General features: G+C 41.3%; 5 protein-coding genes across 5 annotated transcripts; 4 read left to right on the top strand and 1 right to left on the bottom strand.

The window, feature by feature from the left end:
• Positions 1 to 25,533: 25,533 nt before the first annotated feature.
• On the top strand, positions 25,534 to 26,044 carry LOC117529838 (histone H2A). The gene has a single exon (XM_034192709.1). It carries the CDS (start codon positions 25,572 to 25,574, stop codon positions 25,956 to 25,958), a length of 387 nt encoding a protein of 128 aa, XP_034048600.1. The 5' UTR covers positions 25,534 to 25,571; the 3' UTR covers positions 25,959 to 26,044.
• Positions 26,045 to 46,438: 20,394 nt separating this feature from the next.
• Positions 46,439 to 47,558, bottom strand: LOC117529127. The gene is made up of 3 exons (XM_034191829.1): positions 47,055 to 47,558; positions 46,736 to 46,954; positions 46,439 to 46,646 (listed from the first exon to the last, which is right to left on the bottom strand). Exons 1-3 carry the CDS (start codon positions 47,492 to 47,494, stop codon positions 46,439 to 46,441), a joined length of 867 nt encoding a protein of 288 aa, XP_034047720.1. The 5' UTR covers positions 47,495 to 47,558.
• An 877-nt stretch (positions 47,559 to 48,435) lies between these two features.
• On the top strand, positions 48,436 to 48,877 carry LOC117529318 (histone H2B-like). Its single transcript, XM_034192067.1, has one exon. The coding sequence runs from the start codon at positions 48,436 to 48,438 to the stop codon at positions 48,808 to 48,810; it is 375 nt and encodes a 124-aa protein (XP_034047958.1). The 3' UTR covers positions 48,811 to 48,877.
• Positions 48,878 to 55,912: 7,035 nt separating this feature from the next.
• Positions 55,913 to 56,848, top strand: LOC117528903 (histone H2A). The gene has a single exon (XM_034191525.1). The coding sequence runs from the start codon at positions 56,394 to 56,396 to the stop codon at positions 56,778 to 56,780; it is 387 nt and encodes a 128-aa protein (XP_034047416.1). The 5' UTR covers positions 55,913 to 56,393; the 3' UTR covers positions 56,781 to 56,848.
• A 1,686-nt stretch (positions 56,849 to 58,534) lies between these two features.
• LOC117528906 (histone H4) lies at positions 58,535 to 59,012 on the top strand. The gene has a single exon (XM_034191529.1). The coding sequence runs from the start codon at positions 58,550 to 58,552 to the stop codon at positions 58,859 to 58,861; it is 312 nt and encodes a 103-aa protein (XP_034047420.1). The 5' UTR covers positions 58,535 to 58,549; the 3' UTR covers positions 58,862 to 59,012.
• Positions 59,013 to 72,089: the final 13,077 nt, after the last annotated feature.

Here is a 72,089-nt window from a genome sequence, read left to right as displayed (position 1 = left end):
GATGTGTGCTGACAGCATGTGTCCCTCACCCTTCTTCCTTCACAGGCACGATGTGTCAAACCCAGGCGCGGTCCTCAGCGTCTCACAAACGAACATCACAAGGTCGAGTTCCCGGCAATTCTGCTTGAATCACACATGGCTTAAATGCAGAACGCCATCTCATTATCTGCTTCAGCTGAAAGTCTTTAAGGTTGCACGTGAGCACCATCCACAGGTGCTGCACATAACGTTGATGAGGGTGAAGGACTCTTCAGCCAGCACCTTCTCCACAGACAAATCAGTTTTCATACCACCTGGAGAGCAAAGAAAAGAAAAGAACACCAAAATGTCCAGCCACACCCCCACAACACACAACACAGATCTGTTGCAATCCAAAACTTGATTCCAAACTTTTCAGGCTTGGATGCAATATAGTGCAGAATATACTTTGCTTTGACAACAAGGGTGTCCTTGTTGTCGAAGCAAAGGTACCGCTTTATTTCAAGAAAGCCGTTACGGGGAATTATGGCTTTGATATCTGGGTCGCTGAATCTGTTGGCCCACATGAATTGCATGGCACCAATGTAGCCCTTGGCAGCCCTTTGGAAAAGGATTGCAAGGAACGCCATCGGCTCATTGATGCTCATCTGCCAGATGGGTTTTGTTGTACTGCCCTCCTGGACTGTGCAGTCTCTAATGGTCAACAAGATGCTGATATCCACCAAACACAGGAAGCTTTGAAGGCAAGTCGTGATTTTGCATTTTGCAAACTATGTTTGCCCTCCAGATCCACTGAATGCTGTCTGTGGAGTTTCATGAACAGAATAGTCTCCAATGTTGCGGTGGAACCAAACAGTACCATCTTTTGCCTTCTCTGTGGTTCCAGGTGTTATGCTCAAATCAGCAACTTTTTGCTTTTTGCTACGAGGGGGTTTGCCATGCTTTGTGTGTTCCTCCTCATCCGATGAAGCCTCTGTGTTTGAACTGTCCTGCTCAATCACATACTTGACTGTCTGTCTCCTGGTTAGGGATGGGTATTGATAAGATTTTATCGATATCGATGCCATTATCGATTCTTCTTATCGATCCAATTCCTTATCGATTCCCTTATCGATACCTCTTGTGAATTTTGTACTAAAAGTAGGCTTTACAGGTTTTCTATGTATTTTATTGAGTCCTAAAGTAAATAAATATGAAATTGGTCAATGCATCCTTGATCTCTGGACATAAATAAAATAAACAAAAAAGTGTTTCGCTTTGAAGTTATTAATTCCGACTGGACTCTATCATTCTAACTTGACTAGGCAGAGAGCCGCACAGCGTTTGGAGCTGTGTGAACAGAACGGAGGACAATTCTCATTTCATTCTCGCAACAAGACAGGACTCCCAGTTAGTGACTTTAATCCGCACAAAAGTGACTCACGATTGACATATTCATGGATGAAAGTAGTGAAAAACAAAAAAAGCTGAAACCCAAAATTACCCCCCAACACCACCTGCATGAAAATGTTTGAATTCTAGAAGCTCTGAAATGCAATCTGGGACTATTCCAGATGATAAACTGGAGTGAGTGCTGAATCCATTTAGGTGAGGGAGGAAAAAAAAACAACTTTCCTTATTCAAATTCATTCCAGTAGTATTCTGCTCTTACTATGATGCAGCAGTTTTCTAGTTTGGCAGATAGTTCTGGAGAAAATCACTGAAGAAATTAACACATTGAAAATATGGTCTGACCGAAACAAACTGTCATTAAACTTAAATAAGACAGGGATGAAATGGAGGTGTAAGAGTCACTAGGTGTTCACAGAAAACACTTATTTATTTCTGTATGTATGTATTTATTTATTTATGTATGTTCATTGTTAGTTGGTTTTATATTTTCTGTTGTTTCTATTCAGGTTCTTTTTGTCTCTTTCTCTAAAATTGTATATAATAACTATTCATTAGATTATTAATATATAAACAAAAGAAATTTAAAAAATATTACAATTTGCAATTCATTTGACTCTTTTAGGACAACAAACGCTTATTATACAGAAAACAAATGCACCCGAACGTGATGACAGCTGCAACTGTTTATGCTAACTTTAACATTGAAAATGCCATAGACATGCTAATGAGTTAGCATCGCTACCGTTTTTAAGTTGGAAGTGCTATTCGCACGGCCGCCGTGTCCATAAGTCTCATTTGGCTATTCGCACGGCAAGACTCTGGTGGTAAAACTTGGAACTACTTGTATAAACAAATGTAGCAGGATGAGGGTCCCGGGTCCTGATTGAAAAGACGTTCCCGCTAGCTTGGCTAATGGGGAATTCCCCTTTGGCTGACCTAGTAGAGGAATGGTCTTTAGTGCGAGCCATCCGGGTTCGATCCCACCGCTGTCGCGGTTACAAACATACTGTATTAAATGAGACTTATGGACATGGCCGTCGTTCGAACAGTGTCAGCCTTTTGCCACCAGATTCTTGCCGTGTGAATAGTGAAATGAGAGTTATGGACGTGGCCGAATAATAATAATAATAATAATAATAATAATAATAAAATCAAAAAATATTAAAGGAGTTAAGACATCTTGAATGCAGTATGTTTGTTTATACAAGTAGTTCCAAGTTTTGCCACCAAAGTCTTGCCGTGCGAATAGTGAAATGAGAGTTATGGACACGGCTAAAAAAAAAAAAAAAAAATCAAAATCAAAAAATATTAAAGGAGTTAAAACATCTTGAATGCAGTACATTTGTTTCTATAAGTAGTTTCAGGTTTTGCCACCAGTCTTGCCGTGCGAATAGCCAAATGAGAGTTATGGACATGGCCGCTGTGCGAATACTCACAGCCTTTTAAGTTATGAAATACATCTATCAACTGTTTCAGAATACCATAACAGGTTGGTTTAACATAAAAAAAGGTAAATAATACTCACAGACGTATGCTCTTTAGGGTTTTAGCGGGGGAAATTAAGATAAAGCAAAAGGAAAAAATGAATAAACGAAGCAATAGATCGAAGCACTGCTTCAATCTGTGAACCACTGCTTCAATTGGTTCAAGGTTCAAAGCAAAGCTGCGCTGCAGAAAAGTTGATTACAGACCCACTGCAGCATCTGTAATCAATGTAGAGAAATGATCATTTTCCTGACAAACACCTGCAAAAACAATAGCCACTCTAAAGGACCGATAACGGAATCGTTACGCAAAAAGCTTATTGATGTCGGTGGATCGAATAATTTCTTAATGATACCTGAAAGGAACCGGTTCTCGATACTCATCCCTAGTCCTGGTTCAACTTTGGAGGGGAGGATTTACTGGTGCAAGAGCAGTCGCATCCTCATCACTTGAAGAATCTGTGACGACGTTTTCATTCTAAAATGCAAAGTCGCATACATTTCCACCATCAGATTCACAGTCCGACATGGTCTGTAGCATTGCTAAGGCCTCCTGAGCACTGATCCTTCTTGATTGCATTGGTTGTGACATTGTAAAATCTGGGGTCTGTGTGAAAAGCATCCCCTATTTATGGTTGAACTCTCAGCTCAGTTATATAACAAAGGGAGGAGGTTGGTGACAAAGTGAAACTGCCTTCAAGTGTTAACTGGCACATTCCAAAGAAACAATAGGGTGCTTTTCTCTGCTGAAACCTGTGTCAGCCTCCATATGCTGTTACATATGCAGGCTATACAAAGCACACAGGGACTCAGCTCATTTATGTATGTATCCTAGGGTGTGTAAGAGTAGAATGGGAGGCAGAGCCTTCAGCTTTCAGGCTCCTCTCCTCTGGAACCAGCTCCCCAATTCAGATCAGGGAGACAGACACCCTCTCTACTTTGAAGATTAGGCTTAAAACTTTCCTTTTTGCTAAAGCTTATAGTTAGGGCTGGATCAGGTGACCCTGAACCATCCCTTAGTTATGCTGCTATAGACTTAGACTGCTGGGGGGTTCCCATGATGCACTGAGTGTTTCTTTCTCTTTTTGCTCTGTATGCACCACTCTGCATTTAATCATTAGTGATTGATCTCTGCTCCCCTCCACAGCATGTCTTTTTCCTGGTTCTCTCCCTCAGCCCCAACCAGTCCCAGCAGAAGACTGCTCCTCCCTGAGCCTGGTTCTGGAGGTTTCTTCCTGTTAAAAGGGAGTTTTTCCTTCCCACTGTCGACAAGTGCTTGCTCACAGGGGGTCGTTTTGACCGTTGGGGTTTTTCTGTAATTATTGTATGGCTTTGCCTTACAATATAAAGTGCCTTGGGGCAATTGTTTGTTGTGATTTGGCGCTATATAACTAAAATTGATTTGATTTGATTTGATTTGATGTAACAAAGGGAGGAGGTTGGTCATATGCTAAACTTTGGGGTATTTTCACTGCAGACTAAAGTCTGCTCTCTGGGCCTATTAGTGCTAAATGAACGCGTACATATATATACTCAACAAAAATATAACGCAACACTTTTGGTTTTGCTCCCATTTTGTATGAGATGAACTCAAAGATCTAAAACTTTTTCCACATACACAATATCACCATTTCTCTCAAATATTGTTCACAAACCAGTCGAAATCTGTGATAGTGAGCACTTCTTCTTTGCTGAGATAATCCATCCCACCTCACAGGTGTGCCATATCAAGATGCTGATTAGACACCATGATTAGTGCACAGGTGTGCCTTAGACTGTCCACAATAAAAGGCCACTCTGAAAGGTGCAGTTTTGTTTTATTGGGGGGGGGATACCAGTCAGTATCTGGTGTGACCACCATTTGCCTCATGCAGTGCAACACATCTCCTTTGCATCATCCGTGAAGAGAACACCTCTCCAACGTGCCAAACGCCAACGAATGTGAGCATTTGCCCACTCAAGTCGGTTACGACGATGAACTGGAGTCAGGTCGAGACCCCGATGAGGACGACGAGCATGCAGATGACCTTCCCTGAGATGGTTTCTGACAGTTTGTGCAGAAATTCTTTGGTTATGCAAACCGATTGTTCCAGCAGCTGTCCTAGTGGCTGGTCTCAGATGATCTTGGAGGTGAACATGCTGGATGTGGAGGTCCTGGGCTGGTGTGGTTACACGTGGTCTGCGGTTGTGAGGCTGGTTGGATGTACTGCCAAATTCTCTGAAACGCCTTTGGAGATGGCTTATGGTAGAGAAATGAACATTCAATACACGAGCAACAGCTCTGGTTGACATTCCTGCTGTCAGCATGCCAATTGCACGCTCCCTCAAATCTTGCGACATCTGTGGCATTGTGCTGTGTGATAAAACTGCACCTTTCAGAGTGGCCTTTTATTGTGGGCAGTCTAAGGCACACCTGTGCACTAATCATGGTGTCTAATCAGCATCTTGATATGGCACACCTGTGAGGTGGGATGGATTATCTCAGCAAAGGAGAAGTGCTCACTATCACAGATTTAGACTGGTTTGTGAACAATATTTGAGAGAAATGGTGATATTGTGTATGTGGAAAAAGTTTTAGATCTTTGAGTTCATCTCATACAAAATGGGAGCAAAACCAAAAGTGTTGCGTTCATATTTTTGTTGTAGATAAACTAAATATTGAAGTGAATTAATCAGACATTTTGTATATTGTACTGAAAGTGAATCAACCACAATGATCCCCACTAACAAACTGAAACTATCTCCACAGATGTTTATGAATAAAAATAAATGTGATTATTATGTTATAGATTTTGTTGCACAAAAATAATTTTCTTGAGGCTAACACCAGAGTTACTTTTCAGACACTTATTCAGCATTTTTTTTTAATGTTTTTATTTTTGGTATTGTCATGTTTGATCCCTGGACCTGCCCAGAATCTGCTTTTGTCCCCCAGTCTCTGTCCGTTTCCCTGTCTTGGTCCTTCTGTCCGGCCCTGAGTGTTCATTTTCTGTTTCTTACACTTTAGCCTTGGTTTTATGATCTGTTACACTTCACCCACGTAAAGTTTGGTTCTAGTTTAGTCTCTGTTTCTTATTTAGTCATTCTGTGTTATCAAGTTAGGTTTTGAGAATTATGTCACACGTCAGCCACTTAATGAGTTCTGTTCTAGTTTAGTCTTCGTCTTTTATTTTCTGGTTATTCAGTCACTCTGATTTGAGCACAATAGTCCCTTAGGGCCCTGTCCCACTGGCGTTTAGGAGGATTTGCGTATGGATTGCGCACAAGATTGGCCCATATTCGCCAAACATCCGCAATATCTGTGTAACATGACTGTATGAGTTGGCCGTCATCCAAACACGCCTGTGATCATCCACACAGGCACGCCTGTCCGCAGCCAGGATTTTTGAGCTGTTCAAAAATTTGGATGCGGATGACATCTGCCTTACATACTCCATATATACTCAATTCATACACAATACATACTCACTCTATGTGCTGTATATCTGCCATTAACCGCTGATATCTGCAACTGACGGGGATTTGCGGCTTGGCAGCGGACTGGGACAGTGTGTAAAACAGATATATATTGTGCCTAACATGTCCACATCACAAACTAAACAACTAAAAAGTTGTAGCGAATGCATACAAATTGGCCACGAATAAAGCGTTTTTATTACATCTGCTTTGCAGCTGATTTGCAGACAATCTGTGAATGCATAACAAACACGTCACATAAACCCAAAGTACTATAATGTGGCAGAAAGCGACATACCTGCCAGTCAGTGCCGGTCCGGCTGTGTAAATCCACAAAGACGTAATAGCTGCTGAAATCCAGGACTTTTATTTATCACCAACAAAAAGAAGAGTTGCTGTTTTAGCCACAACTCACACTGAAGTCTGTTTTCTGTGACACTCTCAAAAAAAAAAAAAACAAAAGAAAAAAAAACACTGTCTCACATGCTGAGCGGCTTCCCCCCTCCTGCTCCCCAAACTCATTAACAGTTAACCCTCGCATGACAAAATGAACAAACTCTGTGATCAACTTGTCCAAGTCCAGCAAATGCTCCAGAAGCTGTATTGTTGGTGTGAATAGTGATGCTGACGGCTCAAGTGCGCTTATTTTATGACCGCAATGCAGATACCGTGCACGCGCAACATGTGCGCGATGCATTCATAATACACCTGTAATACTGCCGTGATAATCTCAATGTGTCTGATCAGTTTCGTCACTACATGTGTTATATAACCGTGATTGTTCATCATATATTTGCTATATATTATTAATATATGTCGTCAGAGCGCTGCGTGTCGTCAGAGCAAGCTGCAAAAAGTTTGTACCTGAGTTTTCAGAGGTGGTGTTTGTAGTTGCCATCTGCCACGCCGGTGTTTGCCAACCCGGACAGTGGGAATACCACCTCAACCGGCAACTTAGTCCCGCGACTGGACAGCAACAACGTCCGAGGCCCGCCCAACGTGGTGAATTCACAGAGGCAGCGCGCTGCGTCATTAAAGCCGCGCGTCACGAGTGCCGCTTCCCCGAGGCCTCGTGCAGCCACCGCGGATCCATCAGCGCGGAAACACCGAGGCCGCGCGGCACCAGCGAAGTGCAGATCCATCCCAGTGACAAACAACGCAGGCTGTTAACATCGGCGATCGTTAAGCTGCCCACAAGCCGACCATGGGGCCTAAGAAGGTTCTGACAGCGGAGGAAGGTGACGATATTAAAAAATCTCTGGACTTTCTATCAGAGGAGATTTCTGTTGTGAAGCAGCAACAGAAATCAATCATGGATCTGGTGGAGGACGTGAAGGCATTACGGCTCCAGAACGCTGAGAAAGACCGGCGTCTGGTGCAGCTGGAAAATAGAGTGGTTGAATTGGAGCAGTACACCAGAATCAACGACGTCATCATCACAGGTCTTCACATCAAACCACGGTCCTACGCACGGGCGGTAACAGATGAGAGCGGAGGGGATCCCAGTGAATAGGAGGTCAGCTCTGTGGAAAAACAGGTTGTTGATTTCCTCCTATCTAAAGGTATAGAAATGGATTTAAATAACATTGAAGCATGCCACCTCTGCCCCGGAGAAATGACGGTGATAAACGAACCGTCATCATGAGATTCATCAACAGAAAACACAAAACAGCACTGTTAAAACAAGGGAGAAAACTGAAAGGGACAAACGTATTCATCAATGAACATCTCACCAAACAGAATGCTGACATCGCCAGGAAAGCACGCTTCTTAAAGAAACAGGGAAAAATCCAGCACACATGGACTTCAAACTGTAAAATATTCATCAAACTGAACGGATCACCAGAACAAGCAAAGGTTATAGCAATAAGGAACATCGAGGAGCTGGACAAATATGAACAATAGGTATGAGGACTCAAACACATCACAGCACCATGATGCAGACTGGAGCCATCCACTCATCCACATCATCTACACCCGGAGACAAGAGAGACATAATGACTAAGGATAATGATCCGTTTATTTCTGCCCAGGAGCTCTGTCTAGATACATTTAATTATAATAACTCTGCTAACCGCCCCTTCGAATCTGAAAATGATCCTGATACCTTTTTCAGTGAGAATATTGTGAGACAGTGCAAATATTTTACAGAAGAACAATTTAAAAATTATAAAATCAATGAAGATTTTTCAATTATACATTTCAACAGCAGAAGTCTTTCTCGTAATCTGTCCACTATTAATGATTGTTTGAAAACATCCAAAAAACGTTTTTCAGTTATTGCAATTTCAGAAACATGGTTAAATGAGGATAATAAAGATCTCGTATATCTTGATGGTTATGAATTGTTCCTGGTTAATAGGCAGACGAGAAGGGGCGGAGGCGTTGCATTGTTTGTAAGGTCAGATTATAACTGTAAACTCATCAACAACATGTCATTTACAGTGGACAACATCATGGAATGTGTTACCATAGAAATTACATCTATAAACTCCAAAAACATAGTTGTTTGTTGTGAAAGTGTTGTGACACGGACCCACAACAGGGTGCGCAAATGAACTGCCAATAGATGAGCCAAAAAGTAACAATTTAATGTTGTGAAATGTGCACAACGAATATACAGACAATCTCAGAATATAATTACAGTCAATCCACAAAGGTGATGTGTGGGCAGGCTCGAGGATAGAAGACGTCCCTCCTGAGAAGAGCCGGAACCACACGATTTCCGCCACCACAGAACCTGGTGAATACTGGAGCCGCCAAGTCCCGAATTCCCAGGTGATCACCGTCCCCAACTGTCGGATCTGGTACTGCTGGCGAGAACAAAGACAGTCAAGTGTGGGTGTGTGTACACCCAGTAACAACAGCGGTGGGAATGCCACCTCCACCTCTCACTCAATAACTTGCAGAGTACTGAAGATTCCTCAGGGAAAAAGAGTGCCTTCTAGCGCTCTCTCAGCTTCCACTGACAGCGGTACCGGTACTCCTGCAAACACTCACAATATACAAGCAATATTGTAAAACGGCTGAGGATATTACCTCCAATGAAGTATGATATCTCGGCAACGAGGTGGAGATGACGTCTGGTCTTTATGGAGTGAGATGATGTTGAGTAGATGGGTGACAGCTGTCAAGAGGTAATGAGTGACAGCTGTCACCCCCGGCTGTGTCCATGGCGGCAGCGCCCTCTCGTGCCTGAAGCCCGCACTTCAGGCAGGGCGCCCACTGGTGGTGGACCAGCAGTACCTCCTCTTCTGGCGGCCCACACACAACAGTTGTTAGTTGTATTTACAGAGCTCCTGGGACAAATATTGACACCTTTGAAGACATTATCTTAGGAATGTACAACAAAATCAACAGAAATAAGCATTTATTTGTCTGTGGAGATTTCAATATAGATTTTTTAAACCCTCACAATCATCCACAAATCACTTCATTTATAAACACCTTGTATTGTTTAGGGCTGTTTCCAACCATCATTCATCCTAGCAGAATAACTATGGATACAACAACTCTCACTGACAATATTTTAACTAACGTTATATCCGGTAATCTTAGTGGGGGACTACTGGTCAGTGATATCAGTGATCACTTGCCAGTTTTCTCAGTCTTTGCATTGGAGGGTTGTTGTAAGTATCGAAGCAATACCAAATTCATGAGTAGAAAAGTAACACCTGAAACAATTGATAATTTAAGGGAGGATTTATCAAGTCAGAATTGGTCAGATGTTTTTGTTGATGATGTTGACAGGTCATATGATGCTTTCATTTCCATTTTTTCCAGTTTGTATCATAAACACTGTCCATTTGTTGACAAAATATATAGAAATCAATATAGCAACAAACCATGGAAAACTAAGGGTCTTCAGAGGGCATGTAAAAAGAAAAACGTACTATATAAACATTTCATAAAACTACGAACTAAGGAAGCTGAAAGTAAGTATAAAACATATAAGAATAAGTTAATCAATATCATGAGACTCAGTAAAAAAATATATTATAATGAGTTACTTGTCAAAAATAGAAATAACATCAAAAACACATGGAACATATTAAATAAAATAGTAAAAAAGAATAGAGTAACTAGATATTATCCTTCATTTTTTCAGAGTAACAACTACATCACGATTGATAACGACGTGTCTATTGCTGAACACTTTAATGAATACTTCGTTAATGTGGGTAAAAATCTTGCCAGTAAAATTGACTCATCAACTAATAACTTCTGGGTAAATAATTCAACGTTTAACAAATCTGTTTCAATGTTCATTGGTGGTACTCATGAAAGGGAAATACTTGATCTGGTCAATGGTTCAAAAAGTAAGAAATCGACTGATTTTAATAATTTGGATATGGCTTTATTAAAAAAAGTTATTGATTGTATAGTAAAACCGTTCAATTATATTTGCAATATGTCACTAAGTACTGGTAAATTTCCTTCTCAAATGAAAATAGCCAAAGTAATTCCTCTGTTTAAAACTGGTGACAAACACACATTTTCTAATTATAGACCTATATCACTCCTGCCACAATTTTCCAAAATTTTGGAAAAAATATTTGCTAAAAGATTAAATGATTTACTGAAGCATAACATCATTTGTGAAGAACAATATGGATTCAGAAGGTCTCGAACTACATCACATGCTTTGATGGACTTTGTGGAAAGTATAGCATCTGCAATTGACAATAAACAATACACAATAGGTGTTTTTTTTTTATTTACAGAAAGCATTTGACACAATTAACCATGGAATACTATTAATTAAACTGCAGAAATATGGAATCAGAGGTCTGGCATATGAATGGATAGCTAGTTATTTACAAGGCAGATTTCAGTATGTTCAGTTCAATAATACAAATTCTGAACTCAGGGATGTCACATGTGGGGTGCCGCAGGGCTCAGTGCTGGGTCCTTTGTTGTTTATAATCTATATAAATGATATAAGTTGGGTGTCGAGTTCACTGAGATGTGTCCTTTTTGCGGATGATACAACTGTGTTCTGTAGCGGTGAAAATCTTGAACAGCTTCTGGACATAGTGGAGAATGAACTGGAAAAATTTAAGGTTTGGTTTGACGCTAATAAGTTGTCACTCAACCTTGGGAAAACTAAATGTATTATATTTAGAAATAAACAGGCACCCAAATGTAAAAATTTAACTATAAACAATAAGGAAATTGAGTTAGTAACAGAGAATAAATTTTTAGGTGTTATAATTGATAATAAACTTAGCTGGAAACCACATATAAATTATGTGAAATCAAAATTGTCAAAAACTATAGCCATTCTGTATAAAGCCAAAGACCTACTGCCGCAAGAAGGGTTACTTACTTTATATCATTCTCTGATGGTACCATATATGACATATTGTAATACATATTGCAATAAACAATATCGTGAACCAACTCATTCTTTATTTGTGTCTTTAAATGTATTAAAATTCATAGATTTGGTCGATTACATTACAATTCAAACTTTATTTCGAGCGAAAAACCAAGCCTTACCGAGACATGTCCAGAGTCTGTTCCGATTGAGGGAATCCAGATATAGTTTAAGAGGTTGTGCAATTTTTATGAAACCATCAGTAAGAACAAATGTAAAGGGTTTTTGTGTGTCTGTGGTTGGGGTGAGGAAATGGAACAAATGTTCAACAGAGGTTAGAATGAGTAGTAACTTAGTAAGATTTAAGAAACTACTCAAAATGAACATCATGTCTAAGTATCATAAAGAAGCAAATATAATTTGATTTATATGGAATGTTCAATTTATAAGTGGGACTCATTGTATATTTGAATGTGTGGGTATGTATATGCGTATGTAGATATATAGATATGGGTAGGTGTATATGTATATAAGTGACTGTGTATATGTATGTATGTATATATTTACGTTTGTAAAGTATATTAGTATGTATATAGGTATATATGGCACAGCCCAAGCAGAGGGTCACCCCCAAGAGCTTGGTCTGCTTGAGGCTTCTTCCTTATAGGGAGTTTTTCCTCACCACAGTTGCCTAGTGCTCGCTCTGGGGGTTGGTAAGGTTAGTCCTTACTGGCGTAAAGTGCCTTGATTCGACTTTCTTGTGATCTGGTACTATATAAATATAATTATAAGTGAATAGTACTCGTATATTGATGTGTATGTCTGTGTGTCGACATGTAGTAGTGAATTTGTATTTATGTAAATATGACTGATAAGAATTGTTGGACTTGTACTAGCAGGGGTGGGCGCTAATAAGCTTTGCTTCAGCCCACAACCCTTTCGGACTCACTAGTTTTGTCTGTGTTTGTTTGTGGAATTGTTAATTTTTCCTATTTGAATATTTGTGTGCCGAATAAAAACTTTGTCACTTGTCACTTGTCACAAATAAAGTCTAAGTAAATAAAAAAAAAAAAAAAAAAAAAAAAAAATAGCTGTAATTCATACTGGGACATTTGTCATTTTTGGCCATTTTTGTTGTGGACGACAACGAATGCCCGTACTTTGTGTACTCAATTCATGCGCAATTGATCCTCTCTCCAGTGGGACAGGGCCCTTAGGTTTTTCTGTACACTCCTGCCACATGTTGAGTTCTTCTCTAGTTTAGATCCAGCCTTTAATTTTCTGTTCTGTTTCTGCCTTTTCATTTGTTTATTCTGTTTCTCACAGTTGGATTCTAGGTATCATTATTTCCTAATTGTTTAACATTTGTTCTGTCACTTTCCTCTTTTTGCTGCTTTTGTCTGACACGCTCACCTGTCACTCCACTCTTGTCTCACTTAGCCACGCCTTCTGTCCTGCACCTGCATCTCATCACGGCCTGATTATCCTCTGCTTTTAAACCCCTTGTCGTCCACCACTCACTGCTAGTTCGTTGTGCGTATCGCCTCCTTGCAAGCCTCTTGTTGTTCTCCCATAGTCTGTTTTCTCGCCGTATATGACCCTCTCCTCTTTTGACCTTGCCTTTTGCCTGAGCCAATTAACCTGCTTCTCTGTGCCTGAACCCTGCTTGTTTTCGACTCTGTTTTTGCCTCCTCTGATACACCTGTTTGCCTGTGCTGGAACTCTGCTTGTTACTGACCACGCCGCTGTCTCATGACTGTCTGTACCGCCGCATGCCTGCTTGTCACCCTGTGTATTGACCTCAGCCTGTTTTTTGATTAAACCTTTTTCTAAATCCCACCTCTGAGCGATGAGTCTGTATTTGTGTCCACCTGCCTGTCGTGCCACGTTCTCACAGTTCCTGACAGGTATGAATGCCATCCAGTGGATCCACAGAGATACGTAATATAGGAAATTGGCGTGAAATTGCAAATATCTGTCCAGACACTTATTCAGCTGAAAAAAAAAAAATTATATATATGGTCCAAATGGCATTGTTTTAACTCAGCCACATGGGGTGTGCAGCCAATACATTCTGAGTGCCGGTCCCAAGCCCGGATAAATGAGGAGGGTTGCGTCAGGAAGGGCATCCGGCGTAAAACAAGCCAACCCAACTATACAGACTCAGAATCGAATTCCCATACCGGATCGGTCGCGGCCTGGGTTAACAACGTCCGCCACCGGTGCTATTGCCCAACAGGGTGCCGGTGGAAATTGGGCTACTGCTGGGCGAAGACGACGAAGAAGAGGAGGAAAACGTTGCCACGAACAGCGGGAGAAGAAGAAAACTAGAAGGGTGGAAATGAGAGTGGGGACTTTGAATGTTGGTAGTATGACTGGTAAAGGGAGAGAGCTGGCTGATATGATGGAGAGGAGAAAGGTAGACATATTGTGTGTGCAAGAGACCAAGTGGAAGGGAAGTAAGAGCAGGAGCATTGGCGGTGGGTACAAGTTGTTGTACCATGGTGAGGACAAGAAGAGAAATGGTGTTGGGGTCATTTTAAAGGAAGAGTATGTTAAAAGTGTGTTGGAGGTTAAGTGAGTGTCTGACAGGGTGATGAGTGTGAAGTTGGAAATTGAAGGGGTGATGATGAATATCATCAGTGCATATGCTCCACAGGTAGGTTGTGAGATGAAGGAGAAAGAAGATTTCTGGAGTGTGTTAGATGAGGTGGTGGAGAGTGTGCCCAAGCATGAAAGAGTGGTGATAGGAGCAGACTTCAATGGCCATGTTGGTGAAGGGAACAGAGGTGATGAGGAAGTAATGGGTAGATATGGTATCAAGGATAGGAATGGGGAAGGACAGATGGCAGTTGATTTTGCAAAAAGGATGGAAATGGCTGTGGTGAATACCTACTTTAAGAAAAGGGAGGAGCACAGGGTAACATATAAGAGTGGAGGAAGGTGCACACAGGTGGACTACATTCTTTATAGGAGATGCAAGCTAAAAGAAATCACAGACTGTAAGGTGGTAGCAGGAGAGAGTGTCACTAGACAGCATAGGATGGTTGTTTGTAGGATGACTTTAGAGGTAAAGAAGAAGAAGAGAGTGAGAGCTCAACAAAGGATCAGATGGTGGAAGCTGAAGGAGGAAGACTTGTGTGAAATTTAGCGAACAGGTGAGAGAAGCACTAGTTGGAGGGGAAGCAGTTTTGGACAACTGGAAAAGTACTGCAGATTTGGTGAGGGAGACAGCTAGGGCAGTACTGGGTATGACATCTGGACAGTGGAAGGAAGACAAGGAGACTTGGTGGTGGAATGAAGAGGTCCAGGAAAGCATAAGGAGAAAGAGGTTGGCGAAAAAGTTTTGGGATAGTCGGAGAGATGAAGAAAGTAGACAGGAGTACAAGGAGATGCGGCGTAAGGCGAGAAGAGAAGTGGCAAAAGCAAAGGAAAAGGCATATTGCGAGCTGTACAAGAAGTTGAATAGTAAGGAAGGAGAAAAGGACTTGTACCGATTGGCCAGACAACGTGACAGAGCTGGAAAGGATGTGCAGCAGGTTAGGGTGGTAAAAGATGCACATGGTAAAGATGCACACTCCTCACTGACAAGTGAGGAGTGTGTGCTGAGAAGGTGGAGGGAATATTTTGAAGAGTTGATGAATAAAGAAAATGAGTGAGAGAAAAGGCTGGATGATGTGGTGAGAGTAAATCAGGAAGTAAAAGAGATTAGCAAGGAAGAAGTGCGGGCTGCTATGAAGAGGATGAAGAGTGGAAAGGCAGTTGGTCCAGATGACATTCCAATGGAGGCATGGAAATGTCTAGGAGAGATGGCAGTAGAGTTTCTAACCAGATTGTTTAATAAAATCTTGGAAAGTGAGAGGATGCCTGAGGAGTGGAGAAGAAGTGTGCTGGTTCCTATTTTCAAGAACAAGGGTGATGTGCAGAGCTGCAGTAACTACAGAGGCATAAAGCTGATCAGCCACAGCATGAAGTTATGGGAAAGAGTAGTAGAAGCTAGGCTTAGAAAACAGGTGAAGATCTGTGAGCAGCAATATGGTTTCATGCCGAGAAAGAGCACTACAGATGCAATGTTTGCTCTGAGAATACTGTTGGAAAAGTACAGAGAAGGACATAAAGAGTTACATTGTGTGTTTGTGGACTTAGAAAAAGCTTATGATAGGGTGCCAAGAGAAGAGTTGTGGCATTGTATGAGGAAGTCTGGAGTGGCAGAGAAGTATGTTAGGGTAGTGCAGGACATGTACAAGAATAGTGTGACAGCGGTGAGATGCGCAGTCGGAATGACAGACTTATTCAAGGTGGAGGTGGGATTACACCAAGGATCAGCTCTGAGTCCTTTCATGTTTGCAGTGGTGATGGACAGGTTGACAGATGAGATCAGACAGGAGTCCCCATGGACTATGATGTTTGCAGATGACATTGTGATCTGTAGTGAGAGTAGAGAGCAAGTTGAGTCTAGTCTGGAGAAGTGGAGATATGCTTTGGAGAGAAGGGGAATGAAAGTCAGTAGAAGCAAGACTGAGTACATGTGTGAATGAGAGGGAGCCCAGTGGAATAGTGCAGTTACAAGGAGTAGAAGTGGTGAAAGTAGACGAGTTTAAATATTTGGGGTCAACTGTTCAAAGTAATGGAGAGTGTGGTAGAGAGGTGAAGAAGAGAGTGCAGGCAGGGTGGAGTGGGTGGAGAAAGGTGGCAGGAGTGATTTGTGACCAAAGAATATCAGCAAGAGTGAAGAGGAAGGTTTACAAAACAGTAGTGAGACCAGCTATGTTGTATGGTTTAGAGACGGTGGCACTAACAAAAAGACAGGAGGCAGAGCTGGAGGTGGCAGAGCTGAAGATGTTGAGATTCTCTTTGGGAGTGACAAGAATGGACAAGATTAGGAATGAACATATCAGAGGGACAGCTCAGGTGGGACGGTTTGGAGACAAAGTCAGAGAGGCGAGATTGAGATGGTTTGGACATGTGCAGAGGAGGGACCCAGGGTATATAGGGAGAAGGATGCTGAGGATGGAGCCACCAGGCAGGAGGAGAAGAGGGAGACCAAAGTCCTCTTTGGTTCATGGATGTGCTGAGAGAGGACATGCATGTGGTTGGTGTGACAGAGGAAGATACAGAGGACAGGGTGAGATGGAAACGATTGATCTGCTGTGGCGACCCCTAACGGGAACAGCCGAAAGACAAAGAAGAAGAAGAAATGGCATTGTTTTCATCCAAGGAGATAATTATATAGGTTTTGACAGAAAAAAATGGGTTATAACTGCAAATCGGGCTGAAATTGCGAATATCTGTCCAAACACTTATTCAGACACTTATTCGACAATTTTTATTTATTTATTTTGTATGAATGACATCCAGTTGATCCACAGAGATGCATAATATAGGAAATTGCAAATATCTGTCTATCTGTCCAGTCCAGACACTTATTTGGCTGGAAAAAAAAGTTTACTTTTTGGTCAAAATGGCATTCTTTTGGTCCAATGAGATGATTTAATATAGGTTTTGACTGAAATTCGTCCGTTTGTATTAGAGCTTAAACATGAATCAAAGCTTATTATATTTTTTAAATTCATGAAACTGAAGACGTCATCAAAGCTGTGCGTTAACATATTGTATATTGTAACGTATTGTAATATTGTATCTTTACAAAGCAAATAAGGAAAGTTTGGTGGTTGTGTCTTTACAAAGCTAAAAAAAAAGTTAGTTCATTATTTACCACAATTATAACAACCAAGGAAACTGATAAATGGAAAAAAATAAAATAAATAACATAACTGATCAGGTCACATAATGGCTTATTAGGAGTATGATGTAGAATAATGTTTGTTTTGACTGTGTGACACACACACACACACACACACACACACACACACACACACACACACACACACACACACACACACACACACACACACACACACACACACACACACACACACACACACACACACACACACACACACACACACACACACACAAACACAAGGTCCCAGTCAAAAGTTTGGACACTTTCTCATTCAGTTGCACAGTTAATTATGTTACTCTCCTAAATCTGGTATTATACATTTTAACAGCTTTTTAGTTTAATTTCAAGTAAAATTTTCTTGACTTTGTTTTAACCAAAGCTTAAAAGAAAAACAAAACAAAAGGGCTTGCCTTGAAGTTATATTTCTGAATGTGGATCCTTATTACCAAAATATTTCAATTTATAATGTTTTTTTTAACTTTCCAGTTAGGTGTGAAAAGAAACCAAGCAATAGAAATTATAATAATCAGTAGTTGCTGGTCTAAAAATTAAATTTCATGGACTACCAAAGTACAGAGACCAAAAAAGAAAAATGCATTTATTCTGTATTGTTACATTTACTGTTGTAGCATTTCCATTATCGGAAATTATACAGGGCTGAAAAATTTTTCATTCATCAAATTACATTTTTTTTGTGTGTGTGTTTAAAACAATACAGTTGTCAATGTTATGTTACATTACCTCAAATGTTTGAGCTGTCTGACCTACAAATGTAAGTTCAAGATTACCAAATAAACCTTTCCACTGTTCCTCGGACAACTTGACCAAAGTCCAGGCTCAAGTTGTGATGGCCAAACATGGGATTTGTTCCTGAAGCCAGCACCATTGGTAGAATGGTGCTTTCATTCTACCAAAAGCTTGAAAGCCAACTGAAGTACAGGTCTTTGAACTTGTTTGCTTCATCACCAGCCAAAAGAACCAAAAAATATAAAATAACAATAAAATCAAAATGCGCACGTTAAGATCTTGGTCCTTTAGTTTTCATGACTATTTTGCATTGTGTCTGTTTGAGATAAATAAAACAATTTAAAAATTGGTCGACAACAGTCACACCGTAGGTCTCTGGTTTGAATCCAAATGTCATAGCTAGTGTTCCCTCACCTCTGATGCCCCCTGAGTTAACCACTCATGAGGCAGAAAATCATTGCAGCAGTACTCAAGGATCCTCTGAAGATATTCAGACAAAAACATCTAGTTGTCTTAAAGATAAATGGCAATTGGGACAATTTTCTTAAAAACCTGAATAAATAAATTTAAGAAGAAAAAAAAATAGAAAATTAGTAAAACTGGGTTCAGTTGAAAAGAGGGCTGAGAGACATGCAAATTTAACTGTGGGACTCCCCGTGTGTGATTGGTGGATGGCGTTAGGGCTGGAAACATTGCTGTGTCACTTGTTTGCATGAGAAACTTTGTCCAGACCGCAGTCGCCACCGAAGCCGTACAGGGTCCTTAATTCCCTGCCTCTTCAGAGCGTACACCACATCCATGGCGGTCACAGTCTTCCTCTTTTTTCCCCAGCTTTATTTTGAATTCACTTCTCTTACAGTTACAACATTCTTGAAAAAAAAAAAAAAACACTTCCAAGAGTAGAAGACATAACAGGGTAGAAAAAAGAAAAAAACAAAATACAAAATAAAATATAAAATATAAAGGAAAGAACTAAACAAAACTAAAATAAAATAGAATTAAAAAATGCGAGTTACAAAATTTAATTGTATTCATTAAAAATATTTTGTGTTTTTATAGCCTTTCTGTTGTTTGAATCTGAAATTGAATCAAGATATAGTTTAAAATCTTTAACAACGTGGTCTAAAAGCAGTTTTCTGTGCATTTAGTCCATGAGCCAAGCAGGTTTTCGGTACAATTTAAGGGGAATAAACAACACTCTGAATCGAGCCTCGGTGTATCATGGCCTACACAAAAATGCATGACAGCCATCCCATGGTGGTAGCTGTAGCCAGGTAGGGGTCTGTGAAGAATTACACAGAGGTCAAACTTTAAAAATGCTCCAATCATGTTGAAAACTATATCACATTACTTATCTGGTCATAACAATTCCAAAAACGTATAGTTTGGACTATCTGTGATGGAATGTTTTGGAGTTATGGGGTAAAAACAGCAAAAATGGTGACAAAGGTCAGTTTCTGTTTGTACAGGGGTCAAAAGTTAAAGTTCCTCCAATTTCAGTACAAAAAGATGCAAATTATTGGTTGAAATAAAAGGATTAATAAATGGAATAGTTTTGACTGTGTTGAATGTTTGGTCTCCAAGGTAAAGGTCAAACAAGTTTAACATCTTGTTATGTGGGCCGCTGAAGAGGAGGTACTGCTGGCCCACCACCACCAGAGGGCGCCCTGCTTGGAGTGCGGGCTCCAAGCACGAGAGGGTGCCAGACCCAGAAGAAGTGACAGCTGTCATTCATCCCCTGCACCAGCTGTCACTCGTTCATCGTCATCATCACCATCATAAAAGCCGGACTGCAACTCCACCTCCTCGCCGAGAAATCGACTACTATTGAAAGGGTAATTTCTCTGCTGACTGACACTTTGTGTGTATAACCTGAACTTCTGTTGCAGCCGTTTTACTGGAGTGTTGCCTTGTCTGAGGAATTGGCATTTGGTGTGGCAGCGACGGCTTCGCCTCACACCCCAACCCAGATAAGTGGTTAAACCAGGAGCTGCACGAGTGTGTGATTGGAGGTGGAGGTGCTCCCTCCTAACTGTGTATGGACTGTGGATTACTGAGTGTGCGGACTCACACTCATACATCTTATCTCTGCTTTCTGCCAGCAGTACCAGGGTCGACAGCTGAAGACAGAGGCCACCTGGGGACTCGGGACTTGGCGGCTCCGGTGTTCTTCAGACCGTTGGTGGTGGAAGCCGTGTGGGACGCGGCTTCTCTCTCGTCGGGGGTCTTCTATCTTCGAGCCTGCCCACACGTCACCTGGTGTTAATTGACTGTGCAAATTTCTGTAAATTTAGTTGTGTATTATCACAACATTAAATTGTTACTTTTTGGCTTACTCATTGTCCGTTCATTGGCGCCCCCTGTTGTGGGTCCGTGCTACGACACCTTCCCAACACATCTATTGGATTCTATGACATGTGACATATATTGCCCTGTAACATGATAACTAAGCATGACAGATGGTGCACACTAGTCCTTATTAGAAACCTATTAACCCAAACAATAATTTGCAACATTTTTCTTTACTGAATTTTAGCAACTTTAACTTTTGACCCCTATACAAACTGAAATTGACCTTTGTCACCATTTTTGCTGTTTTTACCCCATAACTCCAGACCATTCCATCACAGATAGTCCAAACTATACCTTTTTGGAATCATTATGATCAGACAAGTAATGTGATATAGTTTTCAGCATGATTGGAGCATTTTTAAAGTTTGACCTCTGTGTAATTCTTCATTGACCCCTACCTGGCTACAGCTACCACCATGGGATGGCTATCATGCATTTTTGTGTAGGCCATGATACACTGAGGCTCAATTCAAAGTGTTGTTTATTCCCCTTAAATGGTACCATTTGGTCAAAATTGATGAGTGGCTCATGGACTAATTGTTTTACTTTTGTGTTAGCAAGAAATAAAATCAGGTTGATAAAAAATATAGCAGAGGAGTTATTTTTGTCTTGAAATCTGTGACACCAAACAAAACAATTTTTTTAAAAAAAAGAAGAAAATCAGGTTTGATATTATTGATCAGAGCCGAAATGTCGTTCCAAAAGTTCTGTGAGCATGTACAGTTCCAAAAAAGATGAGTAGATGTCTCTGAAAAAAGGCCACAGAAACATCAGGAAACATCAACATCCACTCCATATTTCTGGAGAAAGTGTCTAGTTGGATAGAATCTATGTATAAGTTTAATGGAAACTTCTTTAACCTTATGAGTGAGGAAAAAAAATTGTGTGGGTGAGACTTTGTAACCCAATTAAGATTCTGAACAAACGTGTCCCAATAGGATACAAAACATGGGAATGAAACCACATTTTCTTGAAATAAAGAACAGGTTTTAGAATCGATGCCTTTAGCTGAGTAGAAAAACAAAGGTCACTAACAGTGGATTATTTAGGGTCAGGAAGACTCAGTCTGAATAGAAGAAAAGTCAACCACCTTTAACCCCTTAATGCCCGAATTTATATAGCTGTATATAAAAAAATGTTTTGTGTGTGTTTTTGCCTTTAAGTAGATGGTTAATAATGTTGAGATTATTAATTTCACTTTTGCACAAAAACTAGATAGTAATATTGGGTATTCTGGTAATGACTTTATGTTATAATGTTATAATAATAATGATGGTATGTTGCAAATTTGTGACAACAGGCATACAGGTCAATTTGGTAAGTTGCATATTTGAGTCAGAGATTATAGCATATATGCGATGATGGGCGTTAAGGGGTTAAACAACATGAGCAAACCAGATGGGATAGCATCAAATACAATACCATATTCTTGGAATGACAGGAACCTTGTACTGAATAAGAAATTCTGGATAGCTAAAAAGAAGACCTTTGCTATTAAACAGCTGATTTACTTGAATAATACCATAGTTAAACCATGTCTGAAAAAAGAGACTTGTTTTTGTACAGTATGTTAGAATTATTCCAAATGTAACACCTTTGGGGTGAAAAATTATGCTTATAAATGAGAGAACAAGCTAACAGCACCTGTTGATGGAAGTTAGAAAGTTTAGATGGTATTTTTGAAATACTGTAATTACAGAGGAGAATAAACTCTAGACCACCTAAATTTTAAAAGACATTCTGTGAAATGAAGTTCCAAATAGAATTAGGGTTTTTAAGATAATGTTTTAACCATTTTATTTTAAAAGTGTTATTAAAGGAGTCAAAATCAATAAAACTTAGGCCGCCACACTTATCATTGTTTAAGACAACAGACTTGCATAAATAATGTGTTTTGTTTTTCCATAAAAAGTCGAAGAACATTCTGTCGGCAGATTTACAGACCGATTTATCTACAGTGGCTTGCAAAAGTATTCAGCCCCTTGGTATTTCACGCATTTAAATTTTTTATGCCGTTTCAAATACAAAAAGTAAATCAGGCTTCTCAATATAAAAAATTCTAAAACTATCTTCTTTAGACTCAAACTGAAAACAAATCTAAACAACTTGATATAAATAATTAAAAATATAAAAGCCAAGATGATGGGTTGCATAAGTAATCAGCCCCTTTGGTATAATACCTGTAAATAATCAGTTAATTGCCAGTTTTCTTCAGACAAGTCAGAAGATGGATACATGGACATTTCCAAGTCACTGAATATGTCTTGAACTTTATTTACATCAGTTATGGAGAAATACGAACAATATGGCACACTATGGTAAATCTGTGGAGTGGACACTTCTCACAAACTGAGTGACTGTGCAAGAAGGAGAAGAGTGAGGAAAGCCACCAAGACACCCAGACAACCCAGAAAACGTTTTGTGGCCTGGTTTACGTTTGTATTTGAAATGTCATAAATTAAAATGTGTGAAATACCAAGGGGATGAATATTTTTGCAAGCCACTGTACATAAAGAGACTGTGCAGCATAGGCTAGACGGGATAATCCTTTTGCTTTAGTGAGCAGAACTCTAGCTCTCAGGGACAGGTCCCTTTGTCACCAGTTGTTAAAGATCTTTTTTGATTTTTCAAGGATTGGGGTGAAATTGGCAATGCTTCTGTTTTTACTATTTTTAGTGATATTGATACCTAGGTATGTTATAGAATCTATGACAGGGATGCCACAAATAGAGGAGTGTGTGCAAAGATTCACTGGCAGTAGTTCACACTTGTTAATATTGAGGGACAGGCCAGAGGCCGTAGTAAAACTTTCAACAGTATTAATTGCCAGAGACACTCGTGACATATCTTTTAAAAACAAAGCTGCATCATCAGCTAACTGGCTGAAAATATGGAAAAGGTCAACCTGCAATGCTGATCCCCTGTATGGGGCTGTTTCTAATATAAACATTTAAAAGCTCAGCTGCTAAAAAAAAAAAAAAAAAAAAGATATACAGATAGTGGGCATCTCTGTCGAACCTCTCATTGGAGGTTAAACCTAGGAGATGTACCTAAAGGAAGTTTGATACTGCTATTACCTTTTGCGTGCAGAGTTTGCACACATCTATAGGAAAAACTCACCAAAACCAAATCTTTTAAGTGTAGTAAGCATGAATTTGTGCTCTATGACGTTGAATGCTTTGGATTTGGGAATTTCATAGTTCCAGAGGTGAGAATGACCAGGAGAAGGTTTTTTTTTTTTTGTATGCGGCATTAAGTTGTGGAACAGTCTGGTGATTGAACTGAAGCAATGTCAAAGCATCTGTCACTTTAAGTTTCTGTACAAACAAAATATCTGGTCACAATATACAGATAGTGAGGATTGACTGTATTATGTTGTTTGTGTCAAATTAGATGTTATTTACCCTTATGGCATTCCATTTATCATTGTTAGTATCCAATCATCACTGTTACATTGTTACTTACCCTCGTGGTATTTCCATTACCATTGTTGGTAATGGGGGGAAAAAACAAAACATTGTTACCTGTGATAATGTCTGGATATAAGATACAAGTTATTATGTATGTGTGATTTTGCACATATAAGATTGTGACTGGTTGTTTATGAGGTGTTCCAAAATGCCTTGATAACTTGACTGTTTTTGGTTTTTTGTGAGTGTATTATTGTTATGTGTCGGACGCAGCTCGGAGAACCGACCAGCGTTTGAAGGACCCAGTATGAAATAAGCAGAGCACGGTACAAAGGCTAACTGAATTTAATACATAACAGTGAAAATGTAATAACAGAAAGGTGCGGCCTGGCGTGGTGCGCTCCCAGCAGCGCTAACGGTCCGGAGCCAGAAGCTGTTTCGGACCCAAGGACCCCGCCGACACCCCCCAGGTGGCCGCAACAACCGAGTCTGTGAAAGAAGGAACCATTATGTGAGTCCACACTCTACACACAGAACACTTAAAGGTGTACAAACAGCAAACACTTCCTGGCTTGATTACTGATCAGCTTCCCAACCTGCAGGCATGGAACATCCAGTTCACAAAACTCCACCGCAGTGGAAGCTGATACATGACTAACATACAGCTCAATACAATAAGGTGTGAGGGACACCACATTTACTGACTGTATAACTGTTAGTCACAAAATCCAACGTACCTCAGGAAGTGTGCTGACGAGCGTGAGACCTCACCCTCTCCTCTTTCACAGACCGTGCATCAAACCTGGACATTCTCAGCGTCCGCTGCTGATGAGATGGCTCCCAAGACGACGATCTCACCCGTCTGGTCACAAGGTCGAGTCTCTGGCAAATACACACTGTGCACTCCAGTCTTAAATGCCAACATGCTCCAATCCAGCCAGATGCACCTCAGCTGTGAGTCCTGACGAGTCGCAGGTGATCAGGGTGAGGTCCTGACAGCCTCAGCAACACAGCCACTCAGTCCCAAATGCACGCCACCTGGGAGGAAAACAAAAAGACAAACAAACCGGCAGCCAGGCCCCCCCAGCCATATAACAATTATTTTGTAAATCGGGGTGGGGTTTAATACATTTTACTTCTCCCCACTCCATTTCGAGCATCAGTGTAATATTGTTATTGCTGTGCTGTCTGATTTAAGTTCAGTTTTAAGTCAATTTTGTTACTGTGTGTGAGTATACATTTAAAAAAGTTAGTTTAATATAAAGAACATGTAAACTTGACACAATGAGCGGAAGCTCGTTTAATGAACGTTGTTCCGACAATGTCCTTTGAGACAAATTAACATTGTGATCATTTGTTTAATTTCGGAAGTGAGGCTCAACATTGGGTTTGTCCGAGTTGACGCGTTGTTTCAGAGGAGGGAAGCAGACGACCACATCATGGGTATTTGTTAGCCACGCCCACCGTGTGATTCTCAGCAGATGATTGGTAGACCACCTTTCGGACAAGTCCTGCATTGCACGCTCTCAGTGGCCCCGCCTGCTGCTGTTCAGCAAGCAGCCTGTTTTGTGATTGGTCGGGCACAAAGAGTCTTCCGCCGCTCGGAGGGCTTATAAAAAAGGCTCTGTGCCACTCGGCAAGTACTTTTTCTCTGTGCTTTAACAGCGAAGGTTTAGAGCGCAATCATGAGCGGAAGAGGCAAAACAGGCGGTAAAGCCAGAGCCAAGGCGAAGACTCGCTCCTCTCGTGCTGGATTGCAGTTTCCAGTCGGTCGTGTCCACCGTCTGCTGAGGAAGGGCAACTATGCGGAGCGTGTGGGTGCTGGAGCCCCCGTTTATCTGGCGGCTGTGCTCGAGTATCTGACCGCTGAGATCCTCGAGCTGGCCGGCAACGCTGCTCGGGACAATAAGAAGACTCGTATCATTCCCCGTCACCTGCAGCTGGCTGTCCGCAACGACGAGGAGCTCAACAAACTGCTGGGCGGAGTGACCATCGCTCAGGGCGGCGTGCTGCCAAACATTCAGGCTGTTCTGTTGCCCAAAAAAACCGAGAAGCCCGCAAAGTCCAAGTAAACTTGTTCATTCAGCTGGTACAGGCTGGACCCCAAAAAGGCTCTTTTCAGAGCCACATCACTTGTCCTTAAAGAGCAACGTTCTACACTCCCTGTGTGATTTTTTTTTTTGCGTATTTATTTTTTCTCAGAATACTTTATCAACTGAAACATAAGAAATCTGATAGGAAGGTATGCAGGCAAATCATATATATGATCTGCCAAGATTTATTAAGTCGAATTCTGACTAATTAAGGGCATGATTTTAAATTCAAATAATTACTGTGCCATTATCTTGAGCAGAATTACTGCAAAAATTGTTTATCATTAGCAAACTACTTACTTTTTTCCCCCCAAAATAGTTAAACTGAAAAAAGAGCAACATTCTACACTCCCTGTGTGTGATATTTGTTTTGCGTATGTTTGATATATATATTTTTTTCAAAATAGTTAAACTGAAAAACATGATAGTAAATCTCAGACAGAAGCTTATGCAGTAAAATCGTATTATATATATATATATATATATATATATATATATATATATATGCAGGGGTGGTGGCCAAGTGGTTAATGCAGTGCAGAAGGTTCCAGGTTCAAATCCCACCCCTGCCACATTTCTCCATGTAATGTGGAGTTGCGTCAGGAAGGGCATCGGGCGTAAAACTTGTGCCAATTCAACATGCAGATCCACCTTGGATTTGCTATGGCGACCCCGAGTGCAAACAAGGGAGCAGCCGAAGGGACTTTATATATATATATATATATATATAGATATAGATATATAGATATATATCTATATAGATATAGTCCACCCAGATTTCTTAAATCCATTTGACAAATTAAGAGCATGATTTCTAATTGAAATGATTATCATGCCATTACCTTGAGCAGCATTATTGCAAAAACATGATATCATTATTATAGTCAAAGAAAAACAAACCTTGATGACCTCTGACCTGTAGGTTGGTTTTAAACCGGGTGTCTCCACTACTTGATGCAGCTTTTGTCATGAATGAGGTCATAAGTCATTAGAACAAGAAAAGCGATGTTTTTGTGACCATGTTCGATGTAACTAATGCTTTTGATAAAGAAAAGTACAGCAAACTATTTTGAAAATTATTAGACAGAAATATTTTGTCATTCCATGAGAATGGAGAGAATTGGACTTAAATATTTTCACGTTTTACTAAACTGTATTATTTTTATTTATATCCTGCAGCATTAAGGACATATTTGACTTTCACCAAAAATATTTTCCCATCTCAGGCATTAATTTTATTATTATTTTTCTGTCATTTCAAAATGTGGTCTCCGTTCTTATTCAAACCCATTATGTACACTATGGAAGCTATCTGAATATGGTCATTAAAAGCATTTTTGAAGAATTTTTTTTGCAAAGCAATTAATATTTTTTTCTTTCCTTTTTTTTTGTTTTAGCTCTTGTAATGTCTTTAGATTCCACGTGCACGCATGCCCACGATTGATGGCAAGACAAATACGTACAACAATGTGGAGAATAACATGAGAAATGCTTTTGGGCAGCTTTGGTGTCATTTGGCGTAATATAAACAGTTAATTTAATGTCACTTTTTGTTTCTTTGAACCGCTCATTCATCAGCTTTTCATCATTGCTTCACCATATAAGAAGAGGTTTTATTGTTTTTTATCCCCCCCCTTATTTTTATTTTGTTTTTGGTATGTTTTGTGTTTTGCACTGACAGACTGGCGTCCTGTCCAGTATGTACCCCACCTTGTGCTCTATTATAGCTGGGATAGGCTCCAGGCCCCTGTGAGCCTTGATTAGACTAAGCAGTTGAAGATGTGTGTGTGTATTTTGTGTTTTTAAAGACAATTAAGTAGAAATGTTATTACACATTACAGCGACAAACAGCAAATACCTTTACGCAAAGTACTTCAAATCTTTAAGTGGCAACAGCTCAAAAACCACCAACAAAGTAGCCAGAAGGACATTTTACACAGTGGAAGTGCTGATTCATACGTAGTGCAACCTGGTTTGGTTTAGTGATCGAACTGCATTGACATAAAGTTCTACAAATCCAACATATATTTTCTCATTTTGAAAATGTATCTGCTGCAAATTTCCCATATTTTATTCTTATCTTTATTTATTATTCATAACTATCCCTCATAAACATGCTTGTCTTATCAGTCACCTACACTGAACACGCCAAGAGGAAGACTGACCGCCATGGATGTGGTGTACGCTCTGAAGAGACAGGGAAGGACCCTGTACGGCTTCGGTGGTTAAACCGCTTCAGTGTCTTTAATGACAACACAAAGGCTCTTTTAAGAGCCGCCCACTGTCCTATGAAAGCTCATCTCCTTTGATTGTATTGGTTCAGCAGAATAGATTACAATTTAACTTTGTTTCTTTTAATTTTGACTTTGTTATTCGTATGTTACTCTATTGCTGCAGTGCTTCTGGTTCTTTTATGAACAAATGCCCACATACAAGACTGACAGCTCGATTGCTGCTTTGCAAATTTGAATTGTCAAGTGTTACATCAAACCATAACATGTTTCGTTTCCAAACGTCCTTACAGTAATGTGCGGTGATTGCAACCTCTGGAATGTAGTGTTTGCTGTGTACGTGTGCGTCAATGTTCTGTAGCGACTGCGGTCTGGACAAAAGCTTCTCATGCAAACGAGCGCCACAGCAATATTTCCGTCCCTAACGCCTTCCACCAATCACACACGGGGAGTTCCACAGTTAAATTTGCATGTAGTCTCTTTAAATGAACCGTTCTCGGAGTTCAAATCTCATTTATTTCGGCCTGGTGAGCTGACCAAGCACGGCGTGTCCGAAGGTACCAAGGCTGTGACCAAGTACACCAGCTCCAAGTGAACTGATGTGCGCCTTCACTATCAAACCAACGGCTCTTTTAAGAGCCACACACGTCTGCAAGAGTGCAAACTTTATATATGTAGTGTGCAAACAGTATTTTTTTTTTTGTCATTCATATGTGATGCTGGATTGCAATACAAACACACCACATGAAATGAAATATGATGTCCACAGCATTGGCACATACTCATAAAAGAATTACGAAGTGAAGTTGGTGCATAAAGTGAAAAATACACTCAACAAAAATATAAATGCAACACTTTTGGTTTTGCTCCCATTTTGTATGAGATGAACTCAAAGATCTAAAACTTTTTCCACATACACAATATCACCATTTCCCTCAAATATTGTTCACAAACCAGTCTAAATCTGTGATAGTGAGCACTTCTCCTTTGCTGAGATAATCCATCCCACCTCACAGGTGTGCCATACCAAGATGCTGATTAGACACCATGATTAGTGCACAGGTGTGCCTTAGACTGCCAACAATAAAAGGCCACTCTGAAAGGTGCAGTTTTATCACACAGCACAATGCCACAGATGTCGCAAGATTTGAGGGAGCGTGCAATTGGCATGCTGACAGCAAGAATGTCAACCAGAGCTGCTGCTCGTGTATTGAATGTTCATGTCTCTACCATAAGCCGTCTCCAAAGGCGTTTCAGAGAATTTGGCAGTACATCCAACCAGCCTCACAACCGCAGACCACGTGTAACCACACCAGCCCAGGACCTCCACATCCAGCATGTTCACCTCCAAGATTGTCTGAGACCAGCCACTCGGACAGCTGCTGGAACAATCGGTTTGCATAACCAAAGAATTTTTGCACAAACTGTCAGAAACCGTCTCAGGGAAGCTCATCTGCATGCTCGTCGTCCTCATCGGGGTCTCGACCTGACTCCAGTTCGTAGCCAGTATTTTGTTTTTATTTTATTTTTATTTTATATATAAATATTTATTGATAGCCTGCAGTCTATCTGCTCTGTGTCAGCTTGATTCCGTCAGATCAGACACCTGAAAGCAGTAAATATAGAGATTTATTGAGGGCACACCTCAGATGTAGCCAACTACACAGATTGTCCAAAGCCAGTGTTGATTGAGTAGACACTTTGACATGGCAGATGAGAAATACCTACTTTTGCATATATTTCCCTTTTGTTTTGTGTGTGTGTGCGGGGGGTGTTCTGACTGATCGGTAATGATTAATAATACATGGGTGCTGTTTTATGTCAAACACTTTTTGTAGATATGAGAAATATCACAATGAGTTTTACTGATGACCCGAGTCTTATTAAAACATGTCTTTTACTTTGGGTGTCTTTCAATCTATGGTTCTGTATCAGAAAAGCCGAACTACACCGACTTTGTTGGTTCTATTCCGTGTCATTGACATAAGGCACATTGGTCATTTTCATTTCTAAACATTCATATTCCTCTAGTATGTCTGTATCATGTAAACAAACACTGTAGACACTCAACATATCACTGAGCTCACTTTATTTTAAAACCATGGGCACATTTTCTCTAATCAAACTGCCAACTGTATGAGATTCAAACGTTATGACTGAGAAACGTGCTGATCGTCTTGACTGTCAATGACCAGAGCGAAGTTGGTTACTATTTACTAGTTACTTATTATTACTCATTTCAGTTTTGGGCTTTCATTTGTTTATCCATGTCTGGAAGTTTTGTTTTGGGGTGTGTGTGTGTGTGTGTGTGTGTGTGTGTGTGTGTGTGTGTGTGTGTGTGTGTGTGTGGTGGAAGTGGGCTGGTGCTTTAAAACCTGTTACATCTTATTGTATTTGTGTCCAAACAGAAATATCACTGTGTTCTTTGTTGGACAAATCTTAGGTTTGTTGGACCTCATTTCATGTTTGTTCCTGTTCAGCACCATGGAGAGCGACAATCACACAAAGTCTCGTACTTTGAGATTTATTGATTGATGACAAAATAGTTCATCTTCTGCTTTCACAGACCTGCCAATATGACCCTCTTGCAGAACACCAAAAGTAAGTTTTTCAGGCTTCTTTCTCTTTCAGCAGGGGGGGGGGGGGTGTGTGCACACTCTGAACAGCAGATGTGACATGAAAGCACATGCTGCATTAGACAATAACACAAGTTTCACATTGGATAACCCCTGCACCTTTCATGCAGATTATGCACCGCAACCTTCTGGTTTCAAAGAAAGCACACCAGCCACTTGGCCACCTCATGAGCTTGAAAACCTCCAGAACAACTGAATTGCATGTTATTCTTGATTGTGATTTTTGTTGTTGTTGTTGTTGTCTAGGAACAGTCATTAAAAGGTCCATTATAGAAAACATAGACATCCTGTAGATCAATCAATCAATCAATTTTTTTTATATAGCGCCAAATCACAACAAACAGTTGCCCCAAGGCGCTTTATATTGTAAGGCAAGGCCATACAACAATTATGTAAAACCCCAACGGTCAAAACGACCCGCTGTGAGCAAGCACTTGGCTACAGTGGGAAGGAAAAACTCCCTTTTAACAGGAAGAAACCTCCAGCAGAACCAGGCTCAGAGAGGGGCAGTCTTCTGCTGGGACTGGTTGGGGCTGAGGGAGAGAACCAGGAAAAAGACATGCTGTGGAGGGGAGCAGAGATCGATCACTAATGATTAAATGCAGAGTGGTGCATACAGAGCAAAAAGAGAAAGAAACAGTGCATCATGGGAACCCCCCAGCAGTCTACGTCTATAGCAGCATAACTAAGGGATGGTTCAGGGTCACCTGATCCAGCCCTAACTATAAGCTTTAGCAAAAAGGAAAGTTTTAAGCCTAATCTTAAAAGTAGAGAGGGTGTCTGTCTCCCTGATCTGAATTGGGAGCTGGTTCCACAGGAGAGGAGCCTGAAAGCTGAAGGCTCTGCCTCACCTTCTACTCTTACAAACCCTAGGAACTACAAGTAAGCCTGCAGTCTGAGAGCGAAGCGCTCTATTGGGGTGATATGGTACTACGAGGTCCCTAAGATAAGATGGGACCTGATTATTCAAAACCTTATAAGTAAGAAGAAGAATTTTAAATTCTATTCTAGAATTAACAGGAAGCCAATGAAGAGAGGCCAATATGGGTGAGATATGCTCTCTCCTTCTAGTCCCTGTCAGTACTCTAGCTGCAGCATTTTGAATTAACTGAAGGCTTTTTAGGGAACTTTTAGGACAACCTGATAATAATGAATTACAATAGTCCAGCCTAGAGGAAATAAATGCATGAATTAGTTTTTCAGCATCACTCTGAGACAAGACCTTTCTGATTTTAGAGATATTGCGTAAATGCAAAAAAGCAGTCCTACATATTTGTTTAATATGCGCTTTGAATGACATATCCTGATCAAAAATGACTCCAAGATTTCTCACAGTATTACTAGAGGTCAGGGTAATGCCATCCAGAGTAAGGATCTGGTTAGACACCATGTTTCTAAGATTTGTGGGGCCAAGTACAATAACTTCAGTTTTATCTGAGTTTAAAAGCAGGAAATTAGAGGTCATCCATGTCTTTATGTCTGTAAGACAATCCTGCAGTTTAGCTAATTGGTGTGTGTCCTCTGGCTTCATGGATAGATAAAGCTGGGTATCATCTGCGTAACAATGAAAATTTAAGCAATACCGTCTAATAATACTGCCTAAAATTGGTCCTAGCACAGAACCTTGTGGAACTCCATAATTAACTTTAGTCTGTGAAGAAGATTCCCCATTTACATGAACAAATTGTAATCTATTAGACAAATATGATTCAAACCACCGCAGCGCATTGCCTTTAATACCTATGGCATGCTCTAATCTCTGTAATAAAATTTTATGGTCAACAGTATCAAAAGCAGCACTGAGGTCTAACAGGACAAGCACAGAGATGAGTCCACTGTCCGAGGCCATAAGAAGATCATTTGTAACCTTCACTAATGCTGTTTCTGTACTATGATGAATTCTAAAACCTGACTGAAACTCTTCATATAGACCATTCCTCTGCAGATGATCAGTTAGCTGTTTTACAACTACCCTTTCAAGAATTTTTGAGAGAAAAGGAAGGTTGGAGATTGGCCTATAATTAGCTAAGATAGCTGGGTCAAGTGATGGCTTTTTAAGTAATGGTTTAATTACTGCCACCTTAAAAGCCTGTGGTACATAGCCAACTAACAAAGATAGATTGATCATATTTAAGATCGAAGCATTAAATAATGGTAGGGCTTCCTTGAGCAGCCTGGTAGGAATGGGGTCTAATAAACATGTTGATGGTTTGGATGAAGTAACTAATGAAAATAACTCAGACAGAACAATCGGAGAGAAAGAGTCTAACCAAATACCGGCATCACTGAAAGCAGCCAAAGATAACGATACGTCTTTGGGATTGTTATGAGTAATTTTTTCTCTAATAGTTAAAATTTTATTAGCAAGGAAAGTCATGAAGTCATTACTAGTTAAAGTTAATGGAATACTCAGCTCAATAGAGCTCTGACTCTTTGTCAGCCTGGCTACAGTGCTGAAAAGAAACCTGGGGTTGTTCTTATTTTCTTCAATTAGTGATGAGTAGAAAGATGTCCTAGCTTTACGGAGGGCTTTTTTTATAGAGCAACAGACTCTTTTTCCAGGCTAAGTGAAGATCTTCTAAATTAGTGAGACGCCATTTCCTCTCCAACTTACGGGTTATCTGCTTTAAGCTACGAGTTTGTGAGTTATACCACGGAGTCAGGCACTTCTGATTTAAAGCTCTCTTTTTTAGAGGAGCTACAGCATCCAAAGTTGTCTTCAATGAGGATGTAAAACTATTGACGAGATACTCTATCTCACTTACAGAGTTTAGGTAGCTACTCTGCACTGTGTTGGTATATGGCATTAGAGAACATAGAGAAGGAATCATATCCTTAAACCTAGTTACAGCGCTTTCTGAAAGACTTCTAGTGTAATGAAACTTATTCCCCACTGCTGGGTAGTCCATCAGAGTAAATGTAAATGTTATTAAGAAATGATCAGACAGAAGGGAGTTTCTGATGTTTACGCTGTGAAACTGCCGGACACTTTGTTACATCATCATTAAAGAGATGTGAGGTGTTACTACAGAAGCATGGAAAACTGGAGCCATGAGGAAGACCTGAACCTGCAACTGACAGATTTCAGCCTGACCTCACCAGCATGTGTGTTTTGTCAGTTGAAAAGTGAAAACTCATCTATGACTTACAGTCCCCCAAAATGATTCAAATCATGTCTAAACTGTCAACTAAGCAACAACGTCAGAGGACAGACACAAGTGGGAATGTCGTTAGTCATGTGTGATGTGAACATTTAATAGTTCAGCAGAGCAGAATTTCATTAAAAGGGCTTGATGTATCCAAATCGTGGTGCCCTCCCTCCTGTCTCTAAACCAGACAATGACTGATTCCATAACTCATAAAGACGAAGAAGGCAAAGAAGCAAATGACATAAACACAGCAAATAATGCTTCGTCAATCATATGTTTGTCCAGTATGGAGCTAAATCAAGGCGAAAACTTTTGTAATCTGAAAATAAAAAAAGATTGAAAAAATAAATTTTGAAACGGAAAATTCAATGTTTGTTCTTGAATTTTCTAATCATTTAAAAAGTATTATCAAAATAAAAACAAGTGTAAGATATAGATTTTTCAGTTTAAATAATTTTTTGATTCAGCTCTGTAATTTTTTTGATCATATAATTTATTTTCATTCATATTTCTTTTTTTTTTTTCACTTTCAGATCTTTTTTTTTTCACTTTTAGATCTTATATTTTCAGTTTCAAACTTTTGGCCCCGTTCTGGCGTGGGAGGGCGTGGCTTCGATTGAGAGGGGCGTGGAATTGTGAGTGACAGGAGAGCAATCAGTCCTCACATGATGTTGCTTTCAGGAAACGTGGGTACTTTGATAGATAATGACTTAACACTTTCTCTCCACTTTATTGTCTTGATACCTGTAAATAAAGTGAGGCTAAAGATGTCTATTACAAGTAATTCTAGACCACTCTTGGTCATTTTTGATGTTTAAACACTGGAAAATATGCAAGATGTTAAAGTTGAACACCTATACCTAAAAAACTGATGTGTCCCAAATCCACAGAAGACCGTGAACGCATCGCCGCATCGCCGCATCGCCACATAAAAATCATTCAATCATCATTTTACAGGCTGCAGTGGAGTGTTACGAGCTTTCTAAGTGACACACAGAGAGTCCTGGCTCAGCAGATCTGAAGGAAGCTTTAATATGGCCACAACCAAGCAGACCGCCCATAAATCCAAAGCCAAAGCCGGAAGAGCGCTCCGGCTTCCCTCGGTGTGAAGAAGCCTCGCCGTTACAGGCCCGGCACTGTGGCGCTGAGAGATCCACCGCTACCACAAATCCACCTGGTCAGCAGCTTGTGGATCAGCAGCTCGGTGGATTTCTGGTAGCGGCGGTTGTCTCAGTGCCAGGCCTGTAATGATGAGGCTTCTTCACACCGCCGGTAGCCGGAGCACTCTTCCGGCTTTGGCTTTGGATTTATGGGCGGTCTGCTTGGTTCTGGTCACATTAAGTTTACGCTGTGAAACTGCCGGACACTTTGTTACATCATCATTAAATTCACTATCCGGTACAACCTCTACGGTGGCCTGGAGGTGCAAACCAACATTACAAATTCTGAAACACTTTTACAAATCTTGAGACAAATTTACATTTTAAAAACACAATTTTACATATCATAATACAACATTACATTACCATAACACATTTACAAGTTCCAAAACAAAATTACATTTTAGAAAACAAATTAACAAGACGTGAAACACTTTTACAATCGCCGAAAAAAAATTACAAACTATATCAACCGGAAAGGGAATGTCCCAACTCTGGGATTGACCTGGAAGTGAAGCAGGAGCAGCAGATTGAAGTTTATTTTAGTTAAAAAGCGATGGAGTTATGTTTTGCCCATTTTGTGGAAAACACATGAGCCCCTTAATGTTGTGTGGGCCGCTGAAGAAGAGGTACTGCTGGCCCACCACCACCAGAGGGCGCCCTGCTTGGAGTGCGGGCTCCAAGCACGAGAGGGCGCCAGACCCAGAAGAAGTGACAGCTGTCACTCATCCTCTGCACCAGCTGTCACTCGTTCATCATCACCACCATAAAAGCCGGACTGCAACTCCACCTCCCCGCCGAGAAATCGACTACCATTACCAAGGTAATTCTTCTCTGCTATAATTATTCAGTGTATCTAAACTGTGATCTGTGTGCAGCCGCATACCTGTGAAGTCTGTGGAAGACTGGATTGGCGGATAGTGAGAGGACGACAGTCTTTGTCTCTCACTCCATCCAGAAAGAAGACAACAGGAGCTGCACAAGTGATAACCTAGTTTGGAGGTGGAGGTGCTCCCTCCTGGCTGTGTTGGGACTGAGAATTACTGAGTGTGCGGACTCACACTCACTCATCATATTTCTGCTTTCTGCCAGCAGTACCAGGGTCGACAGCCGAAGACAGAGGCCACCTGGGGACTCGGGACTTGGCGGCTCCGGTGTTCTTCAGACCGTTGGTGGTGGAAGCCGTGTGGGACACGGCTTCTCTCTCGTCGGGGGTCTTCTATCTTCGAGCCTGCCCACACGTCACCTGGTGTTAAATTGACTGTGCAAATTATTGTACGTTTCGTTGTGTATTATCACAACATTAAATTGTTACCTTTTTGGCTTATTCATTGTCCGTTCATTTGCGCCCCCTGTTGTGGGTCCGTGCTACGACACCTTCCCAACAGGATTTCTCGGCCATCGTCATGGATTCCGAGGGGCGTCAACCCGAGCTTGAACGGCCAATGGAAGAGCCAGGAGCGCAGGCGTCAGCGGGAGGCGTGTTGAGTGAGCTGCAGCAGATCTTAACCGCCTTCACGGCTCGGTTAGATTTAATGACCGAGCAGAATGTCCTCCTTAATCGGAGGGTGGAGGCTCTCACCGCCAGGGTGGAAGCGCGCGATCAGGGCGCTGCTGCAGCCACTCCTCTGGCTGGTCCTGGGCCTGTATCAGACGTTCCACTGGTCGTTCAACGAACCCCCCCACCGTCCCCTGAAGCATACATAAGCCCTCCGGAACCGTACGGGGGCTGTGTCGAGACGTGCGCAGACTTCCTCATGCAGTGTTCGCTCGTCTTTTCACAGCGCCCTGTCATGTACGCATCAGACGCTAGCCGGGTGGCTTATGTTATTAATCTGCTTCGAGGAGAGGCACGCGCCTGGGCTACGGCACTTTGGGAGCAGAATTCACGGCTCCTAACGTCTTATACTGGGTTTGTACGGGAGTTCAAAAAAGTGTTTGATCATCCGAATAGAGGCGAGACCGCTTCGAACGTGCTGCTGTCGATGAGACAGGGGCGCCGTAGCGCAGCCGAGTATGCAGTCGACTTCCGCATCATGGCAGCGAGGTCCTGCTGGAATAACGTTGCGCTCCGCGCCACCTTTGTAAATGGACTGTCCCCGGTCCTTAAGGAGCACCTACTGGCTAAGGAGGAACGGCGGGATTTTGACGGGCTTGTCGATTTAGTTATACGCTTAGACAACCGTTTAAACAAGCATCGTCAGGAGCAGGGGGGCGTGACCGGGCACGAGCCGTCCCTCCCCCTTCCGGTTCCGACAAGGTGACGTCGTCCCCACGCTTCACTGCCAGAGAGCTCCGTGTGGCTACAGCTCCCCCTGCTGAGGAGGCTATGGACACGAGCAGGGCCAAAGTAAAAACAAATGTCAGACAAAGGAGGCAGGCCCGCGGGGAGTGTTTTGTCTGCGGCTCTTGCGAGCACATGCAGAAGGACTGCCCTAAACGGTCAAACTACAACGCCCGTCCTTAGAAACTGGGCTAAGGGTGGGCCATAACACACACGCGGGAAAACCCCGCAAATCTGCACGAATCCCAGTAACAATCCTTTGTGGGGATTTAACCCTTCACGCCCCAGCACTGGTAGACACGGGGTCTGAAGGGAATCTGCTGGACAGCAGATGGGTAAAGGAAGTAGGGCTCCCTCTGGTGGCTCTGCCGGCACCATTGCAGGTGCGAGTACTAGATGGCACCCTGCTTCCATTAATCACACATCAGACACAACCAGTGACTTTGGTTGTGTCTGGGAATCACAGGGAGGAGATAGTGTTCCATGTAACACCATCTACCTCCCGAGTGATTTTGGGCTTTCCATGGATGGTGAAGCACAATCCCCGGATAGATTGGCCGTCCGGGGTTGTCACGCAGTGGAGCGAAACCTGCCACCGGGAGTGTTTAGGATCCTCGGTTCCCCCCGGCACTACGGCTAATGAGGAGGTCAAAGTCCCCCCCAATCTATCGGCGGTGCCAAAGGAGTACCATGATCTTGCGGACGTTTTCAGCAAAGATCTGGCGCTCACTCTTCCCCCGCACCGACCGTATGATTGTGCCATCGATTTGGTCCCGGGCGCTGAGTACCCGTCCAGTAGGTTGTACAACCTCTCACGTCCGGAACGCGAATCAATGGAGACCTACATCCGGGACTCCTTAGCTGCCGGGCTGATCCGGAACTCCACCTCCCCGATGGGTGCTGGTTTCTTTTTTGTGGGTAAAAAAGACGGCGGACTCCGTCCATGCATTGATTACAGAGGGCTGAACGAGATCTCGGTTCGCAACCGATACCCATTACCTCTGTTGGATTCAGTGTTCACGCCCCTGCATGGAGCCCAAATTTTCACTAAATTGGATCTTAGAAACGCGTACCACCTGGTTCGGATCCGGAAGGGAGACGAATGGAAGACGGCATTCAACACCCCGTTAGGTCATTTTGAGTACCTGGTCATGCCGTTCGGCCTCACTAACACCCCTGCGACGTTCCAAGCTTTGGTAAATGATGTCTTGCGGGACTTCCTGCATCGGTTCGTCTTCGTATATCTGGACGATATACTCATCTTTTCCCCGGACCCTGAGACCCATGTCCAGCATGTACGTCAGGTCCTACAGCGGTTGTTGGAGAACCGGCTGTTTGTGAAGGGCGAGAAGTGCGAGTTCCACCGCACTTCTTTGTCCTTCCTGGGGTTCATCATCTCCTCCAACTCCGTCGCCCCTGATCCGGCTAAGGTTGCGGCGGTGAGAGATTGGCCCCAACCAACAAGCCGCAGGAAACTACAGCAGTTCCTAGGCTTTGCAAATTTCTACAGGAGGTTCATTAAAGGTTACAGTCAGGTAGTTAGCCCCCTGACTGCCCTGACCTCCACCAAGGTCCCCTTCGCCTGGTCGGATCGGTGCGAAGCCGCGTTCCAGGAGTTGAAACGCCGGTTCTCGACTGCACCAGTTCTGGTGCAGCCTGATCCTGATCGCCAGTACATAGTAGAAGTGGACGCCTCTGACTCAGGGATAGGAGCCGTGCTGTCCCAGAGCGTGGAGGCTGATAAAGTTCTCCATCCTTGTGCCTTTTATTCCCGCAGGTTGACCCCAGCTGAACGGAACTATGACGTCGGCAATCGGGAGCTCCTCGCGGTGAAGGAGGCTCTTGAAGAGTGGAGACACCTGCTGGAGGGGGCATCGTTGCCCTTCACAGTTTTCACGGACCATCGGAACCTGGAGTACATCCGGACCGCCAAGCGGCTGAACCCCAGGCAAGCCCGCTGGTCTCTGTTCTTTGGACGCTTTGACTTCCAGATCACGTACCGCCCCAGGACTAAGAACCAAAAATCAGATGCATTGTCCCGGGTGCATGAAGAAGAAGCCAAAGCGGGGCTGTCGAACCCCACTGAGACCATCATCCCCGAGTCCACTGTCGTGGCCACCCTCACCTGGGACGTGGAGAAGACCGTCCGGGAGGCCTTGACAAGGAGCCCGGACCCGGGGACTGGCCCCAAGAACAGACTGTACGTCCCACCAGAGGCAAGAGCTGCCGTATTGGACTTCTGTCACGGGTCCAAGCTCTCTTGTCATCCCGGAGTGCGTAGGACCGTGGCAGTAGTCCAGCAGCGCTTCTGGTGGGCGTCCCTGGAAACCGACGTCCGGGACTATGTCCAGGCCTGTACCATCTGCGCCAGGGGCAAGGCAGATCATCGGAGGATGACGGGACTCCTCCAACCCCTGCCAGTGCCTCATCGCCCCTGGTCTCACATTGGCCTGGATTTCATCACGGGCCTCCCGCCGTCCCAGGGCAACACCGTGATTCTCACGATAGTGGACCGGTTCTCCAAGGTGGCCCACTTCGTGGCCCTCCCGAAGCTCCCGACGGCCCAGGAGACGGCAGACCTCCTGGTCCACCACTTCATGCAGCTGCATGGGATACCATCGGACATCGTTTCAGATCGTGGTCCCCAGTTCTCTTCACAGGTGTGGAAGAGTTTCTGCAGGGAGCTGGGGGCCACCGTGAGTCTCTCGTCCAGGTACCACCCCCAGACAAACGGCCAGGCAGAGCGGGCCAACCAGGAGTTGGAGCAGGCCCTTCGATGTGTCACATCCGCGCATCCGTCGGCCTGGAGTCACCATCTGGCCTGGATCGAGTATGCCCACAACAGCCAAGTTTCATCTGCTACCGGCCTCTCCCCTTTTGAGGCATGTTTGGGGTACCAGCCCCCATTGTTCCCGCTGGTGGAGGGAGAGGTCGGTGTGCCCTCGGTCCAGGCCCACCTCAGGAGGTGCCGCCGGGTGTGGCGGGCTGCCCGCTCTGCCCTGTTAAAGGCCCGGACGAGGGCCAAGGCCCATGCGGACCGCCGGCGTTCCCCGGCCCCCACATACCAGCCCGGGCAGGAGGTGTGGCTCTCGACCAAGGACATCCCTTTGTGTGTCGATTTCCCAAAGCTGAAAGACAGATTCATTGGACCTTTCAAAATCCTCAGGATCATCAACCCGGCCGCAGTGAAGCTGCAACTCCCGGCTTCACTGCGGATTCACCCTGTCTTTCATGTTTCCCGTCTCAAACCACACCACACCTCGCCCCTCTGTACTCCGGGACCTACGCCGCCTCCTGCCCGGCTCATTGACGGGGAGCCTGCCTGGACAGTCCGCAGGCTCCTGGACGTCCGTCGTAAGGGCCGGGGTTTCCAATATCTGGTGGACTGGGAGGGGTATGGACCTGAAGAACGCTCCTGGGTGAAGAGGAGCTTCATCCTGGACCCGGCCCTCCTGGCCGAGTTCTACGCGAGACATCCGGACAAGCCTGGTTGGACGCCAGGAGGCGCCCGTTGAGGGGGGGGGTCCTGTTGTGTGGGCCGCAGAAGAGGAGGTACTGCTGGCCCACCACCATCAGAGGGCACCAGACCCAGAAGAAGTGACTGACAGCTGTCACTCATCCTCTGCACCAGCTGTCACTCGTTCATCATCACCACCATAAAAGCCGGACTGCAACTCCACCTCCCCGCCGAGAAATTGACTACCATTACCAAGGTAATTCTTCTCTGCTATAATTATTCAGTGTATCTAAACTGTGATCTGTGTGCAGCCGCGTACCTGTGAAGTCTGTGGAAGACTGGATTGGCAGATAGTGAGAGGACGACGGTCTTCGTCTCTCACTCCATCCAGAAAGAAGACAACAGGAGCTGCACGAGTGATAACCTAGTTTGGAGGTGGAGGTGCTCCCTCCTGGCTGTGTTGGGACTGAGAATTACTGAGTGTGCGGACTCACACTCACTCATCATATTTCTGCTTTCTGCCAGCAGTACCAGGGTCGACAGCCGAAGACAGAGGCCACCTGGGGACTCGGGACTTGGCGGCTCCGGTGTTCTTCAGACCGTTGGTGGTGGAAGCCGTGTGGGACGCGGCTTCTCTCTCGTCGGGGGTCTTCTATCTTCGAGCCTGCCCACACATCACCTGGTGTTAAATTGACTGTGCAAATTACTGTACGTTTCGTTGTGTATTATCACAACATTAAATTGTTACCTTTTTGGCTTATTCATTGTCCGTTCATTTGCGCCCCCTGTTGTGGGTCCGTGCTACGACACCTTCCCAACACTTAACGCAGTTTTGCTTTTCGTGCGGTCGGTCTTTGGAGTTTTTAGATGGTGCAGACAAAACACGCAGGAGATATCCGAACAGCCGGATAATGCTAAACAAAGTAAGTGCAGCATAATGCTAATCTTTTTAGTCACATAGCACTACTATTATTCTGAACACTACTGTATGTCACTGAATAAAAATAGGCAAGGATATACGAGGGCTGTCAATAAAGTATAGGTCCTTTTTATTTTTTTCAAAAACTATATGGATTTCATTCATATGTTTTTACGTCAGTCATGCTTGAACCCTCGTGCGCATGCGTGAGTTTTTCCACGCCTGTCGGTGACGTCATTTGCCTGTGAGCACTCCTTGTGGGAGGAGTCGTCCAGCCCCTCGTCGGAATTCCTTTGTCTGAGAAGTTGTTGAGAGACTGGCACTTTGTTTGATCAAAATTTTTTCTAAACCTGTTAGGCACATCGAAGTGGACACGGTTCGAAAAATTCAGCTGGTTTTCTGTGGAAATTATAATGGCTGATGAGAGATTTTGAGGTGATACTGTTGCTTTAAAGTCTTCCCACAGAGCGGGACGTCGCAGGGCGGGACATCGCGCAGCGCTCCCAGGCGCCGTCGTCAGCCTGTTTCAAGCTGAAAACCTCCACATTTCAGGCTCTATTGATCCAGGACATCGTGAGAGAACAGAGAAGTTTCAGAAGAAGTCGGTTTCAGCATTTTATCCGGATATTCCACTGTTAAAGGAGATTTTTTTAATGAAAGACGTGCGGACGGGTCCGCGCACCGGGACGCAGCCGGCGCGGTGCGGCGGCACAGGAAAAACACCTCCGTGTTGATAACCATTTGAAATCCAGGCGGCTTTTGATGGCTTTCAGTGGAGTGAGTATCTGAGAAATTGTTTAACAGCTGGGCATGTTCCAACTTGTCCTTAAGGCTTCCAACAGAGGTGTTTTTCCTGTGGCGGACCGTCGCGGCGGCTGCGAGCCGACACTGCAATCTGTCCGCACGTCTTTCATTAAAAAAATCTCCTTTAACAGTGGAATATCCTGATAAAATGCTGAAACCGACTTCTGAAACTTCTCTGTTCTCTCACGACGTCCTGGATCAATAGAGCCTGAAATGTGGAGGTTTTCAGCTTGAAACAGGCTGACGACGGCGCCTGAGAGCGCTGCACGACGTCTCGCACCGTGGGAAGTCCTTAAAGCGACAGTATCACCTCAAAATCTCTCATTAGCCGTTAAAATTTTCACCGAAAACCAGCTGAATTTTTCGAACCGTGTCCACTTCGATGTGCCTCACAGGTTTAGAAAAAAGTTTGATTAAACAAAGCGCCAGTCTCTCAGCAACTTCTCAGACAAAAGAATTCCGACGAGGGGCTGGACGACTCCTCCCACAAGGAGTGCTCACAAGTGAATGACGTCACCGACAGGCGTGGAAAAACTCACGCATGCGCACGAGGGTTCAAGCATGACTGACGTAAAAACATATGAATGAAATCCATATAGTTTTTGAAAAAAATTAAAAAGGACCTATACTTTATTGACAGACCTCGTACAGTACATGCAGTTATTTACTGGAATTTTTATACTTCAGCTTTCAGATTGAGAATGCTACTTCGTTGAACGCTCTGCAGGAATGTATCATGACACATGAATGTATCATGTTGCAAACAGCAGGCTGTCTGAGACATGTGACTGCTCTGGATGAAAAGAAAGAAACTGTGCCAGACTACCTCCAATGGTATATTATTGGCTGCAACTCATCTGTAGTTGACAGGTAAGATAATTTTAGTGATCTGACTTTCTTTTTTAATGTATTTGTGTATGTAATTTTAGTTTGAGATGCCTCATGGCACATTCCTTAGTGTGTTACAACTTACAACAGCCTATGTGACGTCTTTCTCTTCATTCCCTGTCTTGTGCCAGTCTAAGTATTCATGCCACCCTGCCCTCTGTGTCATTCCACCATGTGATTGTGTTTCTATGTGTAGTTCTTGCAGGTTGTAACACCTTGCCACGTGCAAATCAAAAGAATGTTGTTGTTTTTAAGTGACACACAACCATTTTCATGGGTGCAAGCAACTGACAATTTTTTGACTGAATATTTTCTGTGAATGGACAGCTGAGCGCTAAAGGCGTGAGGTCCCCTTGGGGAGTCGGGGGGCATGCCCCCCTGGAAATCTAGAAAAAAACTGTACAATTTGGTGCATTCCAGAGCACTTTGGTCAGTTTTTCTTGGTTTAAAACACAGTGGTATTTGACTCATACTGGAAGAAAAAATATTTCTCAAGTCTTAATTTCATTAAAATGTATTTTCTATCTTGTATGTATTGTCTGTAATAAGTTTCCACAAATGGACTCACTGTCTGTATTAACTGACTTTAATTATGCTTTCATTGTCTTCATTCTACATTTATCAAATTCTGTCTTATAAAACAAATTAATAACTGCAGGCTTTATGCTTTTAGAAGATAATACACATAAAGACATGATAAAAATTGCCAATGAAAAGTCTTTTACCACTTGTAAGTCATTTAAAGCTGATGCAAAAGTTAAAAAATAAATAAAAAGACCATCAACAGATCAATACCACATATTAATGCTGAATATGACCATCAGACCAATTGAATTTTAAATAGTGTTGTGAAATACTAACACCAGAATGCAGTGCTTTCAAATGCCACGAGTTTTAATATAAATAATAAAAATCATAACCAATTAATATATATACATATATATATATAAACAGTATTTTGCACAGTGTTTGATTTTAGCTCAAAATATATCTAGTCATTTTTGAGTCTATTAAAGTGTAAAAACTGAAAGAAATCAATTGTAAGGCCTGAAAGAAGTTTCTGTAGGGAGTATTTTAGCCTTAAGTTCAAGTGAGAGGTGTGAAGTGTTGGCTTTGACTCAACGAGAGGATTTAGTACTGCTATAACAGACTGATGCAGCAGTGCCAAAGTAAGGATGCCGGCTGCCGTTATAAGCAACAAAAGAAGGGTTTGTTTTATTGCACAGGGACACACATTTTGAGAGGAGTGTGTTTCATGTCAAAATAAAGCCATAAAGTGTAAAAACTGAAGGAAATCAATTATAAGGCCTGAAAGCAGTTTCTGTAGGAAGTATTTTAGCAATAAGATCAAGTGAGAGGGGGGAAGTGTTGGCTTTTTAAGTACTTGAAAGACACCGGACTGATTAAACAATAAGGATGCCGGGTGTCGTTATAAGCCACAAAAGAAGGGTTTGTTTGTTTTATTGCACAGGGACACACTTTTTGAGAGGAGCTCGTTTCGTGTCAAAGCCATAAAATACTTTTTTCTTTTCTTTTTTTAAGCTAGTGGTTTTATATGACATAAGTGGAACATGGAAACAAATTTTGATGGAAATCTGTATAGCTACAAATGGAGATTTTACACACATGCCATTTTCCCCAAAGGTACATTTGTTTAGGTGGATTGTAATTGTTGGTAAGATAAATGCAGTTGGAACACAGCAGTGAAAGTGTTTGTGTTCACTTTGCAGATTCAAAGATGGTCTTTCAGCTCTTCATTTGAGTGCACTACAGCAACACCCTACTTTGCTGACCCCGGTCCTGTGCCACTCTGAAAAGCGACTCACTGGCTTTGAACTTGAAAGAATCTTCAAACCTGACCTCAGCCCTTCAGGAAGTACCAGGAGACTAAAAGAAAGTCAAACATTGGCTTACTGGGCCGACTTTCTCCTTGATTGTGAAGGTAAGGGTTTTTTTTTTTTTGTAACTACTTGAAAAATCATATTACCATGGTATATATTAGTGTTTCTCAACTGGGAGTTGTTTGTGGTGAAGTTGCAAAAAACTTAAAATATCTTTTAAAAAAGATCCTATTATGTTCTGGAAGTTACAGCTGAATTTAAAATGCATTATATACAGGCATGCACATAACTGGTACTCATGGTGCTTGTACATGCTAAAAATAAAAGATGCGCAGCAGAAAGCACAAGGGAAGAACTTCGTAGGATGAAAGCAATGACAGATTGTAGGAAAAGTGTTTCTCTCTGTGTGCTGTCTGCTGTGCATCAATGACTTTTTTTTTAGCACACATGACCATGAAGAGTACCAGTTATGTGCACACCTGATTATATATGAACATATCTTTCTTTGCAGAAGGTGAGGCTGCTGTGTCTGTGGGGGATATTTTGATGTTTGCAACTGGGCTGACATCACTTCCCCCATCTGGCTTGGATCCATTGCCACAAATCGAGTTCCTGGATGATTCGCCATTCCCAAAGGTAAATACATGTTCAAACGTTTTGAAATTACCACTCCTGGGTTCATACAGTGGGTTTAAATCACAAATGGAATTCGGAATTCAAAATAGTCCAGGATTTGGTTGTTTATAAGCCATATAACTGGATACCCCTAGAGCTCGGACTCTAAAAATGTTCTTTGTTCTTTGTTGTAGTTCTAGGTGCACATTGCTTTTGTTAAATAAGTTTTTATAATGTAAGGGTATGAGAGCAGTTAGCATTTTAATAATTGTTTTCAATCAATGATTCTCGTACTGTTGTGTATTTATGAATCACTGTTTTGGATTTAGACTGAAAAAAAATATTTAAAGAGATATTTGAATTTATTTGCTTCATTTTTATTCATTATTTCCAACTTTGAGGTACTGAAGTTGTGGGTGACTAATTCAGACACTTTGTGTACATGTTCCACCATTACAATAAACCTCCCTTCAACTCACAGTTGAGCAGTTTCTTTTAGCTTCAGATAGAGTTCAGTTGAAGACTGCCAATTCTCAGGCTTCTGTAAATAAGTGTGCTCCATGGCAAAGTCCAAGTACTCCTGCATGTTTGCATCCCCGCATGGAGCTCTTGTTGGAAGTGCCTCAGGAAAGCCATCAAGTTCAACCTGTTCAACTATAAATCCACAGTCTCTGGAGCAAAACCTATGTTAAACAGAAGACGTAATTAGATTTATTTAAATTTAAGATAAAAGGAAAACAAACACAAGCATCATCTATCACCAAAGTATTACCTGTGTGGCAAGTAGTAGAGTTCATTGGGCACTCCTCCTGGACATGATGCTGTTCTAGAGGGGTGAATCCTGTGGCTGTTCCACAGTCTCACACACTCATCCAAGTCCTTCTGAATAACATTTCCAAAGCAGTATCTCAGTAAACACTGATGCTCATGGCTCCTGTTGAAGTATCCGGCATCTCTAAGGTCTGCAAATAGCTCCATCCAGAACTGACCCCTATAAGAAAATGATAAAATAACACTCATTTTAAGAATATATGTTTGAATTAATAAATGAAGGTTACACATAATTGATTTACTTTATTAAGGTCACTCACCTTCCCTTTCTGAATATGGACCACCAAGACTCAATCCTCTGGTTGTTTGTGGATGAGCCATACATGTGGCTGGACGCTCCAGAGTAGCAGTCATTGTGGTTGTGACGTAGGGTGCACTGAATTGCGGCCATGGTCCCATTTTCCGTGCCGCAGTCAGTCCTCAATCTCATGGGAATGACGCCGAGTTTTCGCACACATGACAGGAAATAGTGAGCGATCACAGCTGGGTTATTATTTGTTGGTCCACATTCAAGCCATAGTACTTTACGTGAAAACCCATCGATACAGCCTGAAAGAGCCAAACCGAATGGCTTGAGTTTATCATAACCATCTGCATGCCACATATAGTTCGGTCCCATGGAGTGGTAGGTTCTCCTTATAAACCTTCTACATGCTCTCCTCTCGCACCCCCGAGGATTGAGCTCCCGGAGCAAATTCATTACATGGTCCCTCTTCACTCGCAGATGGTACTTCTGTTAGAGTACCTGCCACATCATGCGGTAGCCAAACAGCTGTCCGGGTTCACAAAGTTCCAGTCGTATGGCCCTTGTTATTGCGTCTGTAGCGGATAAATCCTTTCAGTGATAAAACCCGGCTTCATTCAGTTTGCTTTTCAAAGACCGCAAGCTGATGTGCACATCATGTAAACATGACATCATGTCCACAATTATAGCGTACGAGTGTCCCTCATTAAAATACCGTATGCACTGCTGCAGCATATCTGGTCCACCGGCCGAGTCCATTCGAATTAAAAACACAAAAAGCAAAACCGCATTAAGCGGCTCATGTGTTTTCCACAAAGTGGGCACAAACTCTGGGTCAACCCCAGAGTTGGGACATTCCCTTTTTCCAGTTTATATAGATTGTAAATTTGTTTTGGGACTTGTTAATTTGTTTCAGTGTTTGTAAAAGTGTTAAAAAGTGTAAAAGTGTACTGTCCTATGAAAGAGTAAATCTCTTGATTGTAGTGTAGATTCATTGAATGTTGATTTGAGCGACTTCTATATTACTCTATTATCCAGTCTTCCCAATCCTATTATCGTTAAACAGTCCCACATCCCACAGGAGTATGATTGCTGCCTTGCTTGCTTTATCAACTGTTGGATCAGGCAGTAAAATATTTCGTTTCCAAACGTCCTTATAGTAATTTGCGGTGATTACAGCCTGTGTCCGTGTTCGTCAGTGTTAACTGACCCTCATCCTTCTGTGGCGACTGCGGTCTGAACAAAACTTCTCATGCAAAAGAGCCTCACAGCAATGTTTCCGCCCCTCTTAACGCCATCCACCAATCACAGACGGGGAGTCCCACAGTTAAATTTGCATGCGGTGTCTTTAAATGCGCCGTTCTCGCAGTTGAAATTTCGTTTTGTTTATCTGAAACATGCCTGAACCAGCGAAGTCAGCGCCCAAGAAAGGCTCCAAGAAAACGGTAACCAAAACCGCCGGTAAAGGAGGCAAGAAGAGAAAGAGGAGCAGGAAGGAGAGTTACGCCATCTATGTGTATAAAGTACTAAAACAGGTCCATCCCGACACGGGCGTTTCTTCCAAGGCCATGAGCATCATGAACTCGTTCGTCAACGACATCTTTGAGCGCATTGCTGCCGAGGCGTCCCGTCTGGTTCACTACAACAAGCGCTCCACCATCACATCCAGGGAGATTCAGACCGCCGTGCGCCTCCTGTTGCCCGGTGAACTGGCCAAGCACGCCGTGTCCGAGGGCACCAAGGCTGTGACCAAGTACACCAGCTCCAAGTGAACTGATGTGCGCCTTCACCATCAAACCAACGGCTCTTTTAAGAGCCACACACGTCTGCAAGAGTGCAAACTTTTTGTATGTTGTGTATAAACAGTAGTTAAAGATTTTGTATTTTTCTCATTCATACGTGATGCTGGATAACAATACAAACACACCACATGAAATATTACAACTTATACCATCTGTGTAGTTTGATGTCCACAGCATCAACACATATGGATTAAATGATTTGCGAAGAGAAGTTGGTGCATAAAGTGAAAATAGTGCAACAGCATAACTGCAAGTGGCTTTCAGAAAAACAGCAATATAAACTGCATCATAAACAGTGAACCAGTATTGTAATGTATGAGGAAATGTGGTTACACATTGGGCTTCAGTCCAGTAACCCTGACAAACAAACCAAAAAAAGACCACTCAGACATTTACTGAATCAAGTCCAGTTATACTTTTGAGAGATCACACCTGTGTTATAACTTACATCTATTATGTTTTTCATCAAAATATAATGTATTCATTAGTCAGTATTTTGTGTATGATTAGAAATATTAATAGCCTTGTCATGTCTTATCTCTTCAAATAACTAAAATAGTTTACTTTATTGCCACTGTCTGCTTCTCGATCATATATTGGTGTGTGTGTATGTATAATGTGTGTTTACAGTGTTTGCAAAACACCTGTCTCCAGTCTAGGTTATATCAGAATATCCTATTACTGTTAATCCCGATATGAATATTAAAATATGACAAATGATTTGTCCTGTATCATAGTTACATGAAAGACATCTGCAGAAAAAAATGTGTGGAAATCAGTTTAGTATTCAGAGCGTTACGATGGATTAAATGCACTGTACCTGTTAAAAAACACTGAGTGGAGCGGGTCGGATGACCCAGATGACCGCTCTAAGATGGCGGTCCCACGGCTTATCAGCGCCAATAGACAGCAGCAGTCATACTACTGATAGATCACATCTGTGTTAAAGGAATTGTCACTTTTCAAAAAGAGAGCTGCACCAGACATAAAATCAAAATGGATCTGGAGCTAACAACATGGGTTATCCCTGCATCACCTGCCATAAACCAGTTCACAATCATCACCTGTGACAGTGCTGTGTTTGAATAAATAATGAATGGTTCTTCATATATCTATGAATGGTACGTAAACTCTTCAGAACAGAGGATCCTCTGTTTAAAACTCAGCCAAAGCTCTGGTGAAAAAGTTATTCCACAGTTGAGGTGAATGGTGCAGAAGGCTGTTGTCCTTCACACACACACACGTGATAGGTTAGAAGGGTAGCACGCCTTTAAAAACTATGCTCAGCACCAATAAATAGTGATTAGCTCTCTGCCAATAAACAATGATAACTCATAAGGTGATGTCATATTAAAAACAGTAGGGAATAGAAATAGTTAAAAATAGGAAAGTGCTTAAAACGTTAAAAAGGTTTGTAATAAATATACATTTACATAAAAGCCTTCAGAACAATATAAATACAGTTAAGAGTTGGTTAAAAGTATGTTATTCTTTATTTTTTCTAAATGTTTTGTAATTCTATTCAAAGGAATTGTGACCGCATTCTCGGAAATCGTTTAGTAATCCTGGGATCCTTTATTTTTGCAACTTGTAATGTCTTCCCACACCACTGGAGGGATTTTGCGGGGTTTCTCCTCATTGCAATAAACCTCTGCGTGAGAGAAACAACCAGAAATAACTCTCGTGATTATTTCCTCATATTTTCAGAGGTACTGCAGCACATTACCCCCTATTCAGGGGTACGACACACACACATATATAAAAAATATATATATTTATCATGTACCTATAAATTATACGCCATATGATTGGATAAAACACTAAAGAATAAATAGCAATACACCCTTTTCGCGGACAGGTAATATTTTTCATACCACCCAAGTAATCAGCCAATCAGGTGTCATGTATAATTCTTTCCGCCTTGCTTAGAGAACTTGAGTTGGATGGATGATGAAAAAAGCAAAACACCTTCGCAATTTATGTCGATATTTTGATGAATTTCTTCATTTACAGCAGCTTCATTAAACAAATGTACTCGAATGATTATCAGCACGACGGCAAGCTTACAGGCTAACCTCTGCTAACACTAGAGGACTGTTGCCAGTTATGGCTTCTGAAACAAGGGAGAAAAAAAAAAGAAACAGCACCGTTCAGCTGAAGCATTAGTGGACGTAAAATATTCTGTCTGTTAAGAGCTTCACCTCTTGTTCCACGTGTGTATTTCCCATCGGTGTCACATACGTGTCGATTGAGTAGACACTTTTATTGACATAGCTAAATGTCACACAGCTAAATTAATTGTAGCTCATCGAGCTATCATTAGCTTACTTTCATGATTTACACTTTTATTTTACATGGTGTAGATTTTTAATGGTTCTTCAGTTGATGGGTTCTTTAATAGATATCAACAGATAGTATCTAAGTTTGGGGTTTCCATTAGAGAGCATATAGAATGTGTATTTTGTCTTCCTATAATAAGCTAGCAGGGTGAAATTGAGATAGATATGTTAGATAATATCTGTGGTAGTTTTTTTATTTTATGTCAGCTATCAAGTATTTGTGTTATTAGTTTGGAAGTTCTGAGAAATATAAGTTAAGTTTTACTTCATTGTGTGTCCAAGTTTCAGACACAGGGAGATCTTCCCCTGTTGGTGAGAGCCAGTAACATTAGAAATGTGAGACGAAACTACAGCCATAATTAACACCCACAAGGTATATAAAGTGTTGGATGGCTCATTTTCGGGCCTTTCACAAGATGGACTGTCTGTGAGGGTTCCATGCCTGTTTTTCTTAATATGACCTTTAATAAACTCAATGAGGAATACAACAGTTTTGTTTTTAGTAAGGGGCAGAATCTTGCATAAAAGAACCGGGTAAAAATAACAGATACCTAAAACATATTACATCATAACTTTTGTTTCTTTAATAAAATAACCATATTTATAGCTTAGCTACTAGCTATAAATTAATTTTACTACAAGTTTACAGAATGGGGTATATATATATACTACAATCTTCTCCTGTATGAATATTTAGGTTTTAGAAGCTAACTTCTACAATGTTATGTAGTAACTATATTTCTTGTATATCAAATCAAATCAAATCAATTTTATTTATATTGCGCCAAATCACAACAAACAGTTGCCCCAAGGCGCTTTATATTGTAAGGCAAAAGCCATACAATAATTACAGAAAAACCCCAACGGTCAAAACGACCCCCTATGAGCAAGCACTTGATGACAGTGGGAAGGAAAAAACTCCCTTTTAACAGGAAGAAACCTCCAGCAGAACCAGGCTCAGGGAGGGGCAGTCTTCTGCTGGGACTGGTTGGGGCTGAGGGGAGAGAATCAGGAAAAAGACATGCTGTGGAAGAGAGCAGAGATCAATCACTAATGATTAAATGCAGAGTGGTACATACAGAGCAAAAAGAGGTGAATAAAAAGAAACACTCAGTGCATCATGGGAACCCCCCCAGCAATCTAAGTCTATAGCAGCATAACTAAGGGATGGTTCAGGGTCATCTGATCCAACCCTAACTATAAGCTTTAGCAAAAAGGAAAGTTTTAAGCTTAATCGTAAAAGTAGAGAGGGTGTCTGTCTCCCTAATCCGAATTGGGAGCTGGTTCCACAGGAAAGGAGCCTGAAAGCTGAAGGGTCTGCCTCCCATTCTACTCTTACAAATCCTAGGAACTACAAGTAAGCCTGCAGTCTGAGAGCGAAGCGCTGTATTGGGGTGATATGGTACTATGAGGTCCCTAAGCTAAGGTGGGACCTGATTATTCAAAACCTTATAAGTAAGAAGAAGAATTTTAAATTCTATTCTGGAATTAACAGGGAGCCAATGAAGAGAAGCCAATATGGGTGAAATATGCTCTCTTCTTCTAGTCCCCGTCAGTACTCTAGCTGCAGCATTTTGAATTAACTGAAGGCTTTTCAGGGAATTTTTAGGACAACCTGATACTAATGAATTACAATAGTCCAGCCTAGAAGAAATAAATGCGTGAATTAGCTTTTCAGCATCACTCTGAGACAAGACCTTTCTAATTTTAGAGATATTGCGCAAATGCAAAAAAGCAGTCCTACATGTTTGCTTAATATGCGCATTGAAGGATATATCCTGATCAAAAATGACTCCAAGATTTCTCACAGTATTACTGGAGGTCAGGGTAATGACATCCAGAGTAAGGATTTGGTTAGACACCATGTTTCTAAGATTTGTGGGGCCAAGTACAATAACTTCAGTTTTATCTGAGTTTAAAAGCAGGAAATTAGAGGTCATCCATGTCTTTATGTCTGTAAGACAATCCTGCAGTTTAGCTAATTGGTGTGTGTCCTCTGGCTTCATGGATAGATAAAGCTGGGTATCATCTGCGTAACAATGAAAATTTAAGCAATGCCGTCTAATAATACTGCCTAAGGGAAGCATGTATAAAGTGAATAAAATTGGTCCTAGCACAGAACCTTGTGGAACTCCATAATTAACCTTAGTCCATGAAGAAGACTCCCCATTTGCATAAACAAACTGTAATCTATTAGATAAATATGATTCAAACCACTGCAGCGCAGTGCCTTTAATACCTATGGCATGCTCTAATCTCTGTAATAAAATTTTATGGTCAACAGTATCAAAAGCTGCACTGATGTCTAACAGGACAAGCACAGAGATGAGTCCACTGTCTGAGGCCATAAGAAGATCATTTGTAACCTTCACTAATGCTGTTTCTGTACTATGATGAATTCTAAAACCTGACTGAACCTCTTCAAATAGACCATTCCTCTGCAGATGATCATTTAGCTGTTTTACAACTACCCTTTCAAGAATTTTTGAGAGAAAAGGAAGGTTGGAGATTGGCCTATAATTAGCTAAGATAGCTGGGTCAAGTGATGGCTTTTTAAGTAATGTAATTACTTAAAAAGCCATCTTAAGCTTAAGTAATTAGTAATTACTGCCACCTTAAAAGCCTGTGGTACATAGCCAACTAATAAAGATAGATTGATCATATTTAAGATTGAAGCATTAATTAATGGTAGGGCTTCCTTGAGCAGCTTGGTAGGAATGGGGTCTAATAGACATGTTGATGGTTTGGAGGAATCAACTAATGAAAGTCACTCAGACAGAACAATCGGAGAGAAAGAGTCTAACCAAATACAGCATTACTGAAAGCAGCCGAACATAAAGATATGTCTTTGGGATGGTTATGAATAATTTTTTCTCTAATAGTTAAAATTTTATTTGCAAAGAAAGTCATGAAGTCATTACTAGTTAAAGTTAAAGGAATACTTGACTCAATACTTGACTCTTTTACTTTGGGTGGCTTTCATTCTATGGTTCTGTATCAGAAACGACGAAGAACACTGACTTTGTTGGTTCTAATGCGTGTAATTTGCCAAAGGCACATTGGTCATTTTCATTTCTAAACATTCATATTCTTCTATTATGTCTGTATTATGTAAACACATAAGCACTGTAGACAATATATCACTGAGATCACTTTATTTTAAAACCACAGACACATTTTCCCTAATAAAACTGTTAACTTTAGGAGATTCGAACGTGGTGATATGGTAATATGTTCATCACAAATAAAATATGCATTTTGGCACAATAACAACTGACTGAAATATGACATTTGAGCCACCTTAAATCAATCAGCCTCTGATCACTTCTGACAAGAGTGTGTTTGCAGAAAGCACAAACGCGTCAATTTCTGCCAGATTTATGTGTAAAATATCAGTACTCTGACTCTTAATCAGCCAACAAGGATGTCGTGTTCGGGTCTAAGTTGTTTCAGTGGGTTTCTGCTGCTTTTTAAAGCATTTAAGAGTGAAAAAGCACAAAGCAGTGCCGCCAAGAAGTCCCCGAAGAAGGTGAAGAAGCCTGCAGCGGCAAAGAAAGCAGCTAAGAGTCCCAAGAAGACACCCAAGAGTCCGAAGAAGGCCACGAAAAAGCCCGCTGCAGCCAAGAAAGCTCCAGCAAAGAAGGCCGTCAAACCCAAAACTAAGAAGGCAGCGCCCAAGAAAAAGTGAGCTGTCAATCATGTCTTACAAAAGGCTCTTTTAAGAGCCGCCCACATTACTGAAAGAGTGTCTTCTGTGTCACTTGTGCCACATAAATCCGTTGTAGCAAAAGTAATGTAGAAAAATTCGGGGTCTGACTGCACAAAATGATGCTTTATTTTTGAGGGAGCGAAAAAAATGTAAGCGCCACCTTTTTAAAGGCTCGCTGTTTGACAAGTCAGTCGGCCACAAAACCACAAACACTGGCGTTATTACTCTTCGAAATATATCCAGAGAACAAGACATTTTATATTCCGCATATTATCAACAATTACAATAAATCGAAATGTTTGTAAACTAAGGGAAAAGTGCGTTTATGGATGCTTTTTCTATGTATATTTGTGTTTTTATATTGATGACTCGATTTGTACTTGTATTTGATATACAAGCGCATGAAAGCTTTGAATTGCTCTTGTCCAATCAGCGACAGCGCTCCCTTTTCTTGGACCAATCACCTCTGGCGTCGAGACGCCGCTGCCTTTATAAGGACGTTGTGCGCTCTGACGGCAACACATATTTTCTCTTTAGCGTAAAGAAGACAGTCGGTAAAACATGGCAAGAACCAAGCAGACGGCTCGTAAGTCAACCGGTGGCAAAGCGCCAAGGAAGCAGCTCGCCACTAAAGCAGCCCGTAAGAGCGCTCCTGCCACCGGCGGCGTGAAAAAGCCTCACCGCTACAGACCCGGTACCGTGGCCCTCAGAGAGATTCGTCGCTACCAGAAATCCACCGAGCTGCTGATCCGCAAGCTGCCCTTCCAGCGCCTGGTGAGGGAAATCGCTCAGGATTTCAAGACTGATCTGCGTTTCCAGAGTAGCGCTGTGATGGCTCTGCAGGAGGCCAGTGAGGCTTATCTGGTCGGCCTGTTTGAGGACACCAATCTGTGCGCCATCCACGCCAAGAGGGTCACCATCATGCCCAAAGACATTCAGCTGGCTCGCCGGATCCGAGGAGAGAGGGCTTAAAGTGTGCTGAGAGAACCATAACCACACAAAACGGCTCTTTTAAGAGCCACTGCAATGAGACACACGAGTGTGTTCCTCTGTGTGGTGTATATATTAAGTTATTTTAAGATAAAAACGTTAACTTGAAACAAAATAAGTGAAAGCTCGCTTGAGAGAGTTGTTGCAACGGCGGCCGTTAAGACATAATTTTGTACTTTTGTAAGTGAGGCTCAACATTGGGTTGTTGGTTCGTGTTGAACTGATGCGCTGCTTCAGAGGGAAGCAGACGACCACATCATGAGTCCTTGGTAATTAGCCACGCCCACCGTGTGATTCTCAGCAGATGATTGGTAGACCACCTTTCGGACAAGTCCTGCATATGGTCCTTCAAGCTCTCAGTGGCCCCGCCTGCTGCTGTTCAGCAAGCAGCCTGTTTTGTGATTGGTCGGGCACAAAGAGTCCTCCGCCGCTCGGAGGGCTTATAAAAAAGGCTCTGTGCCACTCGGCAAGTACTTTTTCTCTGTGCTTTAACAGCGAAAGATTAGAGCGAAATCATGAGCGGAAGAGGCAAAACAGGCGGTAAAGCCAGAGCCAAGGCGAAGACTCGCTCCTCTCGTGCTGGATTGCAGTTTCCAGTCGGTCGTGTCCACCGTCTGCTGAGGAAGGGCAACTATGCGGAGCGTGTGGGTGCTGGAGCCCCCGTTTATCTGGCGGCTGTGCTCGAATATCTGACCGCTGAGATTCTCGAGCTGGCCGGCAACGCTGCTCGGGACAATAAGAAGACTCGTATCATTCCCCGTCACCTGCAGCTGGCTGTCCGCAACGACGAGGAGCTCAACAAACTGCTGGGCGGAGTGACCATCGCTCAGGGCGGCGTGCTGCCAAACATTCAGGCTGTTCTGTTGCCCAAAAAAACCGAGAAGCCCGCAAAGTCCAAGTAAACTTGTTCGTTCAGCTGGTACAGGCTGGACCCCAAAAAGGCTCTTTTCAGAGCCACATCACTTGTATTTAAGGAGTAACTACACTAAAGACAGTTAAGTAGAAATGTTATTTTATAGTGATAGAACAGATACATTGACACAAACTGCTTCATATCCAAAAATGGCAACAGCTCAAATGCCACCAAACAAAGTAGCCAGAAGCATATTTTACACAGCGAAAGAGCCAATTCACATGCCAATGTAGAGCAACTTGGTTAGGGTTAGTGATGGAACCACACTGACATAAAGTCCTACAAATCCAACATATATTTTCTCATTTTGTAAAATTATCTGCTACAAATTTCCCATATTTTATTCTTATCTTTTATTATTATTATTCATAACTGTCCCTCATATCAGTGGTCATGATTTTGTCGTAAATCACATTATGTTGTCAAGTGCAATATTGACAAAAGTTAGACTGTCCTATTTGTCACAGCTGTTGATGTTTGTCATCTCGTATTACTTGGGATCTATCAAATTACAAGGACCTGTGCAATTAATGTATCCAGTAGCCACTATCATGGCCTCCTATACAGGCGCAGGTTCGGTATAGTATTGTTCTTAATGCCTTAAATTTTTCTTTTATTTTTTTACCCTTTTATATTTTTTTTGGGTCGGAAACACATAGTACGTGTGTGTGTTGAGATGGGGATCTGGTGTATTAGTGCATGAATAAACCCTGTGCATAATGACAAATCAAAGACTGTGCAGTCCAGATATTTTTTTTATTACATATTTTATTGCCATCATTCCTGGAGCAATGGTGCCAAGCAAGCACCCATACTGGGCATTCCATGGCAGGTGTGTTGTGCAACTGCTGCCCCTCAAACAGTTCAAAAAAATTCCAATTTATATTCAAGATAACAGTTGCAAAGTACTGCTAACACATGCCTCCTGTTCCTGGAACCACCACAGAGGGTGTATCATGGAGCTTTGCATGAAATAAAGCATCTCTACCCTAAGCATATTCTGGTATCAAGCCAGAAATGTTGTCACCAATAATGAGCTCGTTGTAATCATGTCTTGTGATGTGATCATATCCAGTTCTAACAAACTGTCGATTCCACCAAGCATTCATTTATCAAGTTAGTTAGTAAAGCTAATCATATAAGGCTTACATTTAAACATTTTGCACAAAAAAAAACATCAAACCAAACATTGCAGGATGGTGGTCCAATAGTCGTGCAGACTTTAGGAAGCATCCATCTGTCCATTTTCTTCCGCTTTATCCGTTGCAGGCTTAACAGTCCGCTCCTAAAAATTGGTCCGCCCTGCATTCACTGCGCAAACGTCATTTCATTTTTAGCTTTTGTTTTTTTTTTTTTCTTTGAACCACTCAGTCATCTGCTCTTCAGCATTGCTTCACCATGTAAGAACAGGTTTCATTGTTTTTATCTCTTCTCCCCCCACCTATTTTTTTTATTTATTTATTTTTTTGGTATTTTGTGTTTTTAAAAACAGTTAAGTAGAAACCAGACAAGGACTAATTCCATAACTCATAAAAAGGAGAAGGGAAAGAAGCAATGACATAAACACAGCAAATAATGCTTCGATAATCATATGTTTGTCCAGCAAGTGGCGCATCAGCGCCAAAGAACAATCACCAGCCAGTGGCGGCCAAAGAAGAAAATAGCCACGCCCCTGTCTTCACTTACGTCCTCAGATGGGTTTTAAAGGCCGTAGACGTTTGAATGGTTCTGTTGTGTGTTATTTTAACGTTAGTTACGATGAGTGGAAGGGGCAAAGGCGGCAAAGGACTCGGAAAGGGAGGCGCTAAGCGGCACCGTAAAGTTCTTCGTGATAACATCCAGGGAATCACCAAACCCGCCATCCGCCGTCTGGCTCGCCGCGGCGGCGTCAAGCGGATTTCTGGTCTTATCTACGAGGAGACTCGCGGTGTGTTGAAGGTGTTCCTGGAGAACGTGATCCGTGATGCCGTCACCTACACTGAACACGCCAAGAGGAAGACTGTGACCGCCATGGATGTGGTGTACGCTCTGAAGAGACAGGGAAGGACCCTGTACGGCTTCGGTGGTTAAACCGCTTCAGTGTCTCTAATGACAACACAAAGGCTCTTTTAAGAGCCGCCCACTGTCCTATGAAAGAGTAAATCTCCTTTGATTGTATTGTTCCACAATCATCACAGCAAAACTGAATCAATATATGTTCATTGTACGTTGATTTGTGCTACTTCCCTATATTTGTATCATTCCAATCTTTGATACTATTATCGTTAAACAGTCCCACATCCCACAGGAGTATAATTGCTGCCTTGCTTGCTTTGTCAACTGTTGGATCAGGCAGTAAAATGTTATTTCCAAACGTCCTTATAGTAATTTGCGGTGATTACAGCCTGTGTCCGTGTTCGTCAGTGTTAACTGACCCTCATCCTTCTGTGGCGACTGCGGTCTGAACAAAACTTCTCAAGCAAAAGAACCTCACAGCAATGTTTCCGCCCCTCTTAACGCCATCCACCAATCACAGACGGGGAGTCCCACAGTTAAATTTGCATGCGGTGTCTTTAAATGAGCCGTTCTCGGAGTTGAAATCTTATTCGTTTTGTCTATCTGAAACATGCCCGAACCTTTGGCGTAATTGTTTGACCTCAACAAAACTGAGTTTAAACATGTTGCGCTCTTGTTTGTGTGCTAATATCCACCAAAATAGACTATCACATAATTATTGCAGCCAGTCAAGCTATAAATATGAGTAAGGATTTGGAATGATGTAATTTGGACGCCTGAAAGGAGTAATCATAGTGATTTATTGAGGGCACACTTCAAATGTAGCCAACTACACAGATTTTCCAATGGTAGTGTTGATTGAGGAGACACTTTCAATGACATGGCTAAATGTCACACGGCTAAATTAACGGTAGCTCATCTAGCTATAGTTAGCTTACTTTTATGATTTACACTTTTATTTTTACATGGTGTAGATTTTTAATGATTCTTTAGTTTATGGGTTCTTTAATAAATATCAACCATCAAAGTTTGGGGTTTCCATTAGACAGCATATAGAGTATATATTTTGTCTTTCTATAGTAACCTAGCGACGCCGCTGCCTTTATAAGGCCGGTGTGCGCTCTGACGGCAACACATATTTTCTCAGATTTGTTAAATCCATTTGACAAATTAAGAGCATGATTTCTAATTGAAATGATTATCATGCCATTACCTTGAGCAGCATTATTGCAAAAACATGATATCATTATTCTAGTCAAAGAAAAACAAGCCTTGATGACCTCTGACCTGTAGGTTGGTTTTAAACCAGGTGTCTCCACTACTTGATGCAGCTTTTTTCATGAATGAGGTCATAAGTTATTAGAACAACAAGAAAAGCGATGTTTTTGTGACCATGTTCGATGTAACTAATGCTTTTGATAAAGAAAAGTACAGCAAACTAGTTTGAAAATTATTAGAAATATTTTGTCATTCCATGAGAATGGTGAGAATTGGACTTAAATATTTTCACGTTTTACTAAGTTGTATTATTTTTATTTATATCCCGCAGCATTAAGGACATATTTGACTTTCACCAAAAATATTTTCCCATCTCAGGCATTAATTTTATTATTATTTTTCTGTCATTTCAAAATGTGGTCTCCGTTCTTATTCAACCCCATTATGTACACTATGGAAGCTATCTGAATATGGTCATTAAAAGCATTTTTGAAGAATTTTTTTGCAAAGCAATTAATATTTTTTTCTTTCTTTTTTATTTATTTATTTATTAGTTTATTTGACAGGGACAATGTACATTAATGAACATTTCTGTAAATGCACCAGAATTAGCCTTAGCGGCTGTTTTTCATCTTCAGTCCCTGGACAGGTGGTAACAATCACCCTAAAAATAAGTGTTAGTTAAAATACATACATAAAACACTTCACATTATTATACAGTTTAGTAAACATGATATATATATATATATATATATATATGTATATATATACGTATATATATGTGTATATATATATATATATATATATATATATATACGTATATATATGTATATATATATACGTATATATATATATTTATATATATGTATATATACGTATATATATATATATATATATGTATATATACGTATATATATATATATATGTATATATACGTATATATATATATATATATATGTATATATGTATATGTATATATATATATATATATATATATATATACGTATATATATGTATATATATATATGTATATATACGTATGTATATTTATATATATGTATATGTATATATATATATATGTATATGTATATATATATATATATATATATATATATATATATACGTATATATATACATATATACATATATATATATATATGTATATATATATATATGTATAAGAATTAAACATGCAGGTTAAATATATTTTCTAAGAATATTCAGGAGATTTGGTGCTGACATGTTTGATGGTCAACGAGCCACTTCCTTAGATTAACCTTAAATGTGTTAAAGGTGGTCATTTCTCTAATGACCGCAGGTACTGTGTTCCACTCTTGTGCTGCCCTCGCAGAGAAAGAAGCCTGACCAAAAGCATTTCTCCTCAGTGGGACCACACAGTCTCCTCTAGTGGCTCCCCTGGTGTTACGAACAGCAGCAGACCTTACATTCACAAACTGTTCCAGAGGCGGAGAGGACAGACCATTTATAACTTTAAACAAGAGACATAAATTTACATATTTAATCATATTTTGCCAGTTTAAAAGTTTATATTTCTGTAAAATAGCACAGTGGTGGTAGCGCTGAGGCTTCATATCCAATACTTTGATAGTTTGTCTCCAGTGGCTTGAGTGCTGTTGCATTTGTGTTGGACCATGTAGTCAGGCAGTATTTAATATGTGATAAAATCATTGCATGCATAAAAACTTTAGCTGCCTGTACAGATAGTTGAGGCCGTATATAACGAAAATTAGAGAGGCTAAATTTAACTTTGTGACACACTTTTTTAACCTGTGTTTTAAATGTGAATGTGTCAGAGCCAGACCCCTAAATATTTATATTCAGACACCACTTTGATCCTTTCCCCTGCCACATAGACATTTGGTTCAGTGACTAGACTTTTAGATCGTGTAAAAAACATTGCAACAGTTTTTGATACATTAAGTTGTAAACAATTTTCCTCAAGCCATGTTGTGACATCAGCCATGGACTGTGTTAATTTGTCACAGACCTGCTGTACATTATTTCCATCTACATAAAGAACAGAATCATCAGCATACATTTGAGTGAACAAATTTGGGCAGACCAATGGGAGATTATTTATATATAATGAAAATAATAGTGGCCCTAAAATTGAGCCCTGGGGCACTCCTGTATTAAGACAGAGAGAAGGTGAGTGATAATTACCAATTCTTACAGATTGTGACCTATTTGACAGATTCGACTCAACCCATTTTAATGCCCCAGGAGAAAAATTAAATCGTTGCAGTTTCATCAATAAAATATCATGGTTCATGGTGTCAAAGGCCTTTTTGAAATCAAGAAATATAGCTCCAACAACCCCACCTTTATCAAGTAATGATTTTATGTTTTCGGTGAGAAAGCAAGTTGCCGTTTCTGTGGAGTGTCTAGCTCTAAAGCCAAACTGCATCGGATGAAGGTTGAATGATGAGGTGTTGAGTCATTTGTTCAGCTACAATTTTCTCCAAGACTTTTGACACCGTAGACAAAATATTAATTGGACGATAATTTTGAACTGAAAACTTATCACCAGATTTGAACACTGGGATTACAGCAGCAGACTTCCATATTTTAGGAAACAGAGCCTGTGCAAATGATTGATTAATAGTGGTTGCAATTGGGTTAATTAAAAATGCAGCCAAGTCTTTTAGCATTAGAGCATCCATACCAAAACTATCTTTTGTTCTTGAAGATTTTAGGGTAGAGATAATTTGTAACACCTGAGTTTCTTAGACACACTTAAAAGTGAAAGCTGGCTCCACGGTTACAACTGGAGAGCTCAGTGTGACATTAGGGGAAAACCCTTGGGCTATAGATTTGACTGACTCTATGAAAAAATTATTGAAGGCGACAGCAACCTCTTGTACATTACATGTGATCCTATCTTGAATTTTTACTTCTAATTGGGGATTAGCTTTTGTTTTCTTTCCTGTTTTTTTCTTTTCCTTCGGGCAGCTTTGGTGTCATTTGGCGTAATATAAACAGTTAATTTATTGTCACTTTTTGTTTCTTTGAACTGCTCATTCATCTGCTTTTCATCATTGCTTCACCATATAAGAAGAGGTTTTATTGTTTTTGTCTCTTCTCCCACCCCCTTTATTATTATTTTGTTTTTGGTATGTTTTGGTGTGTTTTGCACTGCGACAGACTGGCGTCCTGTCTAGTGTGTACCCCGCTTTGTGCTCTATGATTGCTGGAATAGGCTCCAGGCCCCCGTAAGCCTTGATTAGTCTAAGTTGAAGATGAGTGTGTGTGTATTTTGTGTTTTTAAAGACAGTTAAGTAGAAATGTTATTACACATTACAGCGACAAACAGCAAATACCTTTACGCAAAGTACAACCCCTGGTAATAATTATGGAATCACCGGCCTCGGAGGATGTTCATTCAGTTGTTTAATTTTGTAGAAAAAAAGCAGATTACAGACATGACACAAAACTAAAGTTGTTTCAAATGGCAACTTTCTGCCTTTTAGAAACACTATAAGAAATCAGGAAAAAAAAATTGTGGCAGTCAGTAACGGTTACTTTTTTAGACCAAGCAGAGGGAAAAAAATATGGACTCACTCAATTCTGAGGAATAAATTATGGAATCACCCTGTAAATTTTCATTCCCAAAACTAACACCTGCATCAAATCAGATCTGCTCGTTAGTCTGCATCTAAAAAGGAGTGATCACACCTTGGAGAGCTGTTGCACCAAGTGGACTGACATGAATCATGGCTCCAACACGAGAGATGTCAATTGAAATGAAGGAGAGGATTATCAAACTCTTAAAAGAGGGTAAATCATCATGCAATGTTGCAAAAGATGTTGGTTGTTCACAGTCAGCTGTGTCTAAACTCTGGACCAAATACAAACAGCATGGGAAGGTTGTTAAAGGCAAACATACTGGTAGACCAAGGAAGACATCAAAGCATCAAGATAGAAAACTTAAAGCAATATGTCTCAAAAATCGAAAATGCACAATAAAACAAATGAGGAACAAATGGGAGGAAACTGGAGTCAACGTCTGTGACCGAACTGTAAGAAACCGCCTAAAGGAAATGGGATTTACATACAGAAAAGCTAAACGAAAGTCATCATTAACACCTAAACAGAAAAAAACAAGGTTACAATGGGTTAAGGAAAAGCAATCGTGGACTGTGGATGACTGGATGAAAGTCGTATTCAATCAATCAATCAATCCTTTTATATAGCGCCAAATCACAACAAACAGTTGCCCCAAGGCGCTCCATATTGTAAGGCAAGGCCATACAATAATTATGTAAAACCCCAACGGTCAAAACGACCCCCTGTGAGCAAGCACTTGGCTACAGTGGGAAGGAAAAACTCCCCCTTAACAGGAAGAAACCCCCAGCAGAACCAGGCTCAGGGAGGGGCAGTCCTCTGCTGGGACTGGTTGGGGCTGAGGGAGAGAACCAGGAAAAAGACATGCTGTGGAGGGGAGCAGAGATCGATCACTAATGATTAAATGCAGAGTGGTGCATACAGAGCAAAAAGAGAAAGAAACAGTGCATCATGGGAACCCCCCAGCAGTCTACGTCTATAGCAGCATAACTAAGGGATGGTTCAGGGTCACCTGATCCAGCCCTAACTATAAGCTTTAGCAAAAAGGAAAGTTTTAAGCCTAATCTTAAAAGTAGAGAGGGTGTCTGTCTCCCTGATCTGAATTGGGAGCTGGTTCCACAGGAGAGGAGCCTGAAAGCTGAAGGCTCTGCCTCCCATTCTACTCTTACAAACCCTAGGAACTACAAGTAAGCCTGCAGTCTGAGAGCGAAGCGCTCTATTGGGGTGATATGGTACTACGAGGTCCCTAAGATAAGATGGGACCTGATTATTCAAAACCTTATAAGTAAGAAGAAGAATTTTAAATTCTATTCTAGAATTAACAGGAAGCCAATGAAGAGAGGCCAATATGGGTGAGATATGCTCTCTCCTTCTAGTCCCCGTCAGTACTCTAGCTGCAGCATTTTGAATTAACTGAAGGCTTTTTAGGGAACTTTTAGGACAACCTGATAATAATGAATTACAATAGTCCAGCCTAGAGGAAATAAATGCATGAATTAGTTTTTCAGCATCACTCTGAGACAAGACCTTTCTGATTTTAGAGATATTGCGTAAATGCAAAAAAGCAGTCCTACATATTTGTTTAATATGCGCTTTGAATGACATATCCTGATCAAAAATGACTCCAAGATTTCTCACAGTATTACTAGAGGTCAGGGTAATGCCATCCAGAGTAAGGATCTGGTTAGACACCATGTTTCTAAGATTTGTGGGGCCAAGTACAATAACTTCAGTTTTATCTGAGTTTAAAAGCAGGAAATTAGAGGTCATCCATGTCTTTATGTCTGTAAGACAATCCTGCAGTTTAGCTAATTGGTGTGTGTCCTCTGGCTTCATGGATAGATAAAGCTGGGTATCATCTGCGTAACAATGAAAATTTAAGCAATACCGTCTAATAATACTGCCTAAGTGAAGCATGTATAAAGTGAATAAAATTGGTCCTAGCACAGAACCTTGTGGAACTCCATAATTAACTTTAGTCTGTGAAGAAGATTCCCCATTTACATGAACAAATTGTAATCTATTAGACAAATATGATTCAAACCACCGCAGCGCAGTGCCTTTAATACCTATGGCATGCTCTAATCTCTGTAATAAAATTTATGGTCAACAGTATCAAAAGCAGCACTGAGGTCTAACAGAACAAGCAGAGAGATGAGTCCACTGTCCGAGGCCATAAGAAGATCATTTGTAACCTTCACTAATGCTGTTTCTGTACTATGATGAATTCTAAAACCTGACTGAAACTCTTCAAATAGACCATTCCTCTGCAGATGATCAGTTAGCTGTTTTACAACTACCCTTTCAAGAATTTTTGAGAGAAAAGGAAGGTTGGAGATTGGCCTATAATTAGCTAAGATAGCTGGGTCAAGTGATGGCTTTTTAAGTAATGGTTTAATTACTGCCACCTTAAAAGCCTGTGGTACATAGCCAACTAACAAAGATAGATTGATCATATTTAAGATCGAAGCATTAAATAATGGTAGGGCTTCCTTGAGCAGCCTGGTAGGAATGGGGTCTAATAAACATGTTGATGGTTTGGATGAAGTAACTAATGAAAATAACTCAGACAGAACAATCGGAGAGAAAGAGTCTAAGCAAATACCGGCATCACTGAAAGCAGCCAAAGATAACGATACGTCTCTGGGATGGTTATGAGTAATTTTTTCTCTAATAGTTAAAATTTTGTTAGCAAAGAAAGTCATGAAGTCATTACTAGTTAAAGTTAATGGAATACTCAGCTCAATAGAGCTCTGACTCTTTGTCAGCCTGGCTACAGTGCTGAAAAGAAACCTGGGGTTGTTCTTATTTTCTTCAATTAGTGATGAGTAGAAAGATGTCCTAGCTTTACGGAGGGCTTTTTTATAGAGCAACAGACTCTTTTTCCAGGCTAAGTGAAGATCTTCTAAATTAGTGAGACGCCATTTCCTCTCCAACTTACGGGTTATCTGCTTTAAGCTACGAGTTTGTGAGTTATACCACGGAGTCAGACACTTCTGATTTAAAGCTCTCTTTTTCAGAGGAGCTACAGCATCCAAAGTTGTCTTCAATGAGGATGTAAAACTATTGACGAGATACTCTATCTCCCTTACAGAGTTTAGGTAGCTACTCTGCACTGTGTTGGTATATGGCATTAGAGAACATAAAGAAGGAATCATATCCTTAAACCTAGTTACAGCGCTTTCTGAAAGACTTCTAGTGTAATGAAACTTATTCCCCACTGCTGGGTAGTCCATCAGAGTAAATGTAAATGTTATTAAGAAATGATCAGACAGAAGGGAGTTTTCAGGGAATACTGTTAAGTCTTCTATTTCCATACCATAAGTCAGAACAAGATCTAAGATATGATTAAAGTGGTGTGTGGACTCATTTACTTTTTGAGCAAAGCCAATAGAGTCTAATAATAGATTAAATGCAGTGTTGAGGCTGTCATTCTCAGCATCTGTGTGGATGTTAAAATCGCCCACTATAATTATCTTATCTGAGCTAAGCACTAAGTCAGACAAAAGGTCTGAAAATTCACAGAGAAACTCACAGTAACGACCAGGTGGACGATAGATAATAACAAATAAAACTGGTTTTTGGGACTTCCAATTTGGATGGACAAGACTAAGAGACAAGCTTTCAAATGAATTAAAGCTCTGTCTGGGTTTTTGATTAATTAATAAGCTGGAATGGAAGATTGCTGCTAATCCTCCGCCCCGGCCCGTGCTACGAGCATTCTGACAGTTAGTGTGACTCGGGGGTGTTGACTCATTTAAACTAACATATTCATCCTGCTGTAACCAGGTTTCTGTAAGGCAGAATAAATCAATATGTTGATCAATTATTATATCATTTACTAACAGGGACTTAGAAGAGAGAGACCTAATGTTTAACAGACCACATTTAACTGTTTTAGTCTGTGGTGCAGTTGAAGGTGCTATATTATTTTTTCTTTTTGAATTTTTATGCTTAAATAGATTTTTGCTGGTTATTGGTAGTCTGGGAGCAGGCACCGTCTCTACGGGGATGGGGTAATGAGGGGATGGCAGGGGGAGAGAAGCTGCAGAGAGGTGTGTAAGACTACACACTACATTCAGTGATGAATCTCGAATCTGCATTGGGCAAGGTGATGATGCTGGAACTTTTGATTGGTGCCGTTCCAATGAGATTTATAAAGATGACTGCCTGAAGAGAACATGTAAATTTCCACAGTCATTGATGATATGGGGCTGCATGTTAGGTAAAGGCACTGGGGAGATGGCTGTCATTACATCATCAATAAATGCACAAGTTTACGTTGATATTTTGGACACTTTTCTTATCCCATCAATTGAAAGGATGTTTGGGGATGATGAAATCATTTTTCAAGATGATAATGCATCTTGCCATAGAGCAAAAACTGTGAAAACATTCCTTGCAAAAAGACACATAGGGTCAATGTCATGTCCTGCAAATAGTCTGGATCTTAATCCAATTGAAAATCTTTGGTGGACGTTGAAGAAAATGGTCCATGACAAGGCTCCAACCTGCAAAGCTGATCTGGCAACAGCAATCAGAGAAAGTTGGAGCCAGATTGATGAAGAGTACTGTTTGTCACTCATTAAGTCCATGCCTCAGAGACTGCAAGCTGTTATAAAAGCCAGAGGTGGTGCAACAAAATACTAGTGATGTGTTGGAGCGTTCTTTTGTTTGTCATGATTCCATAATTTTTTCCTCAGAATTGAGTGATTCCATATTTTTTTCCCCCTGCTTGGTCTAAAAAAGTAACCGTTACTGACTGCCACAATTTTTTTCCTGATTTCTTATAGTGTTTCTTAAAGCCAGAAAGTTGTCATTTGAAATGACTTTAGTTTTGTGTCATGTCTGTGATCTGCTTTTTTTCTACAAAATTAAACAACTGAATGAACATCCTCCGAGGCCGGTGATTCCATAATTTTTGCCAGGGGTTGTACTTCAAATCTTTAAGTGGCAACAGCTCAGATACCACCAACAAAGTAGCCAGAAGTACATTTTACACAGTGGAAGTGCTGATTCATATGTAGTGCAACCTGGTTTGGTTTAGTGATGGAACTGCATTGATATAAAGTTCTACAAATCCAACATATATTTCCTCATTTTGAAAATGTATCTGCTGCAAATTTCCCATATTTTATTCTTATCTTTATTTATTATTATTCATAACTATCCCTCATAAACATGCTTGTCTTATCAGAGTTTATGATTTTGATATGATCGAGAAAAGTTAGACTGTCCTATTTGTCACAACTGTTGATGTTTGTCATCTCGTGTTACTAAGGGATTTATCAAATTACAGGGACCTGTGCAATTAATGTATCCAGTAGCCACTATCATGGCCTCCTATACAAGCGCAGGTTCTCATTTGGACACGCTTGTTGTGTGTTGGGGGGTTTGGCTGGACATTTTGGTGTTTTATTTTCTTTGCTCTCCAGGTGGTATGCAAACTGGTTTTTTGTCTGTGGAGAAGGTGCTGGCAGAAGAGTCCTTCACCCTCATCAGCATTATTGGCTGCACTTGTGGAGGATGTTCACGTGCAGGCCTAATGACTTGCAGCACCTGTGGATGATGCTCACGTGCAAACTTAAAGACTTTCAGCTGAAGCAGATAATGAGATGGCCTTCTGCATTTAAGCCATGAGTGGTTCGAGCAGACTTGCCGGGAACTCGACCTTGTGACGTTCGGTTGTGAGACGCTGAGGACCGCGCCTGGGTTTGACACATCGTGCTTGTGAAGGAAAATGGGTGAGGGACACATGCTGTCAGCACACATCAGAGGTGATGATTGTCTGAATAAGTGTTAACAGTAATTTGGTATTTTGTTACGCAGTATATTTGAACATTGATGAGAATTGTGCAGCTCACTTCTCACTGCCGTGGCATACGGAATGATGATCCTCCACCTGTTGTGAGAAGCTGCTCATTTACATAAAGCTTAAATTCAGACCTGAATGTGTTGCTGATAGTGTGTGCCTTTGAAGGATATTTGTTGTAGCTGTTGACTTACCTCACCTTTTCCATCCTTCACAGAGTCAGTTTGTCGTGTCCACCTGGGGGGTGTTCGACGGTGAGTCTGGGTCCAGAAGCGTCGGGCTTCGATCCATTTGGGCGCTGCAGAGCGCGCCGTCCTTCACCTCGCCAGATAACCGCACATTTATGTTGTACACAGTTATTGCACAGAAGGAAAATAAATTTGTTTTGTTTTTGGAACCGCTTTCTGGTTATTTTAGCGCTGGGTTCAGTCAGACACTGGTCGCGCTCCTCAACTTGCATCTGCACATAACAACGCTGGTATCACAGTGTAAACAACACAACGTAGATCATATAAAGGTAGTGAATTTAGTGCTGTTTAGTATTCACTGATGTCCTTTTCTTAAAGTGTTTCTGCATTTGTATAGTATTGTTCTTAATGGTTTAAATTTTTCTTTTTTTTTAATCTTTTAGTTTTTGGTCTGAAAAGTGTGGCACATGTGCATGTTGCGATGAGGAACTGGTGTATTAGTGCACGAATGAAGCCTTGTGCATAATGACAAATCAAAGACTGTGCAGTTCAGATATTTTTTTTTATATCATTTTATTGCAGGGAACGACCCTGTATGGCCTTCGTAGTTAAGCCGCTTCAGTGTCTTTGATGACAACACAAAGGCTTCATCTTCTACCACTTAGTCCAATTAAGGGTCGCGGGGGGCTGGAGCCTATCCCAGCAGCCATAGAGCGCGAGGCGGGGTACACCCAGGACAGGACCCAGTCTGTCACAGGGCCACAAACAGACAAACACAGACACACCCACACACTACGGACAATTTAAAGATTCCAATCCACCTAACCCGCATGTCTCTGGATGTGGGAGGAAACCGGAGCACCCGGAGGAAACCCATGCAAACACGGGGAGAACATGCAAACTCCACACAGAAAGGCCACGGGAATTGAACCCACGACCTCTCGCTGTGAGGCAACAGTGCTAACCACTAAGCCACCGTGCTGCCCGCCAAGATTTATTATTAAGTACAATTCTGACAAATGAAGAACATGATTTCCAATTCAAATAATTATCGTGCCATTATCTTGAACAGCATTATTGCAAAAATTGTTTATCATTAGCAAACTATTTTTTAATTTAGGAAGAAATATTTTGTCATTACATGAGAATGGTTACAATTGGACTTAAATATTTTCACATTCTTTATGAGATTGTATTATTTGTATCTATATCCCACAGACATAGTTGACTCTCACAAAAATATTTTCTCATCTCAGGCATTAGTTTGATTATTATTTTTCTGTCATTTCAAAATGTGATCTCCATTCTTCAACCCGGTTATATACACTATGGAAGCTCTCTGAATATGGTCATTAAAAGTGTTTTTAAAGAAATGCCTTTACATACCGTGTGTGAGCATACACGATTGATGGCAAGACAAAGATGTACAACTATTGTATTCCATAATGCGGAGACTAACGTGTGAAGAACCTGCGGGCAGCTTTGTTGTCATTTGGCGTAATATAAACAGTTAAATTAATGTCACTTTTTTGTTTCTTTGAACTACTCAGTCATCTGCTCTTCATCATTGCTTCACCATTCGCCCTATTGACATATCCCATAATCCCTTGCGTGCCAGAGAGTCGCTGCAGTCAAACATCAATCAATCAATTTTATTTATATAGCGCCAAATCACAACAAACAGTTGCCCCAAGGCGCTTTATATTGTAAGGCAAGGCCATACAATAATTACGTAAAAACCCCAACGGTCAAAACGACCCCCTGTGAGCAAGCACTTGGCGACAGTGGGAAGGAAAAACTCCCTTTTAACAGGAAGAAACCTCCAGCAGAACCAGGCTCAGGGAGGGGCAGTCTTCTGCTGGGACTGGTTGGGGCTGAGGAAGAGAACCAGGAAAAAGACATGCTGTGGAGGGGAGCAGAGATCAATCACTAATGATTAAATGCAGAGTGGTGCATACAGAGCAAAACGAGAAAGAAACACTCAGTGCATCATGGGAACCCCCCAGCAGTCTGCGTCTATAGCAGCATAACTAAGGGATGGTTCAGGGTCACCTGATCCAGCCCTAACTATAAGCTTTAGCAAAAAGGAAAGTTTTAAGCCTAATCTTAAAAGTAGAGAGGGTGTCAGTCTCCCTGATCTGAATTGGGAGCTGGTTCCACAGGAGAGGAGCCTGAAAGCTGATGGCTCTGCCTCCCATTCTACTCTTACAAACCCTAGGAACTACAAGTAAGCCTGCAGTCTGAGAGCGAAGCGCTCTATTGGGGTGATATGGTACTACGAGGTCCCTAAGATAAGATGGGACCTGATTATTCAAAACCTTATAAGTAAGAAGAAGAATTTTAAATTCTATTCTAGAATTAACAGGAAGCCAATGAAGAGAGGCCAATATGGGTGAGATATGCTCTCTCCTTCTAGTCCCCGTTAGTACTCTAGCTGCAGCATTTTGAATTAACTGAAGGCTTTTCAGGGAACTTTTAGGACAACCTGATAACAATGAAT

This window comes from Thalassophryne amazonica, chromosome 17, assembly GCF_902500255.1.
Source record: "Thalassophryne amazonica chromosome 17, fThaAma1.1, whole genome shotgun sequence".
NCBI classification, from domain to species: domain Eukaryota; kingdom Metazoa; phylum Chordata; class Actinopteri; order Batrachoidiformes; family Batrachoididae; genus Thalassophryne; species Thalassophryne amazonica.
The sequence above is the reverse complement of the archived record's forward strand: the minus strand, read 5'-3'. Positions and strand labels throughout refer to the sequence as shown.

Coding starts and splice junctions, on each gene's coding strand:
- LOC117529838 (XM_034192709.1), top strand. CDS start 25,572: ATGAGCGGAAGAGGCAAAACAGGCGGTAAAGCCAGAGCCAAGGCGAAG.
- LOC117528906 (XM_034191529.1), top strand. CDS start 58,550: ATGAGTGGAAGGGGCAAAGGCGGCAAAGGACTCGGAAAGGGAGGCGCT.
- LOC117528903 (XM_034191525.1), top strand. CDS start 56,394: ATGAGCGGAAGAGGCAAAACAGGCGGTAAAGCCAGAGCCAAGGCGAAG.
- LOC117529127 (XM_034191829.1), bottom strand. CDS start 47,494: ATGAATTTGCTCCGGGAGCTCAATCCTCGGGGGTGCGAGAGGAGAGCA. Junction 46,955..47,054: donor TCCATATTCAGAAAGGGAAG/GTGAGTGACCTT, acceptor ATTTTCTTATAG/GGGTCAGTTCTGGATGGAGC. Junction 46,647..46,735: donor CTCTACTACTTGCCACACAG/GTAATACTTTGG, acceptor TGTTTAACATAG/GTTTTGCTCCAGAGACTGTG.
- LOC117529318 (XM_034192067.1), top strand. CDS start 48,436: ATGCCTGAACCAGCGAAGTCAGCGCCCAAGAAAGGCTCCAAGAAAACG.